The following is a 72,089-nucleotide window of genomic DNA, read 5'->3' on the forward strand; positions in this document are numbered from 1 at the left end:
TGGAACTTGCCCATGTGGCTCATCTTCTCAGAGGACACCTGTAACATATCGTTTAATAAAACAGCTGCGGAATCCAGTGCTGGCTGCAGAAACCTGGATCAGCTGCGAAAACCTGTATTGGCTGCGGAAACGCAGCACACTGAACCAAAATTCTAAACCAAACAACAGTCACTTAGCATAGTTAGAAAACCATGTAAAAAGTCCTAAAATACAATGATTTAATCAACTTGGTGAATGAAATGAGTGGGAAAAGGAGGAAATGAATGGGAAAAGAAGGCTGAGAGGGTGTGTAAGGAGGTACAGGTTCAAGGCTCTACATACCCCCACTGCGAAGGTGTTGCATGTCCTCATGCAACCAAAACTTAGTTCTTTTCCTCAATCCATGTGCTCTGATGCTTCTGCAAGAACATCCAGTCTTCTACTCTTTCTCCTTGATGCCAAAATGGTCCTTCGTTTCTTGACTAGGCACCTGAACTTCAAATTAATCAATGCCCTGCTCAGCTTCTTACACTTTTTCTAAAACTTTCTATTCTTCTTCTGCCACAATCCTAAGTGAAGCATGGTATTGTCATGGACAATCTTGTCCACCTTGCTTTTCTCTTTTAATGCTTCATTTTCTTGTTTAATGTGCCTGTTTAAGACTTCTAGCTCAAACACTTCCTGTTTTAAGGACTGCACCTGTGCATCAAGTGGCAAGGTAGTGCTTGGTCCTGCAACTGATCGTTCCAAGGACTCTAAGTAGTTATATGCTTCTTGCTGGGTGGAATCTACCTCAGGTGTTTTTCTCGGCCTGAACTCAAATTCTGATAAAGGAGGATTGTTTTCTCTTTCCAGATGAAAAGGACTTTCCTCACGTGGAGGACTTGCCTCAATGTCTTGCTGAGCTGGACCTTTTTCAGGTGTTCCTTCACCTAAATCAATAAAGTGTGATTGTTTTTCTTGGGTTACACTTTTCTTTCCTTTGAGCCTACTGCTCCTCCTCACATGTGGACTAGTGCTCTCTTTCTGGGCACTCTGTTTTTATTTTTGTTTCTTTGCTGAGGCAGCAGTTTGAAGATGTGCTAACCTTTCTGCCAAAGTTTGAGATTATTCTTCTACAGATGGTTCAGGGGATGGATATGTCTCTTGAATAGTTACTTTACCTTTTTCCTTTTTCTTCTTCTTATTTCTAGTTCCCTCTTCTTCTTCCTTATAAACAGTTTCCTGAGTGTCTACTGCAAGAAGGTCTTGGGCTGTAACATTTCTTTCTCTCCTCCTACTTCTTCTTGGGACTTTTGGGGAACTGCTGGTAGAGGCTTCAGTCACTTCTTGGAAGTGATTTCTGATCAAAAACTTTTCCCAAGTATCGTTATTGTTTTTCAATTGATCTTCAATGAGAATTCTAATGAGCCCGTGATGATAAAGGTGGGATTCAATATGGCCTACATGTTTCTGAACAGCAGAGCTCATTTTCTTCAAACTTGCTAACAGAAAGTAAGGTAAATTAAGGGCATGGCCTTCCATAAAATTCATCATAATCCTTGCATGATACATATACATGGTGCCAAAACGACCCTCACATGTAATAAACTTTTGAACAAGTAATAACAGCGCAGACCATTCTTCTTTGATTACATGCACAGGAATTCCCTTAGTGAATATAGAAGTATCCATACCTGTGTTTTTGAGCATGACTTTCCATCCTTGATCATCCAGGCCTCTGTTTTTAAACCATCTGTCTCCTTGTTGTGGTAAACTGGTTGCTGCTGCTATTGTGGCCTCTGTTATTGTGAATTTTAAGTCCCCTACCTCCACTACGTGTCCATTAAAGGACCGAGCAAAAGCTTTAGTGACTTCCTTATTATACCCTCTGAACTTTTGAATAAATTTCAGCCACTTTGCTTTCTTCAATGACTCCTTCGTCTGCGGATACCCCTCCAGGTATTTCGGGCCCTCAGGTTCAGCTCTGAGTAACTTTCCCATTCTCGGCTTTCAACCCCGGCTGAAAATTTTACTGTGTGTGGACGTTCAAGGGAAAAACGAGCTGATTACGAGATTCTTAAGGTAAGTGGAGTGGCCGTAGTCGAAATGCAAAGCGTATGCAGTGACTGTAATCAGGCTTTAGAGCAAAGCTATGGAGGTTGCAGCGGAAATGGAGAGCAGAGAATGGTATGAGAACGAGGTAAACAACAGTCATGGGTTTAGCATCAAATGCATGCGGAAGTGGAGTGATAAATGGGCAATATAACGGCTGAGTCCTTTCGAATCGGTTGGCTTACGCCACGTCTCAACGTTGGCTGCGGAAGTTATGGTGGAGGAGAGCCGTAGTACAGTAGGTCACTTCTTCTACGTACGGCCAATAAATGAAAGAGCAGCCCCATTTCGAGTTTGAATTAATGGTGATTATGGGACCGTTAGAAAGGAATGAGGTGGATGGATTATCATTGTGGAAGAGGAGTGATATGGATCTTGCCGTATCAAATCATTGTATTTAGTGGAATTTCCATGATCTAATAACTATGCATACAATGACATTAAATTGTTATTTGGTAGAGATTTTGATCATACCTTTGAAAGTTTGCCATTTGTTGATTAAGGCTTCTGATCCATTATTGCTTTTTGATCTTGCAGATACCTCATATCTTTGTTGCCTTTGGTGATGATGATGCTAACCTTTGACTGTGATTTTCTTTTGAAAACAGAGTGCTGCTGTAGAGACAAAGTGATGCTGGTTGCGGAAATCGTTTTGAGCTGCGGAAACTGGTGCTAGCTGCGGAAACAGTTCCCAGCTGCGGAAACTAAAACAACACACCTTTAACTGCACAAATATAGTTAGAAAAAGAACTAACTGAATGAAATAGTCCTGAGAAGGACTTTTATTGATGGAATGGAATGAAATGAAAATGAAGTGGACTGAAGTGGACTGGAGATGAAGATGAGATGGAGGTGAAGATGGAAATGACAAGTGAGGTGAAGTGAAGATGGAAAGGAAGAGAGATTTTTTTTTTTTTTTGGAAAATATAGAGTGTCAGGTGTCCCTGATTTTCACTTTACATTTTCTGTATAAGACTGCCAATCTATGATTGGTTTTCAAGCTTATACAAAAGATTCTTTTTTTTTTTTCTTTTTTTTCTTTTTTTTCTTCTTTTTTTTTTTTTTTTTTTTTTTTTCAACTGAAAGAAACAAAGATTAGGCTGATGGAGGAGAAGAATTCTTCTCCACCAGCCTCATTGCAGAATTTTCTTGAAACATTTTGACAAATTCCTCTTTTGAGAGTGGCTTATGATAAATTTTCAGTCGGTCGCCATTCACAATAAGAGGAGTTTGAAACTCATCAATAGTCTTGACTCGAACTGCTCCATTGCTAAAGACTTCATCAATCTCATATGGTCCAAGCCAATGAGTCTGAAATTTCCCTTTGAAGTCTTTAAACTTGGAATCAAACAGTAATGCCCAATCTCCCTTTTGAAACTTTTTCTCTTTGATATATTTGTCATGCCACTTAGTTCTTTGGTGCTGAACTAGATCAGTCCTTAAAATTGCATCTTGTCTTATTTCATCTAGCTCATTCAGCTGCTCCATTCTGTGCTTTTGGGCTTCTGATAGATTCATCCCCAACTGAACTGCCATCTTGAAGGTCTTGACTTGAAACTCAATGGGGAGCAAGACTTCTTTCCCATAAACAAGTTCATAGGGAGAATGTCCTGTTGTGTTCCTCCATGTAGTTCTATAGGCCCATAAGGCTTCAGGAAGCCTTTCTGCCCAATCTCTTCTGTGGAGATGAACAGTTTTGGTGATGATGCTCTCAAGAACTTTGTTTGTGGATTCCACTTGACCATTTGCTTGAGGATGGTATGGAGTAGATTTTCTGTGCTTGATTTTGTATTCTTCCATCAGCTTCTCCATCAAATTAGATGTAAATTGACTTCCCTGATCTGTCACAATTTCTCTTGGGACACCAAAACGAGTAAAAATATCCTCAAAAAGAAATTGAACAACTGAATTTTAAGTGGCAGAAGGCAATGCCTTGGCTTCTACCCATTTAGTAACATAATCAGTGCAAACCAATATATACTTCTTTTGTCTAGATGGTGGATTAATAGGTCCAATGAAATCTAAAGCCCATTTTTCAAAGGGTTCAATGAGTACCTGTGGCTGTAATGGCATTTCATTTGAAAGAGTTGGTCTCCCAACTCTTTGGCAGCTGTCACACCTTCTAACATATTGTTTTGCATCTTTGAAGAGAGAAGGCCAATAATATCCTAAAGAAAGGATTTTATAGGCCGTCCTCTTGTTAGCAAAGTGTCCACCGCACGGTTCATCATGACATGCCTTAAGGATGTCAGGCATTTCATCTTCCCGAACACATCTTCTGATCACACAACCTAGCCCTGTTTTGAACAATTCATTAGAAATCCATGAATACTTTGAACTCTCCTGAATGATTTTCCTTTTCTCATTAGGAAATAAGTGTGGAGGTAGCTTCCCTGTAACCAAATAGTTAGCAATATCTGCATACCAAGGGGTTTTAGTAGTTACTGCAAACAAATATTCATCTGGAAACTTATCCTCTACAGGAGAATCTTCGTTAGTATTTTGGATTCTAGACAAGAAATCAGCTACTGTATTTTGTTTTCCTGGTCTATCTAACACAGTAATATTGAATTCTTGTAAAAGTAAAAGCCATCTTGTAACTCTGCCATTAGTAACAGGTTTGTTCATGAGATATCTAATTGCAGAATGATCAGTATGGACAAAAGTTTCATAGCCAGTTATGTAATGTCTAAACTTGTTGATTGCATGAACAACGGCTAAGAACTCTTTTTCAGTCACAGTATAATTTAACTCAGTGGGAGTCAAATTTTTACTGGTGTAGTAAATGGCATAAGGAACTAAATCCTTTTGACCCAACACAGCTCCTAGAGTTGTATCTGAAGCATCTGTAGAAATATGGAAAGGAAGTTTCCAATTTGGCCCTCTCAAAATGGGTGCTTCAGATATTCTTGTTTTTAAAGTTTCAAATGCAGATTGACAGTCAGGATCCCAATTGAATTCACAGTCTTTTGTAAGTAATTTGAAGAGCGGAGATGCTATCTTGGTGAAGTTTTCAATAAATCTTCTATAATATCCAGTAAATCCAAGAAAACTTCTAACATCTTTTAGACAATTTGGAATAGGTAACTTGGAGATGACTTCAACTTTTGATCTATCAACTTTAATTCCATCTCCTGAAATATGATGTCCTAAAACAATCCCTTCAGTAAACATCATAAAACATTTTTCATGACTTAATGAAAGATTTGTTTCTTTACATCTTATAAGGACTTTTTCCAAATTTTCTAATGCCTCTTCAAATGAATTACCATAAACTGTAAAATCATCCATATAGACCTCTACACAATCATGAATTAGATCAGAAAAGATTCCTAGTACTGCCCTTTGAAATGTTGCGGGTGCATTACATAATCCAAAAGGAAGTACTCGGTAAGCAAAAGTTCCCCATGGACAGGTAAATGTGGTCTTGTCCTGATCTTCAGGTGCTACCTGAATTTGATTGTAACCACTAAAACCATCCAAGAATGAGAAATACTTTTTGTCTGCTAAAGTATCTAATACTTGATCAATAAAGGGTAAAGGAAAGTGATCCTTCAAAGTTGCCTTGTTCAATTCCCTGTAATCAATGCAAACCCTCCATTTACCATTCTTTTTAGGTACTATAACCAAAGGAGAAACCCACCGACTATCTAAAATGGGGTAAATGAAGTTTACATTAAGTAACTTTTGGAGCTCTTCTTTCACTATCTCCCTAAGGTTTGGATTCATCTTTCTTTGAGGTTGTCTGATTGGTCTACTGTTTTCCTCAATGTAGATGTGATGAATGCAAGTCTTAGGGTCAATACCTTTCATATCAGTATACTCCCATGCAAATGCAGTAGAATGTTTTTGCAAGATTTTGGTTAGCTCCCCCTATTGTGATTTTTCCAAGTTTCTATTGATATTCAATGTTTTTCCTAGAAAAATCTCAATGGCAGAACTACCAAACTCTTCCATAGAGAAAAGAGACATTTGTCTAGATGATAGACACTCAATGTCAGAATCCAACTGAAATTGTGTGTGGTCATATTCTGAAGATGGTTCAAATTTTTCTAATGTGTTCAGAATTTGACTATCTTCACTAATCTCAGAAATGGTAAAGACAGGTTGTATAGTATCTTCATCATCAATCCACTCATTATCTCCTATTTCTGTAATTGCTTTTGCTGGAGGATACAGATTGAATTTCTTTGTCGAATTGCCATCAGAAATATACATATCCCCAGACCTACAACTTATGAAAGCATCAGTTGTGGCTAGCCAAGGTCTTCCTAAAATAAGAGCATGTCCTCCTAGATTACTCTTGGGAGTTAAAATCATGAAATCCACTGGATATTCCCAAGAGTCTAGGGAGACTGGAATGTCTTCTAATACACCATCTGATTTAATAATTGATCGATCTGCAAGTTGCAATAAAGTAGGTGTAAAAAGAAGATTAGGAAGTTTTAGCTGTTCCATAGTCTGTCTACTCATGATGTTGATAGCAGCCCCTAAATCAATCAAAGTATTTGGTATTTCTACCCCATTGATATGTGTTTTGACAATTGGGCTACTGGGATCTACATATTTCTGCATAGTAATTTTTCCCATCATGATATCTGCAATTTTCCCTACCAGGTGGATCCTTCTAGTATCTCTTGGTTTCCTTCCTGGTCTTTTAAGACTCAAATCCTTTATTGTTTTTGCTAGAATAGGAATCTCTTTAATGGCTTGTAACAAGGGAATCTTGATACAGACATTCTTCAATTCATCTAGAAAATTATAGTCAAGCAACCAAATTTGTTTTTCCACTCCTTTGTCAATTTGTAATCTTTCAGGAAAAGGAGGTGTGGATAAAGATGTAGGTTGCTCAACTATGGGAGTTGTGGGGGTTAATTCTTTTTCTTTTTCTTTTTGAGTGTTTGGGTTTTGAAGAGATGCTTCAGAACCCTTATTAGCTTCAAGAGACTCTTCCTCAAAAATGCTTTGCTTTTGAGCATTTATAGAAGGTTTATTTAGGACTCTACCTGATCTGAGTTGTACTTCATTGAGAGGAACAATCATATAGGTAGGAAATTGTTGACCTTCCATCATATAAGCATTTTGAGGGTTTTTATTATTGGGGTTTGGCAATGGCTGAGAAGGAAGTTGATTTGACTTCTGTTGAAATGGAAGCAAGAGTTGAGAATTTGGGTTCTGTTGAGAAGGTTGTTGTTGTTGTTGTGGAAATGGAAATGATAGTTGTGGATTTTGATTTGGAATTTGTGGAGCTTGTTGGTTTTGAAAAGATGGAGGATATTGATAAAATTGAGCAAATCTCCCATAAGGATTTTTCATACCTTGTACCCATGATTGAAAAGGATTTTGAGGTAGGGACCAAGGTTGTTGCCAAGGATTCCAATTTGGTGGGGGTTGAAAATTCATAGAGTTGCTAAACCCTTGATTCTGTTGCCCCTGCCAAGGTCTCCTTGCAACAAAACAGAGAGATTCGATTGTATTTGGATCTTCTTGAAAGACAGCTTTGAGCCCAGGAATTGAAGGACAATCCTTGGTCTCATGATTCTCTGAACAAATTACACATGTTTCTACAACTTTTGCATCCAAGGGACATTCCCTTAGAGCATGTTTCTTCCTACACTTTGGGCAAAATATGGCCAAAGCCTCAGCTTCTGCTTTCTGCTTATTGTGAATCTTAAGGGTGTCTAGTTGTTCACTAAGACTCCCTAAGATATCAGTTTTGAATTCATCAAGCATATTGCCAATCTCAGCCCTACTTACTGATCCAGTTGCAGATTTATTTGCTCTGATGAGAGAAGGATCTCTAGGCCCTTTTTGAGTTTTAGATTTCCCCCTTGAGAGATGGACACATAATTCTGCTATATCAGAAAGTGGAAGTTGAGATATATCTCCTTTTCCCATCATGTTCAAAATATCTATCCATTCATCTCTAATCGATTTTAATAAAAGGGCTTTCAAGGTCTCCTCATCCAAGTTACTCATTTTTGCTCTTTTCAGATTATATTGAAATCTTTCAAGTAACTCCTCCAAGTTTTCATCTTCTTTTTGCATCATTTTGAATACCTCATCCTTGTGATTGGTGGGCATACAATAGTCCAGGTACCTATCCAAAAATGCTTGTTTCATATCATTCCAAGACCTAATGGATTGAGTGAGTAATCCCATGAACCATTTCAAGGCTGCTCCTTTCAATGTTGAAGGAAACAATTTGAGTTTTTGAGAGTCTTCCAAATAATCATAAGTTCGACATACTACCTCAAACTCAAATAGAAATGTTTCAGGGTCCTCATTCCTAAACCCATGGAAGTTTGGGAGGACAGATGGTGAGATGTTTTTCATTGTGGCTCGGGAGTCCTCATCAACTATAGGAAACCCGAATGAGTTATCCCCATCCCTATTTCCCCCAATGTTACCTCTACCTCCTCCATTGTTTCCTCCTCCTCCTCTACCTCTACCTCTACCAAATCCAGTTGCTCCTTCCTCTGTCATGGTAGTTTCCCTGGAGACTTCAGAGTCTTCTGGTTCTTCTACTAAGGGTGTATGAGAAGGAATTTCTCCCTATTCTTCAGATGATTCTACTTCTTCAATTACAATTTGTCTCTCTGTAGAAGGAAGGAAAGGATCTCTTCCTAGTTTAGATTCGATGGAAGGTATGGGAGAGTCGACTCCTGCCTCTTGAATTCTAGGAATCCTAGGGCTAGGAGTGTAAGTTGGAGATGATGGAGGTGTCTCTTGTCTATTCCTTGAAGTAGATGGAGTTGTAAAAATCGAACTTTTGGCTCTAGCTAAAAACCTTCCCCTAGAATCTCTTGCTCTATGCATGTCATTTTTTTTATTTTTTCTTCAAGTCGGGTTAATAACTCCCTTTCTGATCTTCCAGGTCACTCTAGGTGCAAGAAGAGAGCATACTCAAGAGACTATTAAATCAATAACTTTCTCTTTTCTGATCCTCCAGATCACATTAAGTGCAAGAGGAGAGCATACTTTGAGATGTTATCAATTTTCCTTCCTTGAAATTTTCTTGTTTTTTTTTTAAGAATTGACTACCTAATTTCACTTCCCCGGCAACGGCGCCAAAATGTTTGGTCAATTTAGTGAAGTCTAAATTGCAACTTTTAAATGTCAACCCGGGGCTCGTAAGCTGATGAAGTGAGGTGTACTGTATGTACTTAGATAACCGTTTTCTTAGTCTTTTGTCGTTTTTAGCTTTTTTTTTTAAGTTTGTTTTCGAATGTATCTTTCCTACTGTGATGTGATGGAAATGTGCTAAAGCAAGTGAAATGTGGGTGATTGTGGTGTTCTCTAAATGATTTTAAAACTTAAAAAGTATTCTACAAGAAAGCTTGAACAACAACTGCAATAAAATCAACTTTTAAAAGACATCAAATAAAAGACTAATGACATCGGCCCAGTATCTTTGCTACTGAATGAAAATGAAAATGAAATCTATATTAAATCCAACTAAAAGTAAGAACAACTATCTCACACTATTTCAACTCTTCAACTTAATCTTCTCTATGAAAATATATCATGAAATGTTAAGCAATGTGAAATCTAAGTGAAACTACATAAAAGAGACTAGTCACAATACTTTAACTTTCTCTTAACCTTTTGCCTTTCAGCTGAATTTATCATGTAAGAAACAGTTATGAATAAGTCAAGTAATGTGAGTTCTAAAGCAAACTAAATCAAGCTATACTAAATGATATTTTGGCTCCCAATAAAGTTATTTGATTATGGAAAAGGAACCATCAATAGATGAACAACTTGATATCTAAGAGCAGAAAGTAAATGTGCAAATTAAAGAAATGACAGTAAGGAAAATCAAAACTGCAAACCAATGAAGGTCAACAACATATACAAGATGATCACGCATGCCACTAGTTATGAAAAGAAAAGAAAGAAAACTGTCCCGGGCTTGCCTAAGAAACCTGCATAACACACTGATCAGTCATGAACATAAAAGTGCAGAAATGTAAATCAACAGGAATCAAAGTTTATGTACAGCTAATATACATGTTGAAAACGCAGCAATTAAAAGACATCTGTACAGCTAATATACATGAAACAAGAAAAAGAAATGCAGGAAATTAAAGGTTACTGTACAGGACTTCAGCAAACAGGGGCCCTCTGCCTACTTCAGCCGGTTCAAAGAGCAGTTATACGCTTAAATGAAAAACAGTCTTCTCATGTATTGACAGCAAATGTAAAGTACAGCGGGGAGTTCAAAATTACATATAAAATGATTACAAAAACTATTAACCTACAGCGTTCAAGGACGCTTTATTTATAAGGAGAAAGAAAACTACTTTAACGATATCTATGCTATTCAACCAGCTGTTTAAAAACACGTGAATCCTCTGCATCCCCGGATCTAGGTAACTGTCATCGTGTTCATTCAATCTGGAGAGTATGGCTGTTGGATTCGTGCTTCTAGATTGTCTCCGTCGCTGAGGATGATGCCACCTAGCTTCACGTGCCCAAAAACAGAGCAACGCAGAGCCGTGCCACCGCTGAACACTTCTGTTGACTGGTATTTGCCTCCTCGTTGACCGCGGGCTTTTATGGCTATTCTGGGTGATCTGGAGGGACACGTACCATGTCCTTGACCCCTGGAACTTGCTCATGTGGCTCATCTTCTCAGAGGACACCTGTAACATATCGTTTAATAAAACAGCTGCGAAATCCAGTGCTGGCTGCAGAAACCTGGATCAGCTGCGGAAACCTATATTGGCTGCGGAAACGCAGCACACTGAACCAAAATTCTAAACCAAACAACAGTCACTTAGCATAGTTAGAAAACCATGTAAAAAGTCCTAAAATACAATGATTTAATCAACTTGGTGAATGAAATGAGTGGGAAAAGGAGGAAATGAATGGGAAAAGAAGGCTGAGAGGGTGTGTAAGGAGGTACAGGTTCAAGGCTCTACACCATCGTATGAATATCTGTGTATATTGCTAGGGCATCAACATGCACAGCGTGATCCTATGAAACCAGCGTATAGCATCCACAGCGTATCCAATGTGAACAGTGTATATGATGAACAGATGTTTTCATAAACAGCTTATGGACCAGCGTACTCCTTTTGTGATTCTCCTTCCAAAAACCCAAGACGTGGAGAGGAGATCACTTGAAGTATGTGTTTTGCTAATGACTCCAAATCCTCTCTTATATATACTTAAGGTGGATGATGAATAGACACGTCGGTTGGGCTTCTAGAGCCTACATAATAGTTGGTCGGCTTGATAATAATTACATAAACAAAATAAATTCATATCTCCATAAATACTTATCGGAATCGGATGATCTTTGGATCAATCCTACACCTCTCGACGAGACGGATCCAATAAAAATATCAGCTACGATAAATAAGCCGACCCACATGGAGTTTGGCCCTAGTTTCCAATTTAACAGAAATTCTATAGAAAGAAATTAGGGAATTGAGGGAACAACTAGCAGAAGGAAAGGAAGAGCCAAGAGCCCCAGGGCTAGGCACTCTGGCAGAGGCCATAGACAAAGCCTAAAGGGGATAAATCATGGGCACTCTGTGCGTAGCCTATGCTGAGAAGTTGGCGGCAGCAGGATTCAAAGTCTGTGTAGCAGACATTACCTCGAGGGGGACTCAAACTGAAATTTGGGAAGCTGTTACACAAGAACCTGTCGAGGACATTGCTGTTACACAAGAACCAGCAACCAAGGCAGTGCAATCCACAGAAAGTGATCAGGTAATGGATACATAGGAGCCCTTGGCTGACACTGTTGTTTCATCAGAACCAACAATGGAGGAGAAAGTTAGCCAAGAGGAGGAAGAGAAAGATAATATCCATGAGCCTACGGTCAATGCTGTTGCTACACAAGAACCAGCAGAAAAGACCGAAGCCGATTCGGAGGAAAACGATGCACAGAAGCCTGTGGATAACACTGTTGCTACACAAGAACCAACAATGAAATTGGAAGATGACCAGGAGGATAAAGAAACTGTGATAAAACCCACCGACGAAGCTGCTGTTACACAAGAACCAACAACCGAGGTGGGACAGTTTCGCCCTCAAGAGGCTGTTACACCCTCAATTGATAGTTCATGCGGAGGAATGTTGGGTCTTGATGAAGGATGGTGTTATGAGAGATTGTTGTTGTTTCCAGAGCTGCAAAAGTAGAAGCAGTTGGCGCTCTCTCTACAGGAGGGAGTTATTCCACTCAAAATGCATAAAAGAATGATGGATTCCCTGAGAGAAAAATGGCTAAAAGAAGAATGGGAAAGGAAAGAGGAGGCACAGAGGCACAAGGAAATTGTAAAGGAGAAGGATGAACAACTGTATCAGCTGCATCGACAGGTCTCAGACCTGAAGTTTGATAAGACCAAACTCCGTGACCTCACTCTAAACCTGTTAGCATGCAAGCGACCATCCTCTTCATACGCTGTGTTCCTGTGGGAACGTTACTACTTATTTCAATTAAGGGTAGTTTATCAGAACATGTCCTATTTGGATTCTACAACTTGCACCTTTTTGGAAATTTTGTGCTCTTGTGATTTTGATGATCAGAGTTTGTTGTGCGACTTGTTCTTGTACAATATTATGTGTGAATACGTGAGCACGAAGATGGTGGCACATGTCCTCTCCTACATGGGGGACTTGTAGTTGTGGGCCTTCCTTTCATTCATGAGGAATCAGATTGAGTGGCACCTAGCCAAGAAAACAGCAGAGACCAACGAGGAAAGAACAACATTGTGGGTTAGGGCTGAACCAGGAATGGCTCACGAACTCTGGCGAGAGTTTAGACTATTCCTAAGCACTCCAAAAATCAGAGATCAATTGGCCATTTACAGAAGAAGAATCGTGAGGATCTGCCTCAACTTGTTTGCAACCATGAGGAGCCAAGTGCTAGCTGGATGTCTCAAGCGCACTGAGGCCTGTAGCACGGAATTATAGGAAGGGGACCCCTTTGAGTACAAGAACTTTGTGGCTGTTGTTACACGGGTGCTAGAATATGCTCAGATTGTGCTGACACTGGGGGCGTTCTGGATTGGCCTCAGGTTCAAATTCCCTTTGATATGGTTGCCATTGGAGGAGTATCAGCCTAATTATCATTTATGTGACTTCGAAGAGGAATCTTGGCCACGTGAGTTAATGGTTGATCAAGGATTCAGAGCTCCGGGCGATGATACTGTTGGTGCCTACAATTTCATAGATTTGCATCAGGGGCACAGTAGAAGGAACTGAGATTCTCCATGGGGACATGCAGTTGCTTCAATCGAGGGGAGATGTTGGGAGTGGTTTTTAACCTATTTTCTGCACATTCTTTCCCCTGTTTTAACCTTTCTATCCCCTAGGCCTATGACTTTATATGACCAAATTCCTTTTTTTCTTACCTTTTTAACCTATTCTACTGTCATGTTACTTTGTTATATTTAATCGAATAATACAAGACTGTATTCCTCTTTGTGGATAACTGGGAGAGCATTGAAAAAGTATTTTGGGAAGTTCTTCTTTTTAGGTGTTGACTCGCGAGAACGAAGCTATGAAGCAGACAGATAGCAAGGATTAACTACAAGAAAGGGTAGAACGGTTCCCTATTACACCCTAAAGTGCTATTATAGGTTGCTGCTTCACATTAGATGTTGTTACAAGTTGTTGTTACACATTGGATGTTGTTACATGTTGTTATTACACATTGGATCCTATTACAGGATGCTGATACACCTCGCACTAATCTGCTGTCACACCAACAGTGTTGTCGCCAGTTGTGCCGCGTCATCCCAAACCACCATTCACTCGATGTTGTTGCACCGAAGTTGGGAAATGTGGGTACTATTCCACATAATAGTTGTCGGAAGCAGGGATTGTCTATCTTTGAAGCAACAACACTCAAGCAGTTGCAATCATAATTGATGTATATTTGTATTTAGCAATAGGTTGTAACTTCTCTTATTTTTTATCAGCATGAGAATCATGAGATTCTCATGATTGATCTGTTTCTAATTTCGAGTTGTAATAACTATAAAGTATCGATTTTTCATGTATAAGATACGGCATATAGAAGAGTATCATTACGTTGCTTTTCTATTTTTTGAGTTTATTTTAATATCAATTAGCATGGTGATGTTGTTACTGTCCTTCAACTGATTTGTTAATCACTTTTGCATTCTTCCTACACCCTGCTAAGGAGGAAGGGCCCTCCTCTTTGGCAGGGATTGCAGTGATATAGGTAGTGTACATTCTAGTTTAGTTAATTGATTTATGGTTTTCTGCTATTGCTGTATAAATCGTGGATTACATTCGCTATGGTTTCATTTATATTATGCTGTTACACTGAGTTAATTAACAAAATGATAGTAACCAGCTGGAATAAAAGTTATTTCCTGTGTGGCACACCTTTATTTTGATAGCTATGAGTTGTGATTTAATTCTATAGAGTGTTTTTATATCTACACGCATGGTTTGATTCAGCAATTTAGATCAGTGACATCTTTCACAGTTTTCTGCATTTTCTTATTCTTGGCTAGAGTGTATTGGCACAGACAGTGCGAACTCCATTGAAACAACAAGACCTACCCTGGGTTGACAATTAATGTTGCAGTCTGAGTCAATTAAGGTTGATTAAAACAACACTGCACCAAAATCATAAATTATATTGATGATTCCTTCTATAACCTTCTCCTCCAAGAATTCAATGGGAGAGAGAAAAGTTGAACCCAGACTGGGGCAACCAGGAAATTTTCTTTATTAGGGAAATATTGTTTTGCCTAATATCTCATGAATAAACACACATTATTGAAGAAATAGGTCCCATTTTCAAACACATAGGTCCAATCCTTCAAATTTGTAAAGATCGCCATAATAAAATCTTAGCACCCAATTCCAAGTCAATATGGCCTTTAGCTTGCCATTTCTGTTTGATTTAGGCTACTATATCATGTTTTGAGGGCCAGACACTTATGCATCTAAAGATCGAGGTGAACTTGCATATGTTGAATGAAGTTGGTTATCCTTTTTTATTTCACTTCATATTTGAGATATTTGACTGCCTTTGGGAGGCACCGATTCTGGTCATCACTTTGCCAGAAGGCACCAAGCGATGACCTTTCAATTTGTGGATTTGAGCCCCAGTCATTAGATTGATTGGTTCCCAATGTTAATTAATGAGATGTTGGAGTTGCATGGTGTTGGAGTTGCACTGATTTTCCTTCTTGAGGAAGAGTCTCTTGAGACCACATTTTTATAGGAGGTGTTTTTACCATCACCTCATAGATCCTACCATGGCCCCTTAACAATGAAACTCATATAGCAAAGACAAAAATGAATTAAAAGGGCCAATGAGCCAATAAAGAGTGTCAGAAAAAGACTAATCCTAAATCTCTAATTACTTTTAAAAATAATAATTTTAAAACAAATAAAAATAAATAAGTAATTACAACCCACACTTCCTAACTCAGTAATACCTTAAGTGATTATTTTAATGTCAACTTTACATGTATTTCCATTTCAATACTTATTATTACTTATTATATTAATGTAAATGTACAAAGTAAATTTCCACTTCCACCCCTTTATAACTTTTTAAGATGCAATGTAAACTCAAAAATAAATCCAAAAGTTTACTGAAAATGTAAGTAGCAAAGTTAAACTAAATACTATTATATTATATTAATTGTGGAAAATTATATTTTATTTAATTTAATTTGGATACTTTTTATATAATTGATATTTAATAGTTTGTTGAAGAAATTGAGTATAATTGCCGAAAATAAAAATTATTTAAAACCGTTTTATTTTGGATTAACAAATAAATACGTGAAAATTTAAATAATCAATCAAAGTTCCGAAAGAAAGGACCTTGTTGTCGACATGGAACATTCAAAATCCAAGGCGCGACAAAAACTTTGGGGAGGAACTGAAATTTCCCGGAAGATTTACACAATGTTTATTTTGCGCCGGCTATATACACTGTATTCGGGAATTTGCAAGACAACGCTGATGCTATATTTAACGCATGGAATTGATGCAAAATTTAGGATTGTGCACATCACAAGATCTGGATCCACGTGTTCGAGAAAACGAGGAATACAGACTGTACGTTCTTCTGGAAGCTTCGTCTTGGACAGCAGAAGAGGGTCACCCAAGCTATCTCCGCGCCATTATCCACATTTTCGCATCACTGTAGTGGTAAGTTCATGGAAGCATCCGCAGTGACGTGATATGCAAGCCTTTAAATTTGTCTCAGATTGTTACGCCTTCCCACATATGCTTGTAGATGCGGTTGTACAGGCGAAACTCGGCCCGACCTGGCCCTCTCTGAAATATTTTGCATTCTGTGGTTTTAAAGGCAGATCTTTAAAAGATTTTACAGACTAGGGTTTTAGAGGCAGATCTTTAAAAGATTTTGCAGACTAGGGTTTTAGAGGCAGGTCTTTCAAAGATTTTGCAGACTAGGGTTTTAGAGGCAGGTCTTTAAAAGATTTTGCAGACTAAGGTTATAGAGATAGATCTTTAAAAGATTTTGCAGACTGGCGTTTTAGAGGTAGATGTTTAAAAGATTTTGCAGATTGGGGTTTTAGAGGCAGATCTTTGTCAGAAAAGGGGATTTCTTCACATATCCATCGGATCCACGGCGATTGGAATCTTGTGCGAAGCCTGCGCCGTTGGTGAGGCGCGGAGAGGCCGGTTCTCGGGGAGGGCAGTGGGCAGATCGATCTCGCCCGGGGTACCAGACGGCTTTGAAATGCTAACAGATATACAGGCCAGCAAGTTGAGAAAACTAGATCAAACCCCGCGCTATTTGAAGGATCCTAAATGGAAGCAGCTCGTTAAAAGATTTAAGAGTTTTGTGAAAAGAGTTCGCGATCGGAGGGACGTTGAAAACTCAGCTAATATTTCCACGGCCACGGTATGGCCTGTGAAAGCGGGGAGACCTGGTCCTGTTACAGGGGTTGCGGTCCCCAAAGTTCCGATTTGGCAAAGGAGAAATTTGGCGCCCCCGCCTCCGCTTAATATGTATAAGATGAGATGATCGAGATCTTGGAACGCGAAGTTAGAAGCCAGAATTTCATTTTGCACTTCGTATTTTGCATCGCAACGAGTGTCCGTTTGAATTCGAACCAGAGCGGTCTGCAAAATATTTAGAGTGAAGATATTACTTCATCGTTTCACAATGGGGGGAGCGTTGCGACGGAAAAAGGTTTTTAATTTTCGGTGTTTAAATAAAATGTAATTTTTATTTATTGTTAGACTTGTTTTTAGTGCTGTGGCAAATGGTTTATATTAAATAATAAAATAATATTCATATTAAAAAAATAAAATAAATAATATTTTTTAATAAATAATAATAATTTTAATTGAAATAAAATGTTTTGTATATATTTTAAATAATATAATTTTATGTTAATTTTTTAAATAAATTGTTTTATAATTTTACATTAATTACATATATAATTCTATTATTAGTCAATATGAAATTGATGTAAAAAAATTATTATTAAAAAAAAATATTTTAATTTTAAATATAAATAAAAAGTTTTAATATTTATATTAAATAATATAATTTTATGTTAATTTTATATGTAGAAATACAGTAATCGAAAGTATTTTCTTGTTAAGATATTTATATATGAAAATATTTTTTTCTAGAGATCATTATCTAAAGTAAAGGATTCTCACTTAGAGTAAAAAAATTATAATTTTATGTTAATTTTATATGTAGAAATACAGTAATCGAAAGTATTTTCTTGTTAAGATATTTATATATGAAAATATTTTTTCTAGAGATCATTATCTAAAGTAAAGGATTCTCACTTAGAGTAAAAAAATAAATTATTTGATAAAAAAAAATTAATGAAAATCTGATATATCTGGTTAATTCATTTTCTTTTCATTAATATTTTCTTATTTTAAAAAAATTGAAAAAATATTAATATTAATATCACCAAATTTCATGTTAGAGGGAATGGCCCTACTGTTGGTGGTTAATGCAGGAAATGGGGTCCACAGACTGCATCATGGGTCGTGTTAACAATCTCAACATGTAAGAGGAGTCGGGGCAGCCGCAAGAGAAGAAGAGGAGAACAATTTGAGGGGTGCATTTAAACACAAGACAATGAGGGGGAGCATGCACTCAGAAAAGGGAGGAGAGATTGGTGTCTCCATGCCTGTGTATTGTGCTATGCATGCAGACTTCCAAGAGTGCGTGCAGATTCCATACGTTGGCAAAAGTTGTAATGTGCGTATGTGTGGTTGTAAGGCCTGTGTTGAACTTGTCTGCTAAGGCCAAACGAGAGTTCATTATGAAAATTGCGCGACATTGGGACGGATTTCCCAAAAGGAAACCCTATGTCCCTAAATGCCAACCCTGGTGCCACAAAAGAGAATTTTCATTGGTCAAAGAAAATTTAATTGAAAAAAGATATTATTATTATTAATATTATCATTTGATAAAAAAATTATTTCGCAAATGGAAAAAAAAAAAAAAAATATATATATATATATATATATATATATATATTAAAATGAAATTTGAATTTAAATTAAAAGATTTTTCTTCAAATATGCTTATGTCATCTTGTCTCCTTGGCTATAAATAAAAGTCTAAAGTGTATTCATGACATCATGGAAGGATATGAGGTCATCTCTTTAACAAAGATGTGAATCTCTGTTTTATTTGTGGGATTGTTTCACTACAGGTTCAAGTCTATTTCTTCTCTGCTTATGTTACAGTGCCCGTGGATCTTATGGCTTACATTGCACTTGGGAATTGCACTTTTTTTTATCTATGTGATTCGCATATCTCTATGGTTCTCCATGGATCACATTATTTCTGAGATGTTTTGCTCCTATGCCTTTGTTGCTATAATATGGTCTGTGGTTTGTGATGCGATCATATTTGGATCTATGTGGTCCATTGTTCAATTGGTTACTATATGATGTGATATCAAATGGGTTTGTCACTTGTTGTTGAGAACGAAGGCATCACAAGTTGATAACGGAGGAACCAGTGGCATCACATTTGATAATTGAGGCATAACATAACAAGAGGCATCATATTTGATAAATTAAGGCAACACATAACAAAGGCATCACATTTATATCTAAGGCATCGCTCCGTGCAGCAATGCCATTGTTCATATCATAGTGGTGTTAACTATGTACAATAACATCGTTTTGATATGGGTATTAATATAGTATGAACGTTACTACTGTAGAAATTTGATAGAAATTGTAATTGTTCAAGATTTCAAACTGAAAAATAAGAGACACAATTTTACTCTATTGATATGCAGAATGGAAATCACAATTTAGAACAACATGCATAGACATGAAACAAGAAAAACCACAAGGACAAAGTGATTTCTAGGGGAACCAAACTGGAAAAAGCCCCTCAAGCCTCTTTGCATTAATTAGCTGAATAGAGAAACTATTACGATTGCTTGCTCCAGTTCTGATCACAACCCGCAAAAGAATATTTTTTCTCTCCACTGAATGAGGAATGTTGGCCAACGCTTAACCAATTATTTTCTCATCTATCCTCCTTTTTCCTTTCACAATCCTTGAGAAAATAATCTCCTAAAAAATAGGAATTTCCTCCTATTTGCTTGTGCAATTCCCGAGGATTGATCTCCTGACTGCATGCAACAACTGTACACTTAAACTGGTATACAACTCATGTTACACTTGCCTTATCTCTTCCACTTCAACTGAGCAATTCGGATTCCATGCATGCATTAGCTATTTTGGGTTGATTGATCAGTTAACTAACAGATCTTCAATTTAGATTGTTGTCCCACTGAACAATTGACCTTTAACAGAGTCTATCAAAAGTTAGAGGTCAGTTAACTGAATATAACTAAACTAGATTGCTAAAAATTTAGCAATTTACACATGCATAACTGAACTCCAAGCCCCTAACTCAAATTTACTGAGCTAACTGAGTGACAAGAGCCATGTCACACTAGTTAATTGCCTCCAAGTTGTCTTGCTGATGTGGAAATTCGATTTACTCAATTGGCCTAAGGCTAAAGTCAAATTGAGCCTTTCTTGCTACATTTTTTAACACTCCTTAGCAAGAAAGGGATTTTTCTCCACCCCTATCCTGCTCCTGTGGAATTCGAATTTACCTCTTGACAATGCCTTGGTAAAAATGTCACCGTCATGCTCCTCAGTTGGAATGTATTGTAGGAACATAATTCTCCTCTGCACACAGTCCCACAAATGATGATATCGGATATCAATGTGCTTGGACCTGTCAGTAAATATGAGATTCTCAGAGAACTTAATGTAAATATGATTATCATAATATATCATTGTTGGATCCATCTCCTAACTCAAAAGACCCACAATTATTCTTATCATCCATATGGCCTCACATGTTGCTTGACTTGCAGCCATGTATTCAACCTCTGCTGAGTTGAGTGCCACAGACCTTTGCTTCCTGTTATACCAGGAAATGGTTGTGTACCCAACACATAAGATAGCACCTAAAGTATTTTCATGTATATTGGAATCCCTACCCAATCTGCATCGATGAAGCCTTAGAGCTTCACTCCCTCTATCCTCTTATACCATAATCCATACTCAGTAGTGCCTCTGAGGTACTATAACACATGCTTTGTTGCCTTCCAATATAGCTTGGTAGGCCTCACCATAGCTTGACTAAGCTGGTTTACTACATAGCACATGTCGGGTCTTGTGTTCACAAGATACATCAAAGACCCCACAAGCTGCCTATAAATGGTAGCATCAACCTCTTCACCTGAAGTGACATTCTCCTTCCTCTAATTTGTAGCTAGAGGTGTGTCCATAGGCTTACAATTCTCCATGTGAAATCTCTGAAGTATTTCAGAGGCATACTTCCCCTAAGACACAAACAATTCACCATCACCTTGCCATACTTCCAGCCCGAGGAAGTAATGCATTAAGCCCATGTATTTCATCTCAAATTCCCTTGCAAGATCCTCTTTGCAAGAGCAGATCAATTGCTCATCACCTGTCAATATTAAATCATCAACATACAAAACAAGAATAATCAACTTACCATCTACCACAATGTGATAGAGGTTCACATTTGCTTCAATTTTGGTGAAGCCCAATCCACTGAGGTCACTGTCGATCTGAGTGTACTATGCTCAGGGCACCTACTTGAGACCATACAATGTTCTCCTAAGTCTGCACACATGTGACTCTCGATCATATGTCTGAAATCCTTCTAGATGCTCTATCTGGGTGCTCTATGTAAATTTCTTCCTCAACAATGTTGTTGAGAAAGGTGGTCTTCACATCCATTTAGTGAATTTTCCACCCTGTCTTCCCAGCCAATGTTAGAATGGATCTAATTAAGGAATATCTTGCAACTGGTGCAAAATTTCCTCATAGTCCACTCCTTCTACCTGAGAGAATCCTTTGGTCACAAATCTAGCCTTGTACTTCTCGATGCTCCCATCAGCTACATGCTTCACTTTGTAGATCCATATGGAACGAATCATTGATTTCCCTTCTGGTCTCGAAACAACCTCCCATACATTATCCTTCATGATGGATGCATATTCTTCCTCCATGGCATCAACCTAAACAAGTTGAGAAACGTCTTCCTCAAATGAAGAGGGCTTTGTCTCAATAAGCTTTGTCATGATAGCCATGTAACCAGAGTACCTATCAGGTGACCTCCTCTGCCTGCGTTGTGATGTAGGGGATCCGACATTCTCCCTAGCATCCTGCGATAATTTACCAGCTCCTCTGGTTCTCTTTCTCCTCTCTCTAGAAGATTCTGGTTGAGTGGGTACCTACACTCTGCCTCTTGTCTGCTCTGGTGCATGTGGCTACTCCACAACCTCCTGAAACTCATCCTGAGGCTTCTCCCTTGGAGCTAGAAGCTCTTGCTCCAATGGGATACTCAACTTTCATTCCAGAGAGCATCTCATAGCCTTCTCCTCATCGAACTTGACATCTCTCTTCATAACTGTCATCCTTAGTGAAGGTATACCCCCGATAATTGTGTGGAGTTTTGATGTATCCTACAAAAACTTCCAACTCTGCTGAAAGATTAAGTTTCTTCCTCAAATCCTTGGATACATGACAATAAAATGAATCTCCAAAAATTATAAAATGAGACACATCAGGCTTTCACCCAGAGAAATATTCCCCTGGTGTGATCATACCAAGTATTCTATGAGGACTCTAGTTCTCCAAGTAGACTACAGTCTTGCATGCTTCCAACCATATATGTAATGGCAGCCCCTGATCATGCAACGTAGCTCTTGCTATTCCCACTATGCTTTTGTTCTTCCTTTCAGCTACCCCATTATATTGTGGGTTATGGGGTGCTATTAGTTCTCTTCTAATACCCTCTTTGGCACATAAATCCTTGAGGGTATTCAAAACGAATTCACCTCCATTGTCTCTCTTGAAAGATTTCACATTCTTCCCAGTCTCCTTCTCAACCAATGCTTTGAATTCAACAAATTTTGAGAAAAAAGTATCCTTCTTCCGCATGAAGAAGATCCAACATTTTCTAGAGAAATCATTAATAAAAATAACATAGTACTTATGTTTTGTTGTGGAGGCTGTAGAAAAGGGTCTACAAACATCAGAGTGGACTCGCTCCAAGATTGCATATGATTTGCTATCTCGATAAGAGAAATTGGATTTGACATATTTCCCCAATGTGAAACCCTTGTAGACATGTTGTTGGTCAAGGGAGCCTTTAGGGAGACCGATGATAATTTGATGCATGATTTTTAAAGCACCATGGTGTAGATGACCCAATCTCTTGTGCCAGAGTTCTCCAACACCTCAACTTTGCACCTTTTCTTCTTTGTTTCTCAATGCAGTGCAATCACCCACCTCAAGTTTGTATAGGTTCTTTATTCGAACTCCAATCTGCTTCATTCCCTGGTAGCTATGTGTCTCACAAAGGCTTTCCCTTTAAATTAAAATAACACCATAGCCTCTATCCTCCAATACTTCTACAAAGATCAGGTTCTTCTTCAACCCAAGTATAATCATAACATCTTTGAGGCAAATAGGTGAGGCTTTCTCCCTCTCAAAGGTGAAAGTACCAATTCCTGTAGCATTGTGCCTCCCATCATCCCCCATTTCGATATGCATCTAGAGATTCTTCTCCTCTAAGCTACTAAAAAACTCCTCACACCCTGTCATATGGAACGAGGCACCAAAATCAAGGTACCACACACTCCCCATAATAGTGTTGGCCATGCATGTTATTAGGGTGAAGTATAATTCAAATTGTGAAGCTAGTGCTTCACTTCCTGCTCCTCCTAAAGGCTTCTTGTTAGACTTATTCTACGAGAATTTTGTTGCATAGTGCTTGTATTTGCGGCAATCGAAGAATTTTATCTTTCTCAAGTCTTTTTTCTTGCCATTATTTTGGCTGGATTTGGGTTTTCTTTGGGTCTTCTTTCCTTTTCCCTTCTTCCCCTTTCCAACCAATGCAAAATTTTCTTCATCTTCTGCTCTGGATGAAGTTCTATCTCTATTATTTCTCTTGAACTCTTTTTGAACCAAATCGGACCACAACCTTTCCCAATTCGGTAATTTTTCCCTTCCATTCATAGAGTCTTGGTAGTTGCGACGGGATTTTTAAAGGCCTAAAAGAGCTAGACTCACCATGTCATCTTCTGCAACATTCACCCCAACTCCTCCAAGCTCATCCTGAACTTATGTGAACCTGGAGAGATATTGTGGAATAGTATCATTCTTTTGCATCCTAATGTTTCGAAGTTTGTATTCAGGGCCAATTTCTATGGTCACTACTATTTTCAAATAGCTCAATCAGTGTCTTCCACGTTGAAAATGGTGTCTCTTTGCCATGGATATTTGAGACCACATGGTCTCTCACACCTTCCAGAAGAATTATCCTAGCCTTTGCAACATTCTTCTTCCATTGAGCTAATTACTATGCATCAGGCTGTTGGGTTTTTGCAATGCCAGTTTTAACATATTCTAACACACCATTATCATCAAACATCGTTTCCATTCGATCCTTCCAAGCTATGAAATTCAAGTTACCCTCCAGGGCATACTTCAATCTCATTCCGTTTAAGGACATTCTCTCGATCCTGAAGAAAAACCCCTACACCGAAGCTGCAAATTCGAAATTCCTAAGGGACAATTTTGAAATACAGGTTCTAATTTGATTTCAAGGCTCTGATACCATGTAAAAAATTGATAGAAATTGCAACTTCGCAAGATTTCAAACTGAAAATCAAGAGACACAATTCTACTTTGTTGGTCTGTGGAATGGAAATCACAATTCAGAACAACATGCATTGACATGCAACAAGAAAAACCACAAGTAAACAATGATTTCTAGGGGAACCCAACCGGTAAAAACCCCTCAAGCCTCTTTGCATTAATCAGTTGAATAGAGGAACTATTACAATTTCTTGCTCCAGCTCTGAGCACAACCTGCAAAAGAATAAATGTTCTCTCTGCTGAATGAGAAACTTTGGCCAACACTTAGCCAATTATCTGCTCATCTAGCCTCCTATTTCCTTGCACAATCCTTGATGAAATTAACTCCTAAAAAATAGGAATTTCCTCCTATTTTCTTATGCAATTCCCAAGGATTGATCTCTTGACTACATGCAGCAACTATACACTCAAACTAGTATACAACTCATGTTACACTAGCCTTATCTCTTCCACTTCAGTTGAGAAATTCGAATTCCATGCATGCATTAGCTATTTTGGGTTGATTGATCAATTAATTATTAGATCTTTGAGTCATACTATTGTCCCACTGCACAACCCACCTTCAACTGACTCTATCAAAAGTTAGAGGTCATCTGCTTTCAATATATACAAAATATTGAGAAATATGTTGGCAAAATATTCCAATGATTCAATCAATTTCAAACTAATCTCATTGATCTTCTTAATTAATTTTTCACAATTATAACTATATCATTGTCCTTCTCAGTCACAGTGTAATTTAGTTCAGCCTTAGACGGATTTTTGCTAATGAAGTAAATGGCATAAGACAACTTGTCATCTATCTAGCCTAGAGATGATCCTACAACTTTGTCAGATGCATCAGCATGGTTGTGGAAAGGGAGAGCCCAATTTGGGCGTCTAATTATGGGTGCATTAGTCAACTTGTCCTTCAAGATTTTGAGGGCCTCTTGGTAACTATTTGATCAGCAAAATTCAGAGTCCTTGGCCAATAGTATAAATAATGGTGAGGCTACTTTGTTGAATTCCTTGATAAACCTCCTATAATATCCAACTAATCCTAAGAAACTCCTAACATCCCTATTCTTTTGAGGATTAGGGACCCTTTTTATGATGGCAATTTTATTTGGGTCCACTTGTATTCCTTCCTAGGATATTGAATGACCTAGAACAATCCCTGCATTCATCAAGAATTCACACTTCTCAGGACTAAGTGATAGGTTCATTTCAATGCACTTCTTTAGTACTTTCCCCAAGTTAGAGAGAGCCTCTAGGAAGTCACACCCATAGGAAGTGAAATCATCCATGTAGATCTCTACAGAGTCATGGACTAGCTCAACAAATATGCTCAGAACTTCCCTTTGAAAAGTGGCAGGGGCATTACATAATCTAAAAGGAAGGACCCTATAAGCAAAGGTACTCCAAGGAAAAGTGAAGGTGGTTTTATCTTGGTCCTCTGGACTGATCTGGATCTGATTATAACCATTGAATCCATCCAGGAAAGAGAAGAACTTATTTCCTACAAAGACCATCCAAGTCTTAATCAATGAAAGGTAGAGGAAAATGGTTGTTTTAGTGGCTTTGTTTAGCTCTTTGTAATCCACATAGATCCTCCACTTTCCATTCTTCTTTGGGACCAAAACTAGAGGGGACACCCACTCACTATCTGAGATGGGGTAAATGAACCCTACATCCAACAATTTCTGTGACTCTTCCTTTACTATGTCTTTGAGGGCTAGGTTCATTCTCCTCTGAGGTTGGCGCATTGGTTTTCACCCTTCCTTTATGTAGATGTGGTGAGTACACACCAAAGAATGCACTCCCTTCATTTCTTTGTAGTTCCAAGTAAAGGAATCTAAGTGTTCTCTCAACATGTTACATAACTTCTCTTCTTGGTTGGCTAAGAGAGAGGGATTGATCTTCAAAGTCTTAGATGGACCAAATTCTACCATTTTGACATGTGCAACACTTGGTTCCACTAGGCATAATTCAGTCCAAGGATTACCCTCAGATTCTTTCACCAGCTCATCAAGAGGCATGATGTTGGGGGTTGGTTATGGAGGAATTGTTCAATGAGGTCATCTTCACCAGGTTTCCCCCCTCCTATAATAGCACCTAAGGTACAAATTGAATAAGATGTGGTATGATATACTTCATATTCCTCCTCCTCTTCCAACCATAATGGTAAGTCATGCTCTAGGGATGGTTGAGCAAGAGGGCACAAGACCAACTGTTTGGAAAAATGCTCATTCTTAATGGTCATGTTCCTAGCTTTGCAACTTATGTAAGCATCAACATTGGCTATCCATGGTATTCCAAGGATGAGAGGATAACCATTGAATTTTGTCTTAGGTTGGAGAACTAAGAAGTCAACATGATACTCCCAGGAATCAATAGATACCATTACATCCTCAACAACTCTCTTGGGAGCTGTTGTGGACATGTCTGCAAGTTTCAATATTGTTGTGGTCTTTCTTAAGGATCCTTGGAGATTTAGTTTGAGCATGGTCTCCTTAGTCATCACATTGATGGCAGCCCCAAGATCAATCAAGGTGTGAGGGACAATGATGCCATCAATGTGCACATCTACCACAGGACTTCCAGGGTCTAGATACTTTGGGAAAATCACTCTCCCCAACATTAGGTCAGACAACTGACCAATGACATTAATGGTAGGGGTGTCTTTCTTTCTCCTCCCAGGATGTTTGAAGCATTTCTCCTTGATTAGCTTGTTTTATATGGGGACATCCTTGATGGCTTGGAGGAGTGGTATTTTAACACACAAGTTTTTCAGTTCTTCCAAAAGTTCAGTCTCTTCTAGGGTGTGCTAACTGGGATGGATCAATCTTTCAGGAAAAGGAGGTGGATTGGCTTTAGAAACACTCTCTTCCTTTTCCTCTTCAAGCTTCTTAGGTGGAGATGGAGGTTGGTTATCTGGGAGCACTCTTCCAGACCTGAGGTTGATTTCTTGAATTTCCACAGCATAGTTAGGGTAAGATGTCTCCCCACTATAGACCTATTGTGCCTGATTATTTTTCAGGTTCAAATTTGGTTGGGTAGGCATATGAGGTTGCTTGGGTGGAGCAAGACGAATTATTTGTGGTTGAGATGGAGGTGGAGGAAGTAAAGTAGGAGGTTGGTTGAAATGAGACCTCCAACCTTGTGATGGGGTATTCCACTGAGGATGTGAAGAAGAAGCATAAGGCTAAAATGGTTGATTGGTAGGTTGGGAAGGATACTGAGGTGCATAAGACCAAGGAGAAGGTGTGAACCATGAAGGATGAGAAGGAGAACACCAAGGGGGAAGGGGTGCATTTTGATTGGGATTGTAATAGGAATAAGGTGCACCTTGCATGCCCTACTAGTATGGCTGAAGTCCTTGAGGCCTCCTTTGATTGATATAACAGAGTTTTTCAGCCCCACCTTCATCCCCTTGGTATACATCCTTCAATCCAGGAAGAGAAGGGCACTCATCGTTGGAATGGTTTTCCTCACAGACCAAGTAGACCTCTATAACATTTAATGGGCACTCATTTCTGGGGTGCCTTCTAATGCATCTAGGGCAGAAGATAGCTAAGGTTCTCTCTGTTTCCTCTTGTTTCCTCTTGATTTTCATAGTGTCCATTTGCAGAGCAAAGGTGTGCAACATTTCAATTTTAAAGTTTTCCAACAAGTTTCCAATTTCACTCTTGATAAATGTGTTCAAGGAAGGGGAATTGGCCAAATATTGACTAGCCCTACCCTTCTTTCTAGCAGCCCTAGAATGGTTTTTGAACACTATCTTGATATCATTATAGGGTAGCTGACAAATTTACCCTCCAGACAACATATTTAGGGTTTCTAGTATGTCCTCCCCGATTCCTCTAAGAAGGACTAACTTGAGTAATTCAAGATCTGGGGTGCACCTGGCCCTTTTATAAATGAGTTGGAACCTTTCCTCATAATCTTCCAGAGATTCATCGGGTCCTAGGGTCATTCTAAAGATTTCCTCTTTGGTGTCTTTGGACCTACAATAGTCCCTATACTTGTTGTTAAAGGATTGTTGCATGTGAGCCCATGTAGTGATGTTATCCCTAGGTAAACTCGTGAACCAGCACAAGGTTGCATCCTTAAGGGTGGATGGGAACAACTTCAACTTCTAATCATCAAAGGCATAATCATAAGTTCTGTAGATGACAGCAAACTCAAACAATAATGTATCAGGGTCCTCTGAGGTTAAGCCATAGAAGTGAGGAAGGGCAGAGGGACTTACATTTTTCATCCTAGTATCTCCATTAGTTTCTATAAGGGTAAAACCACCCTCATTTCTATTTTCAGCCATGGTGTAAGTGTGTGGAATGGTATCTTCTTCTTCTTCCCCAATAGGATCTTCAACGATTTCAGGTTTTTCACCTAAGGGGTCCTCTAACTCTCCTGTGGTCAGAGAAGGAAGTTGGAAGTCACAGAAGAAGAGGGAAGGTTGACTATTTGATGGTGTGGGGGTATTTGGCAAGAATTTCCCTAAAGTGTCTCTACTCCTACGAGGCATGAAAGAAATATAATTTTTCTTTTATGAGTTTTTTCAAAACCAAATGCAAGACAGAAAGGAAAGCAAGAGTAACATCTATCCAGCAAATGAAAACTAGAAAGAAAAAGAAAAAATTACATATACCTTGACAAATCCCCGACAACGGTGCCAAAAAGTGATGAGCCTTAGTATTGTAGCAAGACTGCTACAACTCTTAGGGCTACCAACTTTACTTTATCAACCTGGGGTTTCGTACAAACTTGGAGGTGAAAGTGTTATAGACACAGCAGATGCATCATTCTATTCATGTCAATTCTCAACTAGGACACTTGACCATTAGGGTTCTAGAACATTCCTTTATTGAACTAAAGGGAGTCTGACTACTAAGAGTGGAATGTAAAGCTATTTCTAGTGCAACAAAGGTAAACACTTGTAAGACCAAGAAATGAAATCTACCAAGTTCTTGTAAATGCTATGAAATGACACAAATCACTTGTAGAAATTAAACTATGCTAATAATGTACTTGATCACCTAGCTATCAGGCTTGCCTGAAAATGGAAGAATACAGTAGCATTTCATAAGTCAAACATGCATGCATTAACTATGTCATTCAAAATTGCAGAATAGATAAAGTTCTAATTGCTAAACTTAGAAATAAAAGGGCGAATGCTATCTGATCTTTGCAGGAAGGAAAGGAGTGAAAGGACTGGTCTAGGTGGCACTTTTGGTCATGGGGTCTAAGCTGAGGGGTTAACCTACTCGTAAACTAGGCTAGACTATCATTGCAAGTCAAACGGGATCAAAACAAGCTGCTACAGGTTTGCTATAGGAAATTTCTACAAGATGTCCTAAAATGCTACAGGAAGTTGGCTGAGAGGTTTTGGAGGACAATAATGGTGGAATGACGTGTTGGAAAGATGCATGACAATTGTGGAAGGTGTAGGGAAGGTGAACATCACCCAAGGCCAAGCCCAACACTCCAAGAAGGCCAAATTTTCCTAAGACAACTTGCTCATGGTGGTTGGAAAACAGAGGTTCAGAATATGGGCTGGTATGCATCAACATAAGGTGGAGAAACCTAAGTGGAGTTGGTTGGAGGAGTCCCTTCCTGCAGATCAAAAATTTCTGCAATAAAACTTGTTTCTCTTTTCATTTACAAATTATTAAATGTCAATGTGGAAAAGATGAGTTGACTTTAGAAAATCTGATCTAACTTTTGTTAAGGAATAGATATGTGAAATGGACTACCTTCTAAGCTACAATAATCTTAAGAAGTAGAATAACAATTGCAAATATTTCCAGGAAATCATAAACAATTATCTAGTTAAGAATGAGACTTAATCTAGGAAATGAACAAAGGACAAACTTTGTTTTTGGGTTATGAGAGTGGGGTCCCCTAATCATGATCCCATAAGGGAGATGAGATAGAGGTCACTGTCACAATATTTTCTGGTACATTTTCCTTCACTAGACTGTAACACTAATATACTCTTTAAGCTAATGATAGCATGGATAAGCAACAACTTAATCAACTTTCTAAGCTAAGAATAAACATAAATAACTTCAACGGTTAATCAACATTCTAAGATAATAATACAAATGCAAAAGAGAGGAACTTCTGCTACTAGGGTTGGGCCCTAACCTAAGAGCTTCAACCCTCTGAGTCAACTCAGTGCTAGATCAAAACATAATTTCTCATTATCAATCAAGAAGTTTCAAATACATCATAACAATAACAGTCAAATGTGCTTCAGCTTAATGGCCTCTTGGCTACAATAAAACTTCAAATTCTAATGAGTCCCTTAGATTTCCTATTTATATAAAACTAGAGCTACCAACAACTCCCTAGAAAATAGGGATACTTGGCTCCCTAACTCAAGAATAACTCTTCCTTTACTGGCATTGGCTTGGCTTCCAGTGACATTGAGCTGATGAGATAGAGTGGGAGAAAAATTGATTGATTTGAGGAATTAAGGAGGGAGACCACTTCCTAAAATCTCTCTTGCTTGCCTACTTCAAGTCCTTGCACTCAAGCCAACTCAAAACTGCTCCAATTTCTTAGATTTAACACACATTAGGCCATATGACACAGTAACTCACTTTTACTCTTCTCACTAAGAAAAATATAAGAAAATCTGTAAATAAATGTGAGAAAAGTCAATTTAATAAGCTGGATAGTGGAATTGTGACCCATATAGTTTACCTATTGATGAGCCTCATCACTCTTAAAGGATAACCTCACTTTGGCGCAAAATGAAATGAAACAACAAGCAGATCAACATCGCAGCGAAAGAAGTTTTGATGTAGGTGACTGGGCATTTCTATGACTACAACCATACAAAAAAATGTCTCTCAAGCAAGCTAAGAAGGATAATAAATTATGACCAAAGTATTATGGTCCGTACAAGGTGTTGCAAAAGATTGGTACTATGGCATACAAATTGGATTCCCGAGTGCACCCAGTTTTCCATGTTTCATGCTTAAAGAAGGTTATAGGTGAAAATCTCCCAGTTCAAACAATATTGCTAGAACTTGACGAGGAAGGAAACATCATATTCGAACCTGAAGCAGTCACAAAAACAAAAACTTGAAAGCTACGAAATCGATCAATTTCAGAGTATCTTATCAAGTGGAAGAACTTACGCATAGAACATTCCACATGGGAGGATGAGAACTTTATACAAAAGCATCCAGAACTACTTAAGCATTCAGAACAACACTTTTTTGAAGGAGAGGTACATGTTAGGTCCCTATAATACTAGTGTATTCCCCCATTATTATTATCATGGTAGCCCCTTATTTTATTGGTGTGCCCCTGTTGTCACCATATTGTGCCCCATAGAAGCCCACTATTGTTATTGTTGTGCCCTTACATTATTATTATTATGTTGCTTCTAATTATATTGTGACCCCTTAGACTCCTATATATAGAAAGGAGGTTTTGTCATTTGTATCATCCAAGAATTTTTCATTTGTGTAATTTAAAGAAGGTTTCCCCCTCAAAGAGGTAATTTTGAATTTGTTGATCTATCTCTTATTCTATTTTGTGAGCTGGTTGTTTAACACATGATCTAAATGAATACTAAATGAAGGAATTGCCAGCTAGACCCTCCACTCTTTGCAGGGTAACCATGTTTTTCTCTGTAATTATGCTCATGATTCTTTTGTTGTTCGTCACTGTTTCTTTCTCTAACTATGCTCTTGGTTCTTTTGTTGTGAAGTATTGTTTCCTCTCAAAGCTAGAAGTGCTTCACCTGCAACAGTGGGCCCTCTCTACCTAGCTAGAGGAAGAGATTCTACCCTTGAATCGATCTGGATTCCTTTTTCTTTTTAGAGGTAGCCATGATTTTCTTAGGGTTCTCTTCACGTACTACTGAAAGCAGGGTTTGGAGTTGTTTGGTTTCAAGGTCTTTTGATCAATTCAATCTTCTCTTCACGTGGTGTTGAAAAAGGATTAAGGGCCTTAAATTACAGGTCTATATTGACAAGGGGAAGAAGTATAGGTTTATATAGACCAGGGGAAGAAAACATGCATTCATTAATTTCAGGTTATTGTTCTTCCAACATATTAGCTAGAGCATTTTTCTATGTTTAAATCGTGAAATTCCCATCTCTAGAAATAAAATAATGTGCTCAAGGACAACTGGGATAAATTGAAGGCTGAAAATTTGAACTATCAGTCTTCCTTAACCATAACAATTTTTGTGTCCTTCTGGAGGGAGGCATTGCTCATATTTTAGAGAGACATGCCTCATGGTTGTATTTTTTGGCTTTAATTGCAAGCGTTTACAGCTAAATCTAAGGAATTACTGAAACTTCAAATTAGACAGTTTTGTTGTGTGAAAATAAGGAAAAAGGTATAATCACACCTAGTAGGTTTCACGAAATTGTGGTTGATTCATATGTTCTCTTGGTTCAAGCGCAGGTGGACATGTAATTAGGAAGTTAATTTACCAAAGATGATAAGCTCTAATTTGAAGAAAAAATTTAGGTTAAATTGCAAAAAAAAAATCAGATTTCATATCTCTTAATGGATGGTTGACACATAATGGATCATTTTTCCAAGTTTGAAAGTGCAGTTGCAGCTGCTGAGAAAGCAACTACATTGGATTCTTTCAACTAGGAAGTGTCTTCATTACTTCATAGGGCTAAAGCAGTGGCCAATGCTCATTCAATTGGAAACAAGCTCTTCAAAGTTGGGAAGTATTTGGAATCATGTACAACATAAGGAGAAGGGTTAGAACATGATCCCATGAATGTGGTATTTCTTTGTAATAGGGAAGCTTGTAGATCAAAGCTTGATCAGTGGGGCAAGTTAGTGGAATGTTGTAATCTAGAATTAAGCATCCAACCCAACTACACTAAGGCTCTTCTTAGGGGAGCGACATCGAATACTAAGGCGCATGAGCATTTCAAACATTTTTTTTTATTTCATGTCTCTTCTATACATGCTTAATAAATATAGCAGACATGAAATTTCTTTTTCATTGTTATTGTTATTGTGGTGGGCATTGATGTATGGATGATGGGCAACTTGAGCGATGGGAGGAAGCTCTAAGGGATTGTGAGATTTTGAGGAAGGAATTGTCACAAGATAAAGAGGTGTTGCAGTCTTATAACTATGTTCAAGTAGAACTCAAGAAATCTCATGGAGAAGAGATTTACAATATGAAGTTTAGGGGGATGTAGAGGTGGTTTCCAGTGATGATCAATTCAAATATGCTATTAATTCAGTTGGTTTGTAACACGTTCCCATGATACATTTATGCTTTATTTGCTTGTTGTTCCATTTTAGAGTTTCATGTTTTTTCAAAGCACGAGATGAAAAATTTCTCGAATAACTTGCTTTATATGTGTATGGATATGCATTAACAACAATAGTCCATTTCAACATAAGATAAAATGAGTAGTGCAAGAATATTTCTCCCTTTTTCGATTAGCTATGTGGAAGATACCATTATGTGAACTTTTTGAAGGTACCCACAATTAAAATTAAGCAAGCTAATAGCTATGTAGTCGAGTTTGCCATGAATTTTATGTTCTCCCCAAGTGTATCCAATATAAAATTATGTATTGAATTGTTGGTTAACCAGAGATGCATTTGAGAGAAAATTGAAGATTGTTTAACTTTCTCTAACATGGACTTGTGTTTAAATGTTGAAGGTGGACATTGAAAAAAATCGGAGTTTGGCAAGGTTAGAGAGCATAAATATTGTACCCACATTCAAGATTTACAAGAATGGTGTCAAAGTGAAGGAGATTATTTGCCCATGCTAGCAAGTCCTAGAGAATTCAGTGAAGCATTATTACAACCTCTAGACAAAAAGATGCAGTCTTTATCTACAACCATTACCATATCATTCACACATTCAGTTCTAAAACAACTATAGGCAATAAAATAAAATGGATTTGATTCATATAGGAAGAGTATTTTTCATTTTTTCTCTGATTCTTTGTGGCCTCATCCTGTTCTCTTCAAATATTTCTGCCTCCAAGGCCAATTTTTCCTTATTCATGTTTTTGTTTAGCCTTTATGTTGATAAAAGAGATACTTAGCAGAGTTATCCTCTAGGAAAGAGCATATCGACCAAGTGCATTTTCATTTCGAGATTTTTATATGTATTCCACATCGATGATCAATTGTAAAAATTTGCAAATACATTATCATTTTGTTTGATTTCTCTCGCATAAAATATTACCAAATTGGTGGGTGCTATGGGTTCATTTGGTGCACTTGAACAATTATATGGCATGATGTGTAGAGACACAAAGACAGGGTAGATAGAAGTCTACTCAAGTAGGATTGGTCCCTGTATATATTTTTTCAATATATTGGAAGGCCAAGTTTAATTGAATTTCTCAATATTTCTCCCTCTCTCCCTTTTGTACTTGAAATCCTTGTGATCTGCTTAGGATACCTAATAAATGGAAAATGTTTTTGCATTAATCTCAGGGATAGGTGTTGCTAAATTTTAATGTCATTTTTTGGTATAGAGGAGATGTTGTTTCTTTAAAAGGTAACTTATGCATCTATTACAAAGTAGACATTAGAGGTTTCTTCTACAAGCAATAGACAAAATCAATCAAATTAATTGTGAAAATAGTTTCTTAGAATATTTCAATTTTGTTGGGCAAAACTGGAGTGTATTTTGTTACGAGGGCCAAATATTCACACCCCCACAGTAAAATATCAATGTAGAAAATTTTAGCTCAATTGTAGGTTGCTTACTAGGCTCCCACATTCTCATTGTGAATTGGGTGGCAAGTATCCATATTCTCGCCATGGTTGGGAGAGTTGTATATTGAACACTTTTGATTGATAAATCACTAATGAAGTACCTAAATTGGGTGCAAGTCCAACTGTGCGTAGAGCCCCAACCATCTTAGAAAGAGATCATTAGGGAAGAGATTACCCAAGCTACATTTGGGTGCAAACCCAAACTGTGAGCAGTGCCCTTACCTTGTTGAAAAGAGCTAACTAGGCTTCTACGTTCTCCTTGTGACTTGTGAGGTAAGTACAAAAATTTTCACCATGGTTTGGATTTTTGCATTTGGGAATCAAATTTTTGATAGAGAAAGAGTTGATAAAGCTCAGAGTTCAAATGAAAATCCATGATTATTAATGAATAAATTATTGACATACCGTGTAGGGGGGAGAATACCCAACCTGTATTGAGTGCAAGTCCAACTTTGATTAGAGCCCCTATCTTGTTGGAAAGAGAAAGAGATCTTTATGGAAGAGATTACCCAAACTATTGGTTGTGCAATTCAAGTTGTTAGCAGAGAGCTCCTATTTTGTTGAACAGAGCTCACTAGGCTGTCTACACTGGTGAAAGTAAAGGGATTGAAACATTAGTGACTCTGAAAAGAGAAATTTCTGAAGTTGTGGGAATGATGTTTTGGAACTTGTCAATCACATCCCCAAGAACAAGATCATCTAAAAGATTGGCTAAAGTATAAATAATGAATTGCAACAGATACTAGAACTATTGTTATATCATCATAGCATTAGTGATCCTATGTATTTTCAAACTTGTTTCCCAACGCAAGTTACCGAGACGAGATTGAAGTTAGTCATGGAAATCCCAATCAGAAAAATTTAATATGAAGATGAATCATGTTTCTTTCGTTGCTTGGGAGGACAAATAAAAAGGGGATTTTTATACCTTAAAACGATGATGAATCCAAAGGGTTTGTGGTGTATTAAACAATGTGGGAGTCTGAACCAAAATGAGAAGCATGTCTGTATATACAATGGGTTTTAATTATGATTAAAAAAATAAAATGTGTAAACTAAAAACTTATCCCAACTAAAAAAAAATAACAATTGGTAACATATATAGAATTTGAGACTACCAACGATGACCCTTTTTTTCTTTTTCTATTTTTTCCTTTTTGTTTTTAACATAAAAATCGAAAAATGATTGTACCACAGCAAAAAATATTGACCTTTTTTCAAGACAGGAGTCCTAGTGCAAACATTAAGAGGAATCGAAAGTGGATTATCATCAAGCAATCTTAAAGGATGTCTACTTGCACTTGTATCCAATGCTTCATAGGGGAAAGAATTATAATTAAGAATAAAATCCTAAATTGTGTTGGAGTAGTAGGAGCTCGAGCGGGTAAGTAATATATAACTGTTCAAAAGCATAATACAATGCCCTGGTCGATCATTACTCAGTCATACCTAAGAATGGCTACGTTCTTGGTGCATTCATGTACATGGTTGTGTGTGACACAGGCAAATGATATTTTTATATTGGGATAGGTTCAAGTTTGAATATGATTTCCTACTCTTTGTACAATTATAGGTGGCTAAGACATATCTTCTAGAACTGGTGGTAAGGAATGATCACCAGTAAGTTTGTAACCTTTTTACGTTACATTGAATGATGTAATATCAAGATGTGACATATGCATAACACACAAAGAATTTGACCTGTCGTGGGAGCTTGCTATCATTTTATTTTGTTGAAGTAGTTAGATAATTTGTTTGGTGACCTGATAACAGTGATTGTTGGTGAGGCTGAGAACTTTGTAGCTCATGTCTTTTCTCTAGTTGTTCTAGTTACACCTCTAGGTGCCATGACTATCATTGTTAGGTGAGTAAATTCCAGCACTGCACCTTTGTCTATTTTGTAAGACCACAACTTGCATGCTAGATTCAAGAATTACTTGTGCTATTGTTAATAATTTTGTAAGACCACAACTTGCATATTAGATTCTAAGAATTACTTGTGTTGTTGTCATACAGTGTTGTATTGGCACACTTTATCTTAAAAAATACCTTGCATAAGATGGGTATGCTAGGATTCCTCATGTGCATAGTTGGTTGTACAATTATTGTAATTCATTCACCCTGGGAGTGTTCTATTGATTCAGTCACAAAAATTTGGCATCTGCTTACTCAACCTGGTAATCATCTACTCTTACATTCTCTTGAGAAGACATCCTTTTCAAATATCACTCTATTTTTCTCTGTGTGTTTTATGGAGCTTAGATTGCTTCAAGATGAAAAGGGAAACATCTTTGTTGTTTTGAATAGACATTTGATTTATTCTTCCATTCATCTACCAACATTTTTGTTATACATGATAATCGTGATAGTTGTAGTTCTGGTGCTAGTTTTGCACTTTGTACCATGCTATGGACACACAAACATATTAGTGTGTATGGGTATTTGTTCTCAAATGGGCTCAATAAAGGTAAAGATATTTTCTATTCTCAACTTCTAATTTCTCTTCCTATTCAAACCAGTCATTCTTTCATCTTTGGCATGTCCAAAGTAAAGGGAAATTCAGGTAAGTTAAAACACTCTCTTTGGATTGATTCCTTCAATATTATGCTGCATTAAAATGTTGTGTTGTTTTTTTTGCAGGTCATGAGTATAAAATCCATGGGAATTTCCATAAAGCTTACCATAAAGGGAACAAATCAACTTGTTTAACCTACAACATGGTTCTTTACTATGATGGCAATTACATGTGTTGTAATGCAAATGAATTAGTTAAACAAGGTTAGTTACATCTTTTCCGTATTTCGAAATGCCTAGAATATAATATTAATACATGCCATTATCCATCCCCATTTCACATATTCAATGGATGGAAAGCCTTCTAGGGTGCCTTTCTGTCTAGGTTAAAGATCCATTGTTTTAAGGCAAGTTTCAAATCTTGGAAAATATCAAGGAGTTGAGTTGTCTCACCATATCACACATAGACAATCAACTACAAAAATACATTGAACTTTAGTATGCTTGATTGCTTATATTCATGCTTGCCTTGTTTCCCTTTCTTGCTTACGTATATTTTGTTGGAATGTTCACATGCTTGTATCTATGCTCCAATCCATCCATTTTCTGTGCACTTTCCTTGCAAATGTATGCACCATGAACTAGTTAATACTAGGATAATGAATAAATTATTAAAAAATATATTAATTTTGAATCACGTTAATAATATATTATTATTATTTTTTAATTTTTAATTCCGTGGAATTATTTTTGTGTTTGTATCAATAAAAAAATATTGCATTCTACATGTATTAAATAGAATTTCATGATATCTACAAAGAAACATACTATTCCCTCTGAAGATCCTAAATACATGTTTTATCATCACCTCGACAGATCATCCAAAAAAATATCTCGCGCCAATGTGAACCAAGTCCTAATTTCAGGAAATTCGAATTCTTTTTTCCTTTTTCGACTTTTGTTTTAAACCTATGAAAAGGTGTAACCTAATTTTTTTTTTTGAAATTTGTGTATGTGAGAGATAGGGGTACTAATCATCACCAAATTTCCTTTGAAATTTGTGTAAATGAGACAAAATTATGAAGTTGAAAACTTTTGAATTTTTTCGAACTTTTATATTAAATCTCTGAAAAAGCGAACTAATCATCAACCAAATAGTTTTTTGACATTTGTGTACGTCAATCTAAAGATCATGAAAGGAATCCTAAAGTTTTGACAGACGGGACGTTGACAAGATTGGAACATTAATCACCACACCCACGGGAGGTTAAAATCAACCACCCATTCTTAACATAACTTTTAATAAACGATTTAAACTTTGACCTAATCAAGTTAGTATAGTTTCTAGATGTCATTGGAGTCTTGCATTATTTACTGTTCCCGTACTTTCTTGATTCTTTAAAGTCAAGTACTCATAATGTGAAAGTTAAAACATTTCCTTAAGCAAAAAAACAAAACCACGTAAGCCTTCTTATAGCGGTTATTTATTTATCAAGGATTTGTTAAATTTTATATATCTATTTCATAATATATTATGTGAGACGCTATCTCATTTAAACATTGGCTAGATCTAGATCTAATTTTCTAATCTTCTGCCTTATTTCTCTGCGGCTGGGTCTCGGCTCCCATGCTGTGTTTTGGCACTCTTCGTTGTCTCATGCTGCGGGGTTATCAAAGGCAACAACCAATTTCATAGATGAACCACTTGTTCAATCTTCTGCGGCTAGATCTAGATCTAATCTTCTGCCTTATTTCTCAGCGGTTGGGTTCTACGGGCAAGTAAAATATGGCTCCTAGCTTCGCGAAAATAGCTGCTGGCTCAGTTCTGTTAGCCTCTGGAGGGCAAGCTCCTGCCCATATCGTCAATGAAGCCCCAGCTCCCATTGTCCAGGTGGTCTAGGCCTCACTCGATGAGACTTTGAAGTTCTCTGAAAGTGCCCTAATCTGCCGGTTCAATGGTTTTCGGCCGCGGCTCTAGCTCTCCACAATTGGATCTTGGAGGTATGGAAGCCTGTCATTTCTGATGAAATTAATATCTACCCTTGTGCTAGGGGTTTCTTTATAGTAGATTTTGAAAATCCTAAAAGCAAACAATGTATTCTAGATTCCAGCCCTTGGTTTTGGGAAAACTTAGGCCTATTCATGAAGTCATGGAACCCATCATTCGATCCCTAACAACAGTCATAATCTCAGCACCAGTTTGGTTGAGATTGCCAAGCCTACCCTTGCATCTCTGGAATCTCTCCTCGCTAAAAGCCATTGGAAATGCAATTGGGAAATTTTACTGCAGGTTCCCAGAAATAGAGGAATATGCCAGAACCATCTATGCACGCATCTGTGTGGAAATGGACTTCAGCGCTGGATTCCCAGTTGAAATAAACCTGACAAGTAAACACTATGTGTGGAACTAGAAACTCGATTATGAAAGCGTCCTCTTCAGATGTCGATCCCGCTTTGAGACAGACCATCTAGCCAAAAATTGCCCAAAAGCCTCCCAAAAAAATTCTACTAGACAAAACCACCACAGATCTACATGGTGGGAAGGAGCACAAAAAGAACACTACACTATCATTAAAGAAGAATACCTAGAGAAAACTCTGAATCACAAGAAAGAAGAATACTCTAGAGAAAACTCTGAATCACAAGAAATCGGGCAAGAAAGAAACAACTCTTAAGACAAGCAGGGGGAAAACCCCGCCCAACAACATTGTAGTAGTGATGTTTGTGATTAGAAGGTATTGAATATGTACTATTTGGAGGGCCTTCTATACTTATTTTGACTAGAAATTGGGATAAGAGGGTCTCTGCAAAAAAATATTCAAGTCGAAGTGTCGTTTTTCTTATTAAACATATTTTTGAAAAATAGGTTTAATATCTTCACCCATAAAATTATAAGTATTGAAGATGGAATTTATGTAGTTGGTAAGTTATGAGTTGCTTGAGTTGATGACCATTTTGTATATATTATTAACAAATTTCTACTGAATTCTCATTGATGTTAAATACATTTATATAATTTTTAATATTCTTTAATTTATTTGCTAAAATTCATTTCGTATGCATGCCTTGAAACCAAACAGTTCCACAAGTAGTAATAAACACGTAAGTGGTATAAAGAAATGGTCTTCAATTTTATTTTATTTTTGTTTGTAAGCTTGAGGTAAGTTTTTGTACTAACTAAAAAAGTCTAAAAAGTGCATAGTATGCGTTGTTGGTCTGCCACCAAGGAAACTGAGCCAACAACAAAAACTAAAACTAAAACTAGTTCTTTAATCCATATTGTTTGAGTGGAATTATCATTACAAAAATTAGAGACATTACCTTTAAATCTAAAAATTTATATTTTGCAAAAGAAAATTCTATTAGCCTATGCATAGTTATAGGGGAAGTTATACTTCCTATATTAATAAAGCCACAAAAAAGACTAGATAAATTGTGCATGACAAGAGTAAGTTATAGGGGAGTTTTCTCGAGGGCCTATGACATTGACAAATACAACCCCAAGTACTAGGGGTTCAATGTCCATCTTTGCTAGTGCCGTAGTAGAAATCTTGTTATCTATTTCCTTGACTTGTAGGTGGAGCTCATCCAATTGATGATAATGTGATTATATTCCTCACATTTTTTCAATCATAAGTTTGCCCATTATGGTTTTACCATCTAATATAGATTCAAAGTCTTGAAATATTTGGTATCACGGGTTTTGGAGGTGCCAATATCTAGACCCCATAGTATAATATGTTCATGATCTTATTCATCATGGAGAAAAGTGAGTTCTAGTCAAGTCTTTTCCTCTACCATTTCAATGTATTCTTAGGATGCATGAGGGTTGCATTAGTTAAATATGCCCTTGAAGGATTTAGCTTCATGTTGGGCTTGGGTGAGAGTTCGTTGATGGGGACCTCTCTTGTGGTAGTTGTGCTTCCCTCTTTCCACTGAAATTCCACCCAAAAAATGCCACCAATAACATTGATAGAAAAATCCCAAAGATGAAGGCAGACCATGACCAAAATAGAGGCATTGAGCAGAAGGATTCGAAAGCAAAGATTACTATGCCATGTTTATGAATTAGGGAGGATGACTTTTAAGAAAGGTTTATTTGAATGATGTTAAGATGCAAGAAACTGCCAAGCATAAGAATTTGCATGATCCTTAACATTCGTGGCAAAGAATGGGGATATATTTCTCTGAAGGGTGGTCAGTGTTAGGTGAGTGACCATAATGGACAAAGCCATGATGCTAAAAACTCCTCCCTTGCTAATTTTCATGACAACGAGACATATAACTTACAATGAAAATGTCCTTACATTGGGTGTTCCCTCATGGAGCAAGAGGAGGGAGTGTGGCCTAGGAAATTTGCCTAAGGGATTGTGCCTCCCTATCATCCAATACAAGGTGAATTTGTTTTCATTAAAAAGAAAAAGAAAAAAAATTATATTTTAGTTCTATTATCCTTCATAAATGTATGCATTATCTTAAGTAAAATTAATTGGTTTTATTCACATTTATTAAATAGAAAAATGGCTCCTTTTTTAGATCCTTATGATCATTTGGAAAATTAATTAACTACCGTAAGATTTATCCATTATAAACTAGGTCATTTTGAAGTCTTCTTGCAAGCATAAATATATAAATGATTAGCACAATATAAAGCGATGTGAAAAAGTAAAGATATCTACCTTTATAACATGCACCAGTGAGAGAAGGTCCTCCCTACTGGCAGAAGAGTTTTCCAAAATCATTTCTTCTAATCAAGTCGCAATTCTATCTTGATATACAAAACATAGAGTTGCAGGTTTTCCCCAGAGTTGGGTTTCTTAGGTATATTTATGTGTTTGTTTTGTCTTCATATTTAATTTTCATTGTTCATGCTATGGTTAGTTACTCAAATGTGTCTACATTTTAAAATTTCATATCTCCATTTTCTGCTCCCGTCCTCAATCTTCTTCTGGCTTGGCCATTATTTTATGCTAAACTAGAAGTATATATTTCTTGTATATTTTTCCTGCCCACAAGAATTAAATCATTTCTCCTTATATTAACTAAAACTCTAGATGGATATATGCCAAAGATTGCTAGTGGATATTATTTAGTGTTTTGATTCTCTTAATGGCCTAGGTGATGAATTCTTCCAGATCCACCATAGTGGCGAGAAATACATATGCACCATCATGCAATGGGCTTGTTCATCAATAAGCCTCAATTGAGCAGCTGAAAGGTACCTAAAATGACATATTTTTAGCATAAATCATCTATCCTAGGTAGGGTGTACTTGTTCATGAGCATAATCTTATTCAACACTCTGTAATCAATACACATTCACCAAGTCCCATCCTTATTTGGCACAATTATGATGGGTGACCCACATGGTGATGTACTTGGTCGAATGTTGCCCTATTCTAGTAACTATTGCAATTGTTTCTTCACCTCACTTGCTTCTATAATAGGCTTTCCTGGAGATTGTCCTTGAAACCCAAATAGCCAAAGGTCATGTTGCTCATGTCTTGTATTTTTAGACCTCTTCTATAGAACTATATCTTCTGTCAACTCTGTATGAGCATATGGTGCCAAATCCTCCACAGAATGTAGGACCTGTTCCTCTTCCCGGTCTAGCATGGAAGGCTCATGGAGTATCAAAGCCTATATTACAAATCTGAATACGAATTCATTTGTGATCTTGGTGCATACATTGGTTTATTAGAAATATACCTATACTTGAGAAAAAGTTTTTTTTGAGTAATTAAAATTGTGAGTAGAGGGAAAATTGGTTATTGATTTTCAAATTTTAGTGAGAGAAATGATACCAATTAAAGAATAAATATTTTTTTCTAATAAGTTTTTATATCATATTAAATAAAATTAATTGATTGTATTCTCATTTTTTAAATAGCAAATTGGTCCTTTCTAATATCCTCCCAAGTAATTTGGAAAAGTGTAGTCTAAATAGGCTACAATTTTGCCCAAAAAAGAATGGTTTTTCCAAAATGATTTTGATGAAATCTTATGGAAATTTTTGGAAATCCAAGTTACAGTTGTCAAGTTTCAAAATTTTGGGTGCTCAAAGGGTTCTTGAGGATGTTGAATCCATTTCCACCATTAAAAAAACAATTCAAAAATTCTCAATCTAAATTTTTTTGAAAAAAAATACTGGATTTTAACCAAAAAAAATCATCATCCAGGTGAAATTGTCACCTACTTAGACAAGTCCATTTGGAAAAATTAATTAGTTGCATAGATTTATCCCATAGAAAAGAGGTTATTTCAAGGTCCTACAAAGTTAAAATTGTGAATAGATGGTAGCTTGGTTATTTTTTTTCAAATTTCAATAAGAAATAAATATAACAATTAGAGAATAACTTATTTTTTAATACATGTGTATTATATATAATAGCTTCCACGATCATCATTTTCCTAAGACCTCAAACTTGTTAGCAAATACTATGTTTTATAAAAACAAATTGTTTTGTTTCGCTTATGTGCAACATTAAAGTCAATGGTTCACTATTTAATAGTAAATTATTACTATTTTTTAACTACTCATAATATCTACATATTTGAGATACAAGATTTTAGTGTCAATATTAATTAATGAGAAGTTAGGTATATATTAGTTGTGTTTGTTTTAGTATATATTAGTTGTGTTTGTTTTAGAATATTATTTCCATAAGTCTAATTTAAAAATGATTAAGTATTAAGTGGATGATAAGGATTTAACCTCCACAAAATATTCTTAGTAGTATCAGTAGATCCAAGGTTGAGGTTTATCTCAAAATTAGCTATGCATTTTATTCCCTTTAATTAAATTGATTAATTAAATAAAATGTCATATGAATTTTCATAATTAAGAATCTTGTTGCATTTTTTTTAAAATGTATATAAGTTTAACTTAGTAGAGCTGCATCAACGACACTCAAGTAGAGAGTTACAATAACTCACACATAGAAGTTACAACACCTATGTCCTCGTGGAGAGTTTTAACGACTTTAAAGAGAGTTGGAACACCTGCACTTGGAATGTACCCATGCGTCCTTGTTCTTTAATATCATTATTAGCATAGAAAGGTAGTAATCTCCTAAAAATGCATAAGAACGAGTATTTAAATGGCATATTAAGAGGATAATTATACATTGACTAAAAATGCATCATTGTGGATGAAAAAGGTATTGGGATGAGATGGAAATGGGAAAACGATATTGAACGGGTGCTAAAATGATGTCAATTTTAGCACTAGTTACCCTTGTTATATATAATCTCATAATTATGGCCTATCATCTTAGTGATCCACTTATGTTATTTTGGGAATGATAACCTTTATTTTAGAAAACACTTTAGATTATAGTGATTAGTCTTGATTTAGAAACATTTCCCAATGAGATATGGATTCCATGTCTCTAATACTTAAAGGATGGTCACCATCTATTTCTCATATGTGGATTTATCTAAATTGTGGTTACACAACTGCTTACTAGTGAAATCTAGGGGGAACCCTTCTTACATCAAAATTGCACCAAGACCGCTATTCAAGGCCTCACATTCTAGGACAACAATCTTAGTAAAATCTAGCACTATTAATACTAGTGTAGTGCACATGGAATCCTTTAAAATTGAGAAGGCTTGCTCAATTTCCTCTCTATGATACAAAAAATTCTTTGATCAGTGATGTTAAGAGAGTAACAACTTTCCCATACTCTTTTACAAAATTCCTATATTAGCCAATAAGATCTTAAAATCCATGCAATCTCTCCAACATCTTGGAATGGGGCCACTCTTACATAGACAAAGTTTTCTTAGAATTTACTAGCCCTCCATCCTAACTAATTATGATCTAAGTATTCAACCCCTGAAGCCCCAAAAGAACATTTGGATTTTTTTATGAATAGTTGGTGGACTCATAGGAGTTGCAAAGATCTAATGGCATGCTCTATATTAGAAACCCAAGTTTTGTTGTAAATCAAAATATCATTAATGAATACCAAAACAAAGCTACATAAGATTGATCATCAAAAAATTGTGTTCATGAGGCTTTGGAAGGTGGATGGAGAATTGTAATAGTCAAAGGGAATCATTAAAAATTCATAATGACCCAAATGTGTTCTGAAGGTAATCTTCAAAATTTTATCCTCTTTCATTTGTATTTGGTGGAAACCAGAACGCTAGGCAAGTTTGGTGAAATTTTTGGCTCCAAGAAGTTCATCCAAGATATCTTCCATAACTTGGATTAGAATTTTCCTTTGATGGTTAACTTATAGAGAGCCTAAAAATCAAGACATGTGCACCAATACCTTCCTTCTTTAATACCATTACTGCTAGTAATGAGTAGGGACTAGTTCTACGATATATGAATTTGACTCCCAACAATTCCTAAATGATTTTTTGATTTCATGTTTCTACATAAATGGGTGCCTATAAGGACACAAATTGGGTGGTAAACTATTGGGAATCAATAGAATACCATGGTCATGATCTCCTCATGAACATGGTAAGCCATAGGGAATTTCGAAAACCTATTGATGTTTAGAGAGGATAATTGCAAATAATGGTGAATCTGTTATTGGGGGGGTGTCATCCAATATTTGTATGGCACTAAATTGTGCAATAATTCCTAAGTGGTATTTCTTCAATAACTTATCCATGTGATGAAAAGTGATAACTTCAAGGGAACCAAATTTAATCCTTTTGAGGGTATGTTTGTGCCTATGTTAGTGAAGCTTATCTATAAATCCTTGAAATCCATGATTACGTGCTTGAAAGTGTGTAGCCATTCTACGCTTAGAATTACATCACAACCACTCATTTCAATAGAAAACATGTGTGTTTGAGATGATACTCACCAATTTGGAGTTTCACATTTTCATATTGGTTTCTTTGCTTACCTCTCACACTTGTGTCAACAAAATTTAGTGAAAATCTTTAGGAAAAGTTCCCATTAATACATATGTTTTTTTTTTAGGATTTATTATGTTTTGGAAGCATTCAAAGTGGTCAAGATTTTTTGGGGTAAAGTTATATAATGAAAGAAACTTATATGATAATAAAACTACCTTAAAAGTTAAAATGTTGGTTCAATAACTTAGATTAGAGTGATACTATGTTAAAAGTTAAAATTTTCATTAAATTATGAACTAAACAATAGTTTTAATTTTCAATTATCCTATATCCTTTCCTTTCCTTGTAACTAGTTTTTCTTTAAAATGCATATTATTACATTTTCAGAAGCTTTGAAATTTGTTGTTCTATAAGACTATAATTTTTACACCTATATGTAAAAAATTGTTATCAAAATTAATGAAAATTATAAAATCTACTAAAAAGCAGTCATACAACTAGAAGTCAAGCTACCAAGACCGATAGCATGGTTAAGTAGGGCATGCACTCACCCACATCTCACATTGAATAACACCCTAAAACACTCCAAAGTTATTTTAATTTTTTGTTGGGATTTTTTTTTGAATTTCTAATCTATTTATGTAAAAAACCTCAAGTTTAGGGTTTTAGAAAAATTATAATTTTCAAAAATATTGTAATTAGGTAGGATGGAATCTAAGTTTAAAGATCACATGAAATAGGTTGGAGGGGAAAAGATCCAGTGGGAGATACCAGGTCAAATGTGGGATACAAGGTCAAATGTAGGAGATACAAGGTCAAATGGATCTTGCTAGTTGATTATATCTTCTTCAAGTTTCATGGTTGATTTGTAAAGTGGAAGGATGTACAAATTTTTCAAATTAAAGAAATCTCAAAAAACAATCAATCGTGTTGAAGTGCTTTTGGTCATGAAAGTCAAAGAAACTATGAAATATATTTTCCAATAAGAATTCAACATATGATCTGCATTCGTTGTATATGAATTCATGGAAACTTTCCAAAGCAATGAGATTTTTTCAAACTCTTACTTCTCTAGCAATTTTAATTGAATATACACCCAAACATCTACACACCAATTTTTAATTTTAATGTATAAGTAATGGTCCTTATAACCTTTGCATGTGTGTGCAAAAAAGCATATCATAATTCTATAACTACCCAACCAATAATGCTATTACATTTATTAAAATTTTTACTCATATTAAATCTCTTAGCCTCTTAATGAGTTAGGTGGTTTCTCAATGCCAATGAGTTTTAAAGTTAGGGTGGACTATCCTCCCAATATTATGATGTTGAGTAGGATACTGTATTATTTTTAAATATTATGAAAGTTGCAAAAATTTCTTAGATAAAATTTCCACCCAATTAAATAAAATATTTAAATTCTATAATTATTTCATAAAATATGAGATGAGAAACACTAAAAGTATATGATTGTTGTCGAATTTCAAGGAAAGGAAGATTTAAAATTCTAAACTTGATTGTCACAACGTAAAATGGATATATAGCTAACGTAAATGGATATTTAGTAAAGGACAACAAAGAGGATTCAAAGTATAAGTCCATAGTTTAAAATAATTAAAAAAAAGGAAAAAAACACTTCTAATAACGTCAATATAACTATTTTAATTTCATTGACCATTAAGAACACTTAGAGCTAAATAAATTTATTAAATTTAATTGTTTTTTTTTTCTCGGCAAGATTAACTACTTTTCTATTAATATGTACAGATAACTTTACATTCAAAGAAACTGGCCGCCCAAGGCCAACTGCGGCTCCTGGGCTGCATTTTCAGACTTGTTCCATTGCCACGCAGGGCTATAAGATCAGAGGGATCAAAATTCAAAATGCTACGAGTTTCCAGAATGGCTCCATGACGACCCACGCAGGGGCAATTCCAAAAAGACCTACAACCCAGACAGACTATGGAAACTGGATACATAACCATGAACATACAAAAAACCAGGCAATCACCAAGGATTTGCGCCCAACAGGAGACATCGTCCCCACTGCAATGGTGGAGACTGCATACAGTAACTAGCCACAAAAAAACACATACGACCAAGTAAAACAGGAAATTGAAATTGTTCCTACCCCGAAACCCGTCTTGAGAGAGGAAGGCGAAAAACACAGGACCACCTCCAGAGCTAATCCTCTGGCTCTTCTTCCATCGCCGTCGGATTGTGCGCTGGTACTGGATGCGCGGGAGCTTGATGTTGGATGGGGGATTGAGAGCGGTCTGTCTCGGAATTGCTCTCCTCACTCGCCGGTTCCTCCACTGGGAGCTTCCCGCGACCACTAGCTGAGCCTTCTGCTTCAATTGACGTCTCCCCCAATGGGAGCTTCCCCTTACCGCGCGCAATATTGTCTTCCGCCAGGACCAGAGATGATTCTTCTGCGTTTTCCTCCTGAATTTGGGTGAAAAGCACAGATATGTGTGCGTTGATGCCTGGATTATCCCCAGAGCCTCCCAAAGTGAATATAACAGAACCGAATGCAGGTAGCTTGGGCTCCCCTCCACTAGAGCTGCCCACTTCCATGACCTGACAGGCTGGGATAGGGGTGGCTCCCATCCTTCGGTAGCAGTAACAACAACAACAATGATGATGAGCATCTGCAGCTGGGGGGCGAGAGGATTCTCCACGCCCTGATCCTCTGCGGCAAGGCATCCTCTCACGCACCATAATAGCCCCCAAACCTTTGTTCCGTTCCCCGACAGATGAGGTCCGGCACTGTATCTGCGCCCTCCCCACAACGTGCAGTCCCCAGTTTGAAACAGAGCAAAGCATAAATAGGCGTATAACCATTCCAGGGAACGCAGGTATGTTATAAACCTCCGCCCGTCTCTCAACCTCCAGCTCACAACACAGTCGCTCAACGCTCTGTGAATTCCCCTTGCCAGAATGAGCTCCCTTCCCCAAGCAATCCACATACTTAAACCGCATAGCATCTCCAATGGAATGACCAGCATTGAATGCCCCTCGCATGATAGCCATTCCTTCCCTCGGCTCCATTAAGGATGCTCAGAGGCCGCTTCAGAAGTGAGGTTTCGGCGGCTTGCAGCATTTAAGGTTGAAGCGCCATCACGTGGCAGCCCATGCCCGGCATGTGGCTCGCCATTAAATATCTCAATGCCACCCGCATCCGGGGTTATTAAATTTAATTGTTAGGAATTACAAATTAATTAATTTAATTTAATGGTTAGGAATTACAAATTAATAAAATAAAGATCAGTTGTCTAAAAATTATTGATTCAAATGTGGAAATTGAGGATTTTTTCACTATGGGAAAAGTTTAATTTCTATGAGTGCTTAACCTAAAGTTATGAGGCACCTTGAGGTAGTGGTTGAATGTGTGGTACATTTCAACCAAGACATCTTTGTTCTAGGGGACTCGTTTATCATCTTGAGACACATGCAATTTAGATCAAAGGCCAAATATATCATATTAGAAGTCATTCTTAGCATAATTAGAATTTTGGTTAAAAAATGAACTACAACATTGAATGTTTCCATCTACGACGACATCATAACAAATTCACTAACTCCCAAGTGAATTTGGCTACCCAATCAAGAGCAAAAGGATTGTTCTTAATTAATGGACAACTTGTCAATAAGTCAATTCCCTAGTTCTAAGGGTCCCAATCATTTTTTATTTGGTAAATCTCTATATGAATGAGTATTTTAGGTAGTTTTGAGATTGTAAATCATGAAGAACAAGTTACTATTCCTCTATTGCACTACAAAGATTGACTCTTATGTAATCAATTTATATACATTTACCCCATATATTTATATAATTCACCACTTTAAGTAAAAATAAAATAAAATAGAGATTAATTTGAGATATGAGGTTTTGGAATAGAGATGATAAAGAGGAAGAGCCAATCCTATATGTTTGAAGGAGGATAATAAAAAATTGTTAAAGAATTTTTTACATTTTTTTGTTGTAATATTCAAATCTTTTTGTCAATCAATCACATGTTAATAAAAAGTTGGGAATAATTTTTTTCGTAATTCTTTGTATTTAAATGCACATTCACCTAAATTTTAAAACAAATGTTAATTATGCATTAGTTATATTAAGGAAGAGGAGGAGGCAACAAAGGGAATATTAGATCTCTAATATTTCGCACCCACACCACCCTTACATTTTCTCTAAGATTCCCCCCTATCCCCACTCTCACATTTTCTCTAAGATTCCCCCCTATCTCCACTCTCACTCTCATGAGTGTGGGGGTAATGGGAAATATTAAAGAAAATGAGAGTAAACGTTTGGTAGGTTAGGTGCATGTGGCTAGTAAGTAAGGTAATTAAAAGTTATAAGACTAGTGTTCAAAGTCATTAGTGAGTTATATACTAGAATAATTATACAAATTAAATGGCTAGTAAACACCTATAGACATCAAATCACTTGTATCACGATACATTTTACATTGTCAACATTAAAAGAAATCATAAAAAATAACTAAATTATAACTTTATTTTAAATTGGTATTATTTATTAATTGTAAAAAGAGTTAAACATTTAAGAAAACATGTAACAAACTTTCTTAATGATGGAGATACAACTCCATCATTAAGATTCTCAATCTGTAAATAGACTTTGTTACAATAACATGAGATAATACCACATGTCAAAAAAACCATAACTCATGTTCGTATGACATTTTTTTAATTAATCAATTTAATTAAAAGGGTAGAAAGAGTATAACTAGTTTTAAGATAAATCTCAACCTTTGATCTATGACTACTATTGAAAACATTTTAGAATATTCCAGGGAGGTTAAATCCCTATGATCTCCTATGATCCAGCTAATAATTATTCATAATTAAATTAAAAATATGGAATCCCTATTTCAAAATAAACACATTTATCAACATAACTATTCCAAATTAAACATGCATATCAATGTAATAAAAGTAAACATTGTTGCAAATATATTGGAAAATTTTCTTCTAAAACAATGAATTTAAAAAATTGAGGAATCTTCCATAAATTCTTTAAAAGTACATCAAAAAATTAAAATTTTCAAGAGAATATTAAAAATTGTTTTTAAATTCCTTTAATAACCATATTAAAATTGTAAAAAACACATGCCTATTTTTATTTAAAAAACAAATATTTTTAAAAAGTATTTTGCAAAGAAATAATATAACAATTTTTTTTCCAATGTTGGGGGTTCTGGGACCATCATTTCACATTATATGTGACCAACACAAAGAAACTACGGAACATCTCAAATAATGCCAATTTGCCAAGGGAATATGGGAAAGACTTCGAGATCTCTTTGGTTATTTAGATAAATCACCCAATAGTGTTATAAAGACTTTGGAATTATGGAGACATTTCGCATTCAAATCTCTGGTGGTTAATAGGGTCTGGCACCTGGAAATGGGCTTCATACTGTGAGATATATGGAAGGAGCAAAATATACACATTTTTAGGAACAAGTGACAATCAGATAAAAGGATATGGACCATGATCAAGCTTAACATTAGAGACACCATTTTAGCATAAATATGGAGCCAAGAGGATTGGGAAACCCAACCCTAAGAATCACTCATCGTCTTTAAGTTATATATATCTTCAAATATGATAGCCCCTGCCTCCTGGAAGCCACCACCTCCCCTGGTCTCTTCCCCTTTGAATTTTTCTCCCCCCTTCAGGGGATTCATCAAGATAAATTTTGATGGAGCCTCCAAAGGAATCCCATGGCTTGCAGGTTTGGGCGAAATCATCAGGGGTTGGAAGTATCAAGTGCACAAGATATCTGTAGCGAAATGTGGGATTTCCAGTAACAATGAGGCTTATTTTTATGCCTTGGAGAGGGGTAGATAACCATTCAAACTGTCCAAAAATTGATCTAAGGAGCCCTGATGGGAAAACTCATCAGGAGCTAGAGACTGATTAGTTTGGCCCATATAATCTACCACCTTCTAAAATCATTCAATTATGTTGTCCTATCTCATACCCGCCAAACTGGGAACACGAAAACATATTTCCTAGCTAATTGGGGTTATACACATCTGGGGGGTACTATTGAGAGTGGATGGAACCCAACCTCACACATGGAAAACCTCAAAGATCTAGTGGATATTCTGAAATTGATGTAACTTCAAGGTGGAACAACCGAAGTAGAGCATAATTCCTCAATGGGGGTGCGAGTGGAAGACTCAAGAGGCTTAGGCCTTTGTGCCCACCACCTTCGAGAATGATAATATGGTTTTCATAAAATGTGGTGGGTGGATTTGCCACCCCCATGCATGTCTCCACATGCAAATGACTTGGTTCTAGAAACATCTATGTAGGTTTTATTCTTGTATTAGGAGTTTGACGGTAAAAGTTCTGAATTCAACTAGACTGGGGTACATTGTCTCCTCGCCCCATCAAGGCACCTAGTGGCATTGTTCTAGAGATTTTGAATGACACGTGGGGAGAGAATATGCTCTGGAGAAGGTTTACTATGAAAATATTGGTTGGGGTATTTGTTGAAATTGAGCCTACAGACAGGGAAGCACCCCTAGCTCACCAACGCACTTTTTCCACACAAACTATAATTTGTTCTCATAGAAATTCCCTCGACGAAAACTAAATTGGTTTGCAGTTGGAAGAAGTATATAAATCTACCTAAGGTAACTTCCAATTTTTCTTGTTTGTTAAATTTATTGTGCATTCTTAATATTCAGACTCATAGAAACTTGTTTACTGCATTTGGTTTAGCAAAACTACCCTTTACTTGGAATTATTGTTGCAATAGAGAAAATTGGATCGTATGTGAGTTAGGTAGAAGCATAGGGGGAGGGTATTACTTTATCCTATATACTATTTTGGTTCTTTTCTAGAGTCTGATTGTGGGGTCTTGTTGGGAAATATTCAACATCCTCATCAGGTTGTTAAGTTGTGTCGATGGGCTTGAGTATAGGTTTATTTGTCAGTGTTTAAAGTCTGGTGATGTATCTATTAGTCGACTCCTATTCTAGGGTGTTGTGAGGAGTGTTCCAAAGAAGGCTTGATATATCACTATCTCGGCTCATGTTATTTGTTACAGTTCCACAGAGAGGTTTTGACCCAACATTTTCATGGTTAGTTTGTTTGTAATTTCTAATGGTGTAAACATTGGCTAGCTTATAGCTCAAGGCTTTGCTTACACCAGGAATCTTGACAACCCTAGCATATTTGTATGTGGGTTCTAGAGAGGCTTTTCCTTTCTCTTATTTGACTCATGGATATGTAATTGCTAATGGTGTAAACATAAATTGTCTTATAGCCTGGGGCTCTGCTTACAACAAGAATCTCTACAGGCCTGACGTATTTGTATGTGGGTTCTAGAGAAGGTTTTCCTTGCTCTTATTTGACATGTGTATAGCCTTCAAGAATTATATTATGGCATATTTGTTTGTTGGTTTCTCTGGTGGGAAGATTCCTTCTATAGGTTGCAGGAGGAAGACTCAGTCATGGAGTGTCAAGTGTACTTTGAGCTAACAACCGAGGAACAATTTTCATCTGGGTGTTATTATTTGGTTATTGACCCACGATAATACCTTCTCTAGCATTAGACTCTACTTTCGCTGGATAACCAATATGAAAAGGTAGCAAATGAGGAGCCATAAAGGAGGGGGTTTGGACAAGGCCCTCAGGGTTAGAACTGGCCGATGGGATCAACAACATGTTAGAGAGACATCATACTCTTTTCATTCATCCATTCTTGAAGATATTAGAAATGAGATGCAACATTTGGAAGAAATTGATGACAAATATCAGAATGAACTATCAAATTTCAAGCTACTAGAGGAATTTGGGCAGTTAATTACAAATCTAGGACATTCTAGGGGTCAGTCATAAATAATATCTTTAGGCCCTATTCATGTATTATAAAATTAAGATCTTGATGGGCATAATTTAATTGGAAAAACACGAAGATCAATATAGCATATATGCTCATTTGACTAATGTGAAACGAGATATATGCAACATGAATTTCCAAATGGAGAGGATGGACACCCGACTAGCTAAGATCAAGCATCGAACTCCATATCTTGCATCGTCACTTGCACCTCTAGGTACTAGTGCTTGAGACCCCGAACCAGTTAAATCCTCTGCCTGACCGTGTTTGATAGTTTCTATGCTAATAATGGTATTAAAGAACAAGGACGCATGGGTACATTCCAAGTGCAGGTGTTCCAACTCTCTTTAAAGTTGTTAAAACTCTCCACGAGGACATAGGTGTTGTAAATCCAATGTGTGAGTTATTGTAACTCTCTACTTGATTCTAGCTTATGCAACTCTAATCTATTACCACTCATGCCACAACTCTAGGTTGTTGTCACCATTCCTACAATTCTCGGTTACCACAACTCTTTCCTCTTAATTGCTACAACTCTTGGTTACCACAACTTTTTCCTCTTCATTTCTACAACTCTTTCTTTTTGCGAATCTCACCATTACTGGGACTCACACCACATGGTTGTTGTTGTAACTCACTTAACACTGTTGTTGCAACTAGGAGGGAGGGTGATGTAATTCCACACTAGTTGTAATAGTGCATCAATCAATCAAACAACTACCATCTATGGATCTACTAAGTAGTCAAACAACCAATCTCCTCATGCAAGAAAATGAAAAAGGTGAAGAGGCACTTAGAAAAGAATGAATGACTTGATTGTCACTTGTCATACAATGGATTAAGTTAACATGTGTCTAAATTTTTCTATATTTTGGAAAGATGATGTGATAGGATGGAATAATATGATTCTCATGGATATCCATCAATTTATCTAATTAATTTAGATAGATGAAATTATGTATAAAAAACCATGTTGTCCCTTAGATGAGTATCTAATCAGAGTCAGAATCAAAATTAGTGCATATCAGAATTAGAACTAAATCTTCTATTGTATTTATAGTTTCATGCAATATAAAGTTCCTTTTCATTCCAGTTCAATCGATGGTGTACCTTACTATTCTCATAAACTAGTGCCTTATCTAAGGAGGTAGCTCCCCCTCCTTAGCCAAGTATTGTTTGTACTTTGTAGAGTAGCCATAGTATCTTTTTATATATTTCTTTTATTTCCAACAAATTATTTTAATTACTACTTAGTTGTAACTCTATGTTGTAGCGACTGCAACACCCTCCAAAATTTTGGCTTACATCCAAATTTCAGAGCCTTCCTTGGTTTTCCCTTTGATGGTTGCAAACACTCGAGCTCACCCCATGAGAACTTGTGAAGTCTTTTCACCCTTTTGCTTTTTTGACCAGCGGTCATCTTTTGGCATATTGATTTATTTGTCATGCTTGCGATCTTGTTCTGGTGAGTTTGAAGATTTGTCTTTTTATGTTTGGTTTGTCTTCGCTATGTAAACATCCATCATACTCACACACAAAGTTGTAAGCATTGTTGTGCAAGTGTCTTCACGGTCGTCTGAAGGTCTATCTCAAGTGTCGTACTTGTCGCTTTCATCTCTAAGACAGTCTCACCAAGGGCATGTTTTGTCTTGTTGTATTGGTGGTCTGTATTGTCTCGTCGTCAAAGTATGCTAAGTGTATGATCACAATGTCAAGTCTTCACAAGTTCAATTTCTTTCAACACTTAGCATTTTCTTGAAAATATGTCCGATCGGGCAACCCTCTTCCACCAGACCCCGACTGAGCTGCACTGCACAGTCTCACCCCTCAGTGACCCTATTCTGCTGCCTGGAACTATGTAGTTCTTGAGGCTGTCCTCCAGGTCAGCTGCACTACGCAATCTCGGAAGTGAGCAACCAGTCTATCTCCCAGAACTGCGCAGAAGATTGCCTCCATGTCCAAACTGAACTGTGCATTTCTCAAGCACAGTCATCATGTATCCTTCTTGTCCCTTGGAAGCCTGCACTGCTCTGAAACTTGGGTTTGCACTGTCTTCCAAAACTGCCCAGGTATGCCCAGCTGGTCCTCTGCTTCCTTGCTCTGTACTGCCTTCAAAAACTATGCAAACATGTTTAGCAGTCCCTCTACTACCTGTCCTACATTGTTCTCCAAAATTACATAATCGTGCCCACCAGGTCCTTTGCAGCCATGTCATGCCTTGCTCTTGAAAACTGCGTTTTCACGTCTAGTAGGTCATGTTATCACTCAGGTTGTCCTTAAGCTCTGGAAAAGGATATGACCGAGGTAACCACAGACCAACTTTGGACTGTAGGTTCTAGCCAACCTGCAATCAGAGAGGGCTCTCTCTTTAAGGATTTAGCTTTGTTGAAAAGGATTTTAGGCTAGGTCTCGAGTTCAGAGGGTTTTTGTTTTGTTTTTGGTGGGAAAATTGATGTTTTCAGACAGAGAGGCAAGGCATAGTCTGGAAGTTTCAAACCATTGGGCGTGGAGTTGAGGAGTGTGACTGCTGGTGCTTTCACTTGGTCACAACAGAGGGAAAATGGAGCAAGACAGCTGCGCAAGAAACAATGCTTCAGGTCTAAGTGATGGAAAGAAATGCTAAGCGATGAGAGGCAGTTAAGAATTCCTAGATAATTGGCAAACACAGGTGAATCGGGGTAAACATGAGCCAGAAGGAATTCATATTCATAACCAATTCATTCAGAGGAAAACATAAAGAAACAGCAGAAATTGAGCATAGAGAGTATTTAAACTAATTCTAAGCTATTCTTTCTTTCTGCCATTTAGATAGTGATAACAATAAAACAGAGGTAAGATGCACTTATTGTTTCAGGCTGCAGCACAAGAATTCCATCTTCAGTCTCCAAAACATTCATTTACAACAAACAGTTTTCTCTCCAAGCTTTCTACAATCTTTGATTATAGAAATAGTCAGGTATACAGTGCGGGTCTCTAGTGAAAATTCTCAATTGACCAACCCTTAAAACTATATAGAGGGTGGTATATATAGGGCAAAAATTTCTACAGAGTTCTTTATTACATCTTGACCTAATTGACCTACTCCTATCTGAAATAAATGCATGAAAATATCTCAGGCTGCGCTAGGGGCGGCCGTATCAAAAATTGAATAACTTATGTAGTCCTTGGTGGCTTGGTGCAGGTGCTTCTGAAATAAATGCGTATGGGTTTCTGCTTTTTTGCTGTCCTGTGGCTTTGAATGCCTTAATTGTGATTTGAGGGCAAGGATGGGCTTACGCCTCTTGATTTGACTTTCTGGGGGGCTCATCAATGTTCAGGTGCTTTGAGCCCCTAAAAAATCTTCGGCTGATACTCTTTGGCTTTTCTTATTCCTCTGATACTCTTTGGCAATAAACCGATGCTGTTCTGACGTGCTGGGGGTCTAAATCATCATTTAATGGCCGTTGTTCGGCCTCTGTATCCTCTGAAATTGTTTTCTGCTCCTTTCGGTATGCTCTGTGAAGAAAACGGATCATTTTTGGGCCTTTCGGGCTTCCTGGGGACTGCGTAACGAAAGATTCCCTGAAGATTCTCCATTTCGGCCTAAAAAATCCTGCGATGAGCGCATCAAAAACTGCCTCAGAATCGGATTCTGGGGCTCCGAAGTGCGATTTTCGCGCCTTTGCACCCAAAAAGTGCTGATGACGTCAGCATGATGTGACATTGTACGGCGGGTGACGTCAGCATGACGTCAGCAGGACGAGGTGGCGGGATGACGTCAGCATGACGTCATCATGTACGGATGGTGATGTGGCAGGTACGGTGGCAGGGATACGTGGCAGTGACGTGGCAGGAGGCCACACAGGCAGGTGACTCGACATGGTGACTGGGCAAGGGGGGTGACGTAGGCGGCGATTGTGCAGGCGTGACGTGGGATGTGACGTCACGGGCGGTAAGTGGTTTTGTGGCGCACCGCTTATGGACAAAGGTGGTTTCGGGGGAGAGGGCTCCGCCACAGCCCAATGCTTGACGCGTGGCGGGAGGTACGGCGGTAATACCGCCCATCTCCCGGACGCTAAACGTCGGGCAGGTCGGGGATGGGACGGCCCGCCCACCGTTGATCTGTGGGGCAGGTGATCCAACGGTTGGCGAGGAGCGTGATATGACGGAGGGATAAGGGGCGCCATATGCGTAGGAATATTCCCTTTTTAATTATTTGCGGCGGCGGGTTTAGACTTAGGGAATGGGGTTTTTATGTGTTAAAAAGGCGCGGGTTAATATATTTACATTCGGACTTAGGGACAAGGGTGGAATATGGGTTTTTTGACAAGCGGGGTTAATATTTTATGTACAGAACGTAGGGAACAGGTGCAAAAATGGGTTTTCTTAAGGTTTTTGAGGGGTTTTTGGGCTAGGGGAGAGGTTACTAGCTGACTAGATGTCAAACTAGCTCCTTAATGACTCGGATGGGCTAAAGACAGCCCCAGATGGACTGTGATTTCCCGGACTCAGTAGAATTATGGCTATAATGCCCGGGAGGGAGTATTTACATAAGGGAGTTTTATATACATGATTTTAATAGGGGAAGGGAAAAACTGATAGGGAGTTATATAATAAAGTTAGTAGTTAATATGGAGATGAACAGAGGGCGCTAAGGTATGAGACCTTAGGCTTTGTTGGGAAAAGAAGGCTCACAGAAGATGAGTGAGCAATCCTTGGGTGAAGCAGATCCTCACCAAGGCGAATGTCATGGAAATGATGAAACTGAGAGGCTCAAGCAGATCTTGACCTCTTGGGGGATGTTAGTAAGTGACTTGGGGGAAATGAGAAGAAGGGGAGGTTAGTGAATTCCAGCTTGAGTACCTCCTTTGAAATAAAACTTCCTGATAACTATGATCTGAAAAGATAAGACATTGTGAGACACAAAATTTATCATCAGTCATCATTCTGCCACCAAACAGCTACCTACCCAGCCTATTGTCCTAACATTTTTTCTTCTTTTCTGATTAGGGTGCACTTAGACTTGCAGACCTAGAATTACAATTTTTCTTTTGAATGTTTCCTATCTAAATCTGCACTTATTTCTGCCAGGGCCCAGATTAAACAGTTGGGTCCCTTTGATTCTCTACCTATCTACAAATCTGCCAAGGTTAAACTGTTTGGACAGATGCATTCTCTATATTCTACAACAGGAAATTGAAACATAGGGAGACCAAGATTAGACTGTTTGGACCTCCCTTAAATGAAAACTCTCCAAAACTGGGACAACTCATCAAAATGGAATCCCAGCAGTGGCATTTTGACTGGCACACTCTCATGGTATCTTCTGGAAATATGGAACACTGCAGCTTGCCAAGTATGACATATTTGGCATGTAAAAATGTCAATCATGAAAAATGAAACCCTGTTGCAACAGGAGGCTAACAGGTCCTCTGCTTCTTCTCTCTACATTGTTCTCCAAAACTGCGCAGACATGCCCAGCCGACCCTCTACTGGCTATCCTGCACTGTTCTCAACAATTGTGTAGTCATGCCCAGTAGGTCCCTTGTAGCCTTGTCATGCCTTGCTCTTGAAAACTACATATTCATGTCTAGCAGGTCCTCTGCTGCCTTGCTCTGCACTGTTCACCAAAACTGCACAGACATCCCCAGTTGACCCTCTACTGCCTATCCTACACTGCTCTCATAAATTGCGCAGAACTACCCAAAAGGTCCCCTGTAGCCCCGTATTGCCTTCCCTATAGGAACTGCGTGGAAGTTCCCCTTAGGGTCCCACCTTGGAACTGCCACCAGTGTCCTTCACTGCACAATTCAGCTTTTGAGTGGTCACTGTGCATTTTTTCCCGACAGTGCAGGTTGTCCTCCCGGAGTTCCTCATTCCATCTTGAGCTGTACGTTGTCTCAATGAGTTTTCCTCCCTCCCTGTCACCCAAAACACGAGAATAATGCATCATACTAGACTAGGAGGTTTTGGATTTGATGTCGTTCCGTCATGAGTGAATTGTAGGAACAAGTACACTGATAGATCATGGCGAGATGATGAACGGGATGAAGGACTGCACATGCTAGAAGACTTGCTTCCAGCTAGACGGACGTACCAAGCACATCAAGAAACAAGCAAAAGGAGCATATGCATTGAACCATCATGCAAGAGCAAGACCATCGAAGACCCCTCAACACTATGCCATGCGGAGGAGAAGACAAAGCACACCAAGAGTACATATATCACTCAGCAGCGCAACAACTTGACACGGACACCACAATCAACCACTACATGTCAGAACTCTCATGTCGAGTTGTGTCATTGGCTTTCTTTGCCACATCACCACTATGGGCCATATCCATTGCAACTCAATGTAATGTAAAGTGAAGTCCAATGGACGCACACAACAAGTTGAAGAGTCATGTTAGTTGAAAAGTCATTGGAAGTTGAACGGTCATGAGGGTAGTCCAAGAGTCATAAGGGTCAAGCATCACCCTTGGCTATATATACCCCTCCCATTGTATGAGCAAGGACTTTTCACCTTGGCTCCTCCCACATAGCCTTGAGAGTCTGTAGTCTGTTCTTTGAGGAGTGAGGAGTGGCTCCAATGTCCCACTACTAGGACTAGTGATGTATGGTGTATAGATGTGTCTTGGGACTTTTTCTTAATTCAGAATCCTTTTAAGGCCAACACATTTTCACACATGTTTTGTAGATGTTTGTAAGACTACTCTTTAAACATTTGTAATGCATGTTTTCTTAGCTTGTACTAATATAGTTGAACTACTTTGGTTATTTTAGTACTTACATTGTTGAATATGTGTTGTATTATTTATCATTGTTGTCTCTTCCATGTGGACTACTCCATTGGACATTAGATAGACCATTCTTGTTTATTGTTTATAACAACCGTCACCTCCGTGTGGACTACTTTGTTGGATGGTGAACGTGTTTTCCCTTGCACTCTGGATTTAACGACTATCACATCCGTTGTGGACTATTCCGCTAGATTCTGGACATACCCTTGTTGGTTCACCTGTGTCTCTTCTTGGGTGGTACTACTACCTCTCATCTAGAGTCTCACTTTACTCTCTACCCTTACAGTAAGAGAACCTGGACATAAGTTACATTACGCACTCACTAGGCATACTCACCTCGCTTTTTGATGATACAAGCATAACACTCTCATGTGCTGAACAAAAAGAGCTAAGGAAAATATCTAAGATAATGGAAACTGGGCCATCGTACTGGATGGGACTCCTACACCAAACGGTGTGAGGTCTAGTTGGGATTTCATACCGTGGAGATCCCCTGAATGTTGGCAGGTCCAACACTATCAACATTTCTAGCACTAAAAGGAGGGCCATATGACAGGTTGTGCATGTAGAGTTTGGTTTCAATCTCTTATTTAAAAATGGCTCTTCCTGACATCATAATCCCACGATGTCTTTCTACAATGTTCAAATGTACCATCCCTGCAGAAGTTATCCATGACCTGTCCAAGTTAAAGTTTAGTGGTGAGGGTGAACCATATTTTCATACGCATGTTTGCCAAGTTATAAACTTTTGCCTATGCCACAAGATAGAGAACGAATATGTATAGATTGTATTACTCACCCTCACATTCGAAGGTCATGCTTAATGTTGGTGTTACACATTACCCTTTGCCTGTATCGATTCATTTGGTCAGCTTGATGAAATGATGATTAAAATGTTCGTTGAGTATAGCCACTGGGATTTCCATGAAAAAATTTGTCGTTTAAGTATGGAGACTGACAAATGACTTGAGGACTTTTTTGATCGCTTCCTTCACCTTTGTTATGAAATTCCTAAACAACTTGTGAACTTTTACTTCTTGAGAGAAGATTTTAAATGCTTGGTTCATAGTTCTCAATACAGTGAACCTCCTGATTTCCCTTCCTCCCCAACTCTTGTGGATCAAGAGGCACCTCAGATTACGGAGGAGGAGCCTAACACCCTGTTTGTTCCTTGTCCACCTTCCTCAGTCCCGATGTGGGTGCCCCCTTGCGGTGATTTCAAAGATGATAAGTCTGCCCAACATGTCCCCAGCCCATCTTCTCACCCATCTTCCGATTCTATGGAGGAAGTTCCAGAATGGCTCAGGAAGCCTACAACGAAGAATCACTCCCCCATTCCACAAGAGGATGTCATCGTTCATAACGCAAGTCTCGAATCTGATCTGCATATATGCCATCCTCCATCATCTACTAGTCTTGACTCCATGCACCATGACTCGCTTGATCAATCCACTTCACCAGCTAACTATTCGCGCTCTCTTGATTCTCTAGCTGCTGGCTCAAATTCTGATTAGGCACAAGGTAGTCACATTACACAGGCAGAGGAGCATAAAGGCGAGGACACTATCAATCTTCCCTCTCTGTTTCAAAATTGTGCACATCAAAACAATGGGCTTCCATTCTTGAACGATTATCAATCTTCTAATCTCGGTGGAACATCCTATACAATTAATTATTTCCATCAACCCCCAGTCTTGGGTAGTCATCACTCCCATGCTTCCATATGTCGTGAAAAATGCCCAAGCACATCATGTGATCTTTTGTTTTCTCATGAAGACTCTAACTCAGATCTAGAATGTGCACCGGTCAAACAAGACGTTCATATCAAAACTTCCTCTTCACCTCACTTTTCCGTGTGTCCTACCATTCATAACGCATACACATGCGTCGAAGATGCTCCACATTCTCTTGTTTCTTGATCTGATGAGTTATATCCTCAATTGACACAAGGCAGTGAGGTTGTCCATGATGAAGTTGAAAATAGTCTAATCACATAACATACTTCCCATTCCTCATCATCTTTTCTCTCGCATGAAGACAACTCTTCAAGTCAACTTGCTAAAGATGAAAAATTTGGTGCAACTTGTGACATAGATGGCTGCCATCTTGAAATCAGTAACAACAGCCACCTTCAAGCCAGGCGTGATTTAGTTCAAGATTCAAAATACGATTTTGCAATTCTAGAAAGTTTCGAGATGTACCAGGGAGTCGAGGAACTTCAACATTCGTTGATGATTATGTCAGGACCTTGCGACTCTGGTAAGTCCCCCAAACCCATTCATATATGGTTTCTCACACACAACCCATGTATCTGCATGATCTCAATCGATGTGGGTTCCCGTGTAAAAAAGTTTTGGTATTTCAAGTGTGATATTTCAAATTTCAAAATTTCACTTACGACCGAATCCACGAATATGTTACAACGCAGTCATCTTCATGCACATTTCTTACATCAAACTCGGGTTGGGAGTGTCCATCTCTCATGAAATCATGGAATTGTGAAGTTGATCATCTCAAAGACTATCTTTGCTTGCAATCATACTTATCGAATTTTCCCTCTCATGATTATCTCCTCAATCTTCTTATGATCCTTGCATTGAAAATATGTCCGCTCATCACACCAAACATCTCGCTAGGTGATGATGAGCGCACAAGTTATCACACGAATCAAGTTCCTCTCCATTCACCACACTCCAACTAGTTTCACGCATTCACAGTACTGACATCCTTTTTAAATTCCTGTGATGACCATGATGCCTTTCTCTAGTTGCAGGAAGGTGTTCTGTCATGTCTAGCTCACAGTGAACATGGTTCCATTGTTTAGAGCATTGCAATATTGTTCAAATAAATTTTTATTTGTTAATTGCAAATTGGGAATCTGGCATCTCAACTAGCTCACCTCATCATTTCTTTATCTTGGGTAACTGTAGTTCGACTTATCATTTTCCCATGAGCACACTCGATGACAGTTGCTTCTCACACTTTGATCTTCATTTTCTACCATCTTTCTCTTCAGACTTTTGTCAGGCAGGTGAGGCACTTCAACCTTCGATGATGGTTATGGCAGGGCCTAACTGCTGAGAATGATCGAATCTATATTTCCTTACTAGATTCCCATAGTGATCCCGTCTCTCGAATCTAAAATCCATCTTTTCAAAAATCAAGAGGCTTTCCAAATAACCATCATGAATTTTATGATCCAATCACTGAATGACTGGAACAATCTTACCTGGCAAGCCATATTGCAGGAAACAAGCTTCAATCCTTCCTCGCGCTTGCTGAGAAGCTTGATGCATATGAGGACGCACCCGCAAGAATTTTTCGAGGTTTGTTTAGAAAGGGTATCCATCAAAAAGGTAAGCACGTGTATTGGGTGGTTGTGACACATATTTATTCCCACATGCAAGACCTTCCTTTCTGTGTGCAACTTGTTCAAGTTTTTGTATTTTCTATTGCACACTACTTTTTATCTGTTTTAATCGTTTGTATCTTTGTGGATGCAAGTCGGGAGCGAGTACGGTGGCTTCATTAGAAATTTTATTTCACGTAACCCCAATGGTTTAGCTGTTAGGATAGGAGTAGGATTAGTTGCATATAATTTTTCCCTTCCTTGCACTCATCTTACACTCGTAATCCGTCATGGTTTTCTTATTCTGGTTTCACATCTTGTTTTCTTTAGTCATTTTTGTTTCTTTTCTTCTGGTTTTGTTTCCTTGTTGTCCACGCCTTTCCTCTCATATTATTTTTCCTTTCATGTTGAGTTTTTTGTTTGTTTTCACTGCGTGAATAAGTTTTGTGCCTGCACTGTGTTATGGTTTTTGAATGGGTATGTGGTTGAAGTTCAAAGAGTCTTGTGACACTACATCACTTGGCCAACCTTGTCTTTGTTTTCTTTGTGCTTGGTTGTAACTTTTGGCTGATAAAGTCTTGATAGAAAATATGATCCATATGTAAGGAAAGTTTTGGTCAAACCATGAACCCGTGTCTAGTCTGGGAACCTCATTCCTATACTCAGTTTTCTGCTCTGGTGTGTTCAAACTTATCAAACTTGTAGAAACAGAGAAGGCAAAAATATAAACGAGCAAACCTGAATCAGAGGTCTTTATATGCTTCTCTGAAGGAACAACCTCCCCTACTCTCAATACGTCTCTTCCAGCACAAAAATAAATAAGTGCCTATGCACAGTTCTCTTTAAAAAAAAAGGTGAAAGAAGAGAAAGGCTTCCTGTGCAGAGAGGTGAAGCAGGCAACTCCACCAGGGTACTGTCCAAGCTCACTAGTAGTGGAGCAATGCTTGTGTTCCTGCATGACACTGTTGGGTTATTTTCCAAGTCTACCAGTAGCGGAGCAACACCAGGGATGAAAAACTATACTATGAAAATCTTAAGCTCGCGAGTCAAATTACCCTTCCTGATTTGAAACACTGTGATCTGGCTGAATTTTTTGTTGTGTTCAAATGAGTTGGTACAAGGTGAACCATGTCTGTCCATGGGGTAAGTGGGGAAGACAAAGTGATCCACACAACGAATCAATACTCCCCGAAAGGCCAAGGCCCTACACTGTAAACAAACCAAAACAGAGAAGCTGGTATTTAACCAATATGTCACCAAGTGTTGTAGCAACTGCAACACCCTCCAAAATTTTGGCTTAAATCCAAATTTCGGAGCCTTCCTTGGTTTTTCCTTTGATGGTTGCAAACACTCGAGCTCACCCCGTGATCTCTTGTGAAGTCTTTTCACCCTTTTTGCTTGTTTGACCAACGGTCATCTTTTGGCATATTGATTTCTTTTTCATGCTTGTGATCTTGTTATGGTGAGTTTGAAGGCTTGTGCTTGTGTGTTTGAGTTGTCTTCGCTATGTAAACATCTGTCATACTCACACACAAAGTTGTAAGTGCTATCACGCAAGTGTCGTCATGGTCGTCCAAAGGTTTATCTTAAGTGTCACGCTTGTCTCTTTCATTTCTAAGACAGTCTCCCCGAGGGCATGTTGTGTCTTGTTGTGCTGGTGTTATGTGTTGTCACATCATCGAAGTATGCTAAGTGTATGATCACAATGTCAAGTCTGCACAAGTTCACTTGCTTTCAACACTTAGCCATTTTTCTAAAAACCTGTCTGACTGGATAACACTCTTCTACCGGACCCTGACTAAGCTGCACTACACCATCTTTGGCCTTAGTGACCATACTCTACTGCTCAGAATTGTGTAGTGCTTCAGGCTAGCCTCTAGGTTAGTTGAACTGCAAAATATCTGAAGTGAGCAGCCTATCTATCTCCTAGAAATGTGCAGAAGAATACCTCCATGTCCAAACTGAACTGCGCATTTCTCAAGCACAGTCATCATGCCTCCCCCTTGTCCGCCCGAAATCTGCGCTGCTCTGAGAACTAGGTCTACAATGTCCTCCAAAACTGCGGAAACATGCCCAACTGGTCCTTTGCTTCTTTGCTCCGCACTGCCTTTAGAAAATGCACAGACATGTCTAGCAGGCCCTCTGCTGCCTATCTTGCATTGTTCTCCAAAAGTGTGCAGTCATGCCCAACAGGTCCCTTGGATCCCTGTCATGCCTTTCTCTTGAAAACTGCACAGTCATGTCTAGTAGGTCCTCTGCTGCCTTGCTCTACGTTATTCTCCAAAACTGCGCAGACATGCTTAACTGACCCTCTGTTTCCTATCCTGCATTGTTCTCCAAAATTGTGCAGTCATGCCCAACAAGTCCCTTGGAGCCCTGTCATGCCTTGCTCTTGAAAATTGCGCAGTCATGTCTAGCAAGTCCTATCTTGCCTTGATCTACACTATTCTCCAAAACTGCGTAGACATCCCCAACTGACCCTCTACTTCCTGTCCTACAATGCTCTCAGAAATTGCACAGAACGGCCCAATAAGTCCCCTGCAGCCCTGTCTTGCATTCCCTCCAGGAACTACAAAGAAGTGCACTTCAGGTTCCCACCTTGCTACTGCCACTGGTGCCATTCACTGCACAATTCTGCCTCCCAATGTTCACTGCGCAATTTTTCCTGAAAATGCACACTGTCCTCCTAGAGTTCCTCATTCCAGCCTGAGATGCGCTTTGTGTTGTCTCAGTGAGTTGTCTTTCCTCCTTGTCACTTGGAACACGAGAACAATGCATCATGCTAGAATAGGAGGTTTTCAATTTGATGTTGTTCCATCATGAGTTAATTGCAGGAACAGGTACGTTGATAGATCATGGCGAGATGATGAACTGGATGAAGAAGGAGCACACATACTAGAAGACTTGCTTGTAGCTGGATGGATGTACCAAGCACATCAAGCAATAAGCAAAAGGAACATATGCATTGAACCATCATGTAAGACCAAGACCATCGAAGACCCCGCAACACTATGCCATGCAGAGGAGAAGAAAAATCACACCAAGAGTACATCCATCACTCAGCAGCATAGCAGCTTGACATGGACAACACAGCCACCCAGTACATGTCAGCAATGTCATGTCAAGTTGTGTCATGAGATTTCTTGGCCACATCACCACTATGGGTCATATCCGTTGTAACTCAATGTAATGTAAAGTGAAGTCCAATGGACGCACAAGAAGTTGAAGAGTCATGTTAGTTGAAAAGTCATTGGAACTTAAACAGTCATGAGGGTAGTCAAAGAGTCACAAGGGTCAAGCATCACCCTTTTCTATATATAACCCTCCCATTGTATGAGTAGTGACTTTTCACCTTGGCTCCTCCCACAAAGCCTTGAGAGTCTGTAGTATGTTAAAGTGAGGAGTGGCTTCAATGTCCCACTACTGGGACTAGTGATGTATGGTGTACAAATGTGTCTTGGGACTTTTTCTTTATTCAAAATCCTGTTAAGGCCATCACGTTTTCACACATGTTTTGTATATGTTTGTAAGACTACTATTTAAACATTTGTAATGCATGTTTTCTTAACCTGTACTAAGGTAGTTGAACTACTTTGGTTATTTTAGTACTTACATTGTTGAAGATGTGTTATATTGTTTATCACCGATGTCTCATCCGTGTGGACTACTCTGTTGGACATTAGACAAAACATTCCTTTTTATTGGTTATAACGACTGTCACCTCCGTGTGGACTACTCTGCTGGATGGTGTACATGTTTTCCCTTGCACTTTGGTTTTAATGAATGTTGCATCCACTGTGGACTAGTCCACCAGATGCTAGACAGATCCTTGTTGGTTCGCGTGTGTCTCTCCCTGGGTGGTACTACTACCTCTCATCTAGAGGCTCATTTTACTCTCTCCCCTTACAGTAAGAGAACCTGGACACAAGTTACATTACGCACTCACCAGGCATACTCACCTCGCTTTTTGAAGATACAAGCATAACACTCTCATGTGATGAACAACAAGAGCTAAGGAAAATCTCTAAGATAATGGCAACCGGGCCATCGTACCAGATGGGACTCCTACACAAAATGGTGTGAGGTCTAGTTTGGAATTCGTACCGGGAAGATCCCTTGAATGTTGGCGGGTCCAACAGTGTCAACACTATGATATTTCATTTGTTACATTTCTGAATTTCAAGTACTATAACTCTGATATTTCATATTGTTGAAACTTTGTGTCATATGTTTATTGTTGCAACTATGGTAATTCATATTGTTGTGTCTTTGTATTGTAGATTTATTACAACAACTCATTCATTAACATTTTCGTTAATTACGGACTAATCATTGTCATGAGATGTACCTAACAATTTGTGACTTAGGTCATTGCAACAACTTTGTCCTAGCACTAGAATACTTTATTTTCTATAATTGTGATTGCTCTGTTTTTTATTGGGTTCAATTTGATTATTTTGTTTACAACATTTGATTTATAGTCCTATTTCCTTTATGAACAAAGTGTCATTTGATGGTTTGTGATTTACTGCATTATATTGCACATTCTACAACATTTATGTTACACCAATTAATACCATTTTAGCACCTGAATAAGTCACCTTAGACGCCTATGTGATTTATTTCCCACAAGTGTGATTTATTTCCTACAAATGTGATATTTACTTTCTTGCAAGTGTGACATTTACTTTACTGCAAGTATATAGTTTACATTCCTGCAAAGTTTGGATTGGATTGCAAGTAGATTTCTCCTAGTGACTTTTGAAAGCATCCCAATATCTTGTGTTGTGACACTCATGTAGATTACTATAGCCATAGATTGTACTAGCACAAACAACACACAATAGTTCACAAGTCCCATACAAACCTTTGATTAAAAATTAAATGCACAATATTTTGGTTGTATTTCTGAACAAATATAAAGGTAATTGAAAGGCCCATCCTTTTTGGCACCATTTATGGGGAAATATCAATAGTAGAATCATTATTTTATTACCTAATTATTTTTATTTCTCGTTTGTTTCAGTAGAGAGGATTTCTTTTTTCAGCAGACTAATGCAACAAGTTTCTTTTTATAATAGCCTATCTTAGATAGAATGTATCTTTAACTTTTCATGCCTATGTTTACAGATCGATGGGTATATTTACCAAAATCCACTGAAAACTAACAATGCAAGACAATCTTAAGACGTGAAAGTGCATGGTAAACCAAATTACTTGACTCCCATAGTGTGATCTCTTACCAAAAACAAGCTTGAAGTATCTAGCCAAAATTCCAAGGTTGAACAAGCTTCATCCTCCGCACCAATGAAAACTCTATTTTATGAGGATCTAATCAGTGAGCAGTTTCACTTTGAAGAGCTTACTTTTCAAGACTCTCCTAAAGCACCTTTAGAGAAATAAGATAAGCCCCAAGTAGATATGGCCTATTAAGTCAAGGTTGAAAGTGACCAGCTTCGAATTATCTATCCTCAAGTTAGATGAGAAAACACAGATGAAACCATTCCTCACTTGGCTCTTCCCAAATTCCACATTCTTCCTAAGGACGATCCTAATACCTTACACTTTGAATTCGATGTACTCTTTGGAAGTTATGCCTATGTTTCAAATGACTAGAAGCTAAATTTATTCCTTTCCAAACTCAAGATACAACACTACATTGGTTCATGATCCTTAGTGAAGGTAGCATCCACACATGGGACTAGATGAAGTGTAAACTCGTAGAAAAGTACCAAGACTAATATAAGGATAAGCAAAGAAGGGAATAGGTATTTGGAATGGCACAAAGTGAAGAAGAAATCCTTAAATACTATGTCGAAAGGTTCAACAACGATATTCACATGGAAAGATAGGAAAACTTGGCTCCTAATACACTGTGTCTTGTTACTAACAGGAATTTGAAATTATTGCATCAAAATCCTCATTTGGATGGGAGGTCGAGATGTCACTCAACATCCTTATGATGTAATTAATGAATTATGTCAAATATATTGAAGGGTAAATTTGAAGGTTTATAGAGGATGTAGATACATATTAACATGAATTGTTAAGCCTGTTGGTATTGGGGTGACATGAGCAGAGATTAGGAACATACTCAAATATTTCAAAACTAATATACTCAGTTCCCTAAGCTCCCATCTATACACATTATAGATGAATATGAAAAGAGAAGAAACAACATTATCCATATCCATCTTCTACCCAAATTACAAAAGAAAATACACACTAAAGGAATGACCCCTGGATCAAATTGAGGTTTATGGCATATGAAACAAAGAACATGAAACAAATAGCTTCCCATCTCTTCTCTATTTGAAGGCCATTTATTAAGAAGAAAAAGAAGAAAAATAATTGTTTTTTGTGGCTTAGAAAACGCCATGGGAAGAGAAACCCTAGAGTATGGTTCAAGACTAGTCTCAATGTTATAGTTTTTATTGGACTAACCCTTTTGTGTAATATTCTTATTAACCATGGTATTTTCTAGCACAACCATGAATGGATCCTCCCCCAAACTAGATTTTTATTTCGAGTGTATAAACCCTACTTATGGAGGCCCTCAATAGGCCATTGCACAACCACCATGCAACTTCTACCACCTTCACAAACGCAGGTATATACATCATCCCCTCCTTGTCCACAGCTACCTACAAAAACCATTCCTAACCCTAAAACTAGGATGGAAACCTAATGAGCATAGGATTTTGGACTAGCAACCTTCCCTATTATTGACATAGCTACAACTACCTCTATTGTTTTTTCAAAAAATTTAGGTTCCCTCCTCTTTTTTTCTCTAAAATTTCAATGATTATTAGCTAAGTATGGATTCCACCCTTTTTCTCCTCCTCAAAGGCATGGTTTTATTGGAGAATGTCCAAGATCCTTAAATTTTAAATATTAACAAACTTAGATATATAAAAAACCCTCAAAATTTTAGATAAAACCCTAAAATTCTAAAAAATACTTTTGTTTTCCAATACCATATTAGGCCCTCCTTAAAGGGATTATTTTATATTTAATCCCGATATCCACATTTTCTACTTCAATTTCTCATCACAATTCTTATATTTCATTTAACTTGTGCTCTTCCCTTTTGGATCAAATGTTGACCATGCTCCTTATTTGAATCTCGAACCCTGGGATATTGTTTAAGTGAGTGTTTTCAACCCAATCACTCGAGATCCATATTTATCAATTCACGACCACCCAAATGGAAGTTCACATAGGTTTTCCCATCATTGGTTATTGGGTACCAGGGATTGTAATTTATGGTTCAATTCTCCTAAAACACTGAGAGATTAATATCCTGATAACCTTACATGATTTTGTATATTATCGAGTATAAAGTAGTTTCCTCGATACACTAAATTCTCAATCTCTTGGTTCCCTAATTTTATATGCCACATCACTCACTAAATATGATCGCCATGTTAGCGTCCAACAACCATCTAAACTTGATAGGCAATGTTTTAGTGATGTGACCTTGGACACATGTCACTTATTTTTATGTCGTAAGGCATTCCCTTTGAGAAGAACTCCCCAGTTCTCACTTTGCACTGTTTGGCACTGTCGATCTTGTGTTAGACGATTGAAATATTATCAGACATCAGATGCAAGTTTTTGTTGGTTAGGTGTGTTAGCTTCCCCATTTACAAGTTACTCCACGATGAAGAAGGAGGCCGCCCACTCGTCTTCATGTTGTACCTAAAGCATGGCACCAATTAATTGATAGTTGTGAGTTCT

This window comes from Pinus tabuliformis, chromosome 5_1 (genome assembly GCF_031772625.1).
Source record: "Pinus tabuliformis cultivar Carrire ecotype Pingquan chromosome 5_1, CPIR1, whole genome shotgun sequence".
NCBI lineage: Eukaryota > Viridiplantae > Streptophyta > Pinopsida > Pinales > Pinaceae > Pinus > Pinus tabuliformis.